The 72089-nt window shown below is 41.1% G+C and overlaps 1 pseudogene; it reads right to left on the reverse strand.

Moving 5' to 3' along the window:
• Positions 1-26752: 26752 nt before the first annotated feature.
• Positions 26753-27204, reverse strand: LOC129639856 (actin-related protein 2/3 complex subunit 5-like; annotated as a pseudogene).
• Between the last annotated feature and the right edge of the window lie 44885 nt (positions 27205-72089).

The following is a 72089-nucleotide window of genomic DNA, read 5'->3' on the forward strand; positions in this document are numbered from 1 at the left end:
CAGAGTGCCTGGTGAGCTACAGCTGGAGGTTTGTGACATTCTACAGGAGACAGGGATGAAGACCATCCCCATGGAAAAGAGATGCAAAAAAGCAAAATGGATGTCTGGGGAGGCCTTACAAATAGCTGTGAAAAGAAGAGAAGTGAAAAGCAAAGGAGAAAAGGAAAGATATAAGCATCTGAATGCAGAGTTTCAAAGAATAGCAAGAAGAGAAAAGAAAATTTTCCTCAGCGATCAATGCAAAGAAATAGAGGACAACAACAGAATGGGAAAGACTAGAGATCTCTTCAAGAAAATTAGAGATACCAAGGGAACATTTCATGCAAAGATGGGCTCGATAAAGGACAGAAATGGTATGGACCTAACAGAAGCAGAAGATATTAAGAAGAGGTGGCAAGAATACACAGAAGAACTGTACATAAAAGATCTTCATGATCCAGATAATCATGATGGTGTGATCACTCACCTAGAGCCAGACATCCTGGAATGTGAAGTCAAGTGGCCCTTGGGAAGCATCACTACGAACAAAGCTAGTGGAGGTGATGGAATTCCAGTTAGGCTAATTCAAATCCTGAAAGATGATGCTGTGAAAGTGCTGCACTCAATATGCCAGCAAATTTGGAAAACTCAGCACTGGCCACAGGACTGGAAATGGTCAGTTTTCATAGCAATCCCAAAGAAAGGCAATGCCAAAGAATGCTCAGTCTACCGTACAATTGCACTCATGTCACACACTAGTAAAGTAATGCTCAAAATTCTGCAAGCTAGGCTTCAGCAATACGTGAACTGTGAACTTCCAGATATTCAAGCTGGTTTTAGAAGAGGCAGAGGAACCAGAGATCAAACTGCCAACATCTGTTGGATCATCAAAAAAGCAAGAGAGTTCCAGAAAAACATCTATTTCTGCTTTATTGACTATGCCAAAACCTTTGACTGCGTGGATCACAATAAACTATGGAAAGTTCTGAAAGAGATGGGGATACCAGACTACCTGACCTGCCTCTTGAGAAACCTGTATGCAGATCAGGAAGCAACAGTTAGAACTGGACATGGAACAACAGACTGGTTCCAAATAGGAAAAGGAGTACCTCAAGGCTGTATATTGTCACCCTGCTTGTTTAACTTATATGCAGAGTGCATCATGAGAAACGCTAGGCTGGAAGAAGCACAAGCTGGAATCAAGATTGCCAGGAGAAATATCAATAACCTCAGATATGCAAATGACACCACCCTTATGGCAGAAAGTGAAGAGGACCTAAAAGCCTCTTGATGAAAGTGAAAGAGGAGAGTGAAAAAGTTGGCTTAAAGCTCAACATTCAGAAAACGAAGATCATGGCAACTGGTCCCATCACTTCATGGGAAATGGGAAACAGTGGAAACAGTGTCAGACTTTATTTTGGGGGGCTCCAAAATCACTACAGATAGTGACTGCAGCCATGAAATTAAAAGATGGTTACTCCTTGGAAAGAAAGTTATGACCAAACTAGATTGCATATTGAAAAGCAGAGACATTACTTTGCCAACAAACGTCTGTCTAGTCAAGGCTATGGTTTTTCCAGTGGTCATGTATGAATGTCAGAGTTGGACTGTGAAGAAAGCTGAGCGCTGAAGAATTGATGGTTTTGAACTGTGGTGTTGGAGAAGACTCTTGAGAGTCCCTTGGACTGCAAGGAGATCCAACCAGTCCATTCTGAAGGAGATCAGCCCTGGGATTTCTTTGGAAGGAATGATGCTAAAGCTGAAACTCCAGTACTTTGGCCACCTCATGCGAAGCTTTGACTCATTGGCAAAGACTCTGATGTTGGGAGGGATTGGGGGCAGGAGGAGAAGGGAGGACAGAAGATGAGATGGCTGGATGGCATCACTGACTTGATGGATGTGTGTCTGAGTGAACTCCGGGTGTTGGTAATGGACAGGGAGGCCTGGCGTACTGTGATTCATGGGATCACATAGAGTCGGACATGACTGAGTGACTGAACTGAACTGAGATTGACCTTTGTTGACAAAGTAATATCTCTGTTTTTGAATATGCTATCTCGGTTGGTCATAACTTTCCTTCCAAGGAGTGTTTTTTAATTTTATGGCTGCAATCACCATCTGCAGTGATTTTAGAGCCCCCAAAAATGAAGTCTGACACTGTTTATACTGTTTCCCCATCTATTTCCCATGAAGTGATTGGGACCACATGCCATGATCTTAGTTTTCTGAATGTTGAGCTTTAAGACAACTTTTTCACTCTCCTCTTACCCTTTCATCAAGAGGCTTTTTAGTTCCTCTCCACTTTCTGCCATAAGGGTGGTGTCATCTGCATATGTGAGGTTATTGATATTTCTCCCAGCAATCTTGATTCCAGCTTGTGCTTCTTCCAGTCCAGTGTTTCTCATGATGTACTCTGCGTATAATTTAAATAAGCAGGGTGAAAATATACAGCCTTGACGTACTCCTTTTCCTATTTGGAGCCAGTCTGTTGTTCCATGTCCAGTTCTAACTATTGCTTCCTGACCTGCATACAGGTTTCTCAAGAGGCAGGTCAGGTGGTTTGGTATTCCCATCTCTTCCAGAATTTTCCACAGGTTATTGTGATCCACAGAGTCAAAGGCTTTGGCATAGTCAATAAAGCAGAAATAGATGTTTTTCTGGAACTCTTTTCCTCTTTTTCAATGATCCAACGGATGTTGGCAATTTGATCTCTGGTTCCTCTGCCTTTCCTAAAACAAGCCTGAACATCTGGAAGTTTACAGTTCACGTATTGCTGAAGCCTGGCTTGGAGAATTTTGAGCATTACTTTACTAGCGTGTGAGATGAGTGCAATTGTGTGGTAGTTTGAGCTTTCTTTGGCATTGCCTTTCTGTGGGATTGAAATGAAGACTGACCTTTTCCAGTCCTGTGGCCAGTGCTGAGTTTTCCAAATTTGCTGGCATATTGAGTGCAGCACTTTCACAGCATCATCTTTCAGGATTTGAAATAACTCAACTGGAATTCCATCGCCTCCACTAGCTTTGTTTGTAGTGATGCTTTCTATGGCCTACTTGACTTCACATTCCAGGATGTCTGGCTCTAGATGAGTGATCACACCGTCGTGATTATCTGGTTCGTGAAGATCTTTTATGTACAGTTCTTCTGTGTATTCTTGTCACCTCTTCTTAATATCTTCTACTTCTTTAGGTCCATACCATTTCTGTCCTTTATCGAGCCCATCTTTGCATGAAATGTTCCCTTGGTATCTCTAATTTTCTTGAAGAAATCTCTAGTCTTTACCTTTCTGTTGTTGTACTCTATTTCTTTGCGTTGATCGCTGATTGCAGTAAGGCTTTCTTAACTCTCCTTTCTATTCTTTGGAACTCTGCATTCAAACGGAAATATCTTTCCTTTTCTCCTTTGCTTTTCACTTGTCTTCTTTTCACAGCTATTTGTAAGGCTTCCCCAGACAGCCATTTTGCTTTTTTGCATTTCTTTTCCATGGGGATGGTCTTCATCCCTGTTTCCTGTACAATGTCACGGACCTCCACCCATAGCTCACCAGGCACTCTGTCTATCAGATCTAGGCCCTTAAATCTATTTCTCACTTCCACTGTATAATCATAAGGGATTTGATTTAGGTCATACCTGAATGGTCTAGTGGTTTTCCCTACTTTCTTCAATTTACATCTCAATTTGGCAATAAGGACTTCATGATATGAGCCACAGTCAGCTCCTGGTCTTGTTTTGTTGACTGTCTAGAGCTTCTCCATCTTTGGCTGCAAAGAATATAATCAATCTGATTTCGGTGTTGACCTTCTGGTGATGTCCATGTGTAGAGTCTTCTCTTGTGTTGTTGGAAGAGGGTGTTTGCTATGACCAGTGCATTCTCTTGGCAAAACTCTATTAGCCTTTGCCTTGCTTCATTCCGTATTCCAAGGCCAAATTTGCCTGTTACTCCAGGTGTTTCTTGACTTCATACTTTTGCATTCCAGTCCCTTATAATGAAAATGACATCTTTTTTGGGTGTTATTTCTAAAAGGTCTTGGAGGTCTTCATAGAACCGTTCAACTTCAACTTCTTCAGCATTACTGGTTGGGGGCATAAGGGTGATCCTATGGATCCCCGTGAGATTGAATGTTTTGCCTTGGAAACAAACAGAGATCATTCTGTCATTTTTGAGATTGCATCCAAGTACTGTATTTCAGATTCTTTTGTTGACCATGATGGCTACTCCATTTCTTCTACGGTATTCCTCCTCACAGTAGTGGATATAATGGTCATCTGAATTAATTTCACTCATTCCAGTCCATTTTAGTTCACTGATTCCTAGAAGGTCGACGTTCACTCTTGCCATCCCCTGTTTGATCACTTCCAATTTGCCTTGATTCATGGACCTAACATTCCAGGTTCCTATGCAATATTGGTCTTTGTAGCATTGGACCTTACTTTTATCACAAGTCACATCCACAACTGGGCATTATTTTTACACATATATATGTATATATATATAAAACATTCCATCAAAAAGCAATAGAATACACATTCTTTACAAGCATGGGACATTCTCATGTTAGATCACATGTTAGGCCACAAAAACTCCTTGGCAAATTAAGAAAATTGAATGCTTTCAAACATCTTTTCTGACTACAACACTATGAGACTAGAAATCAACTACAAGGAAAAAAATGCAAACAACAACGACAACAAATAGACAGATACTAAACAAGATACCACTAAGCAACCAATGTATCACTAAAGTAATCAAAGAATAAATTAAAAAAAAAAATACTTGGAAGCAAATGAAAAAGAAAACACAATGATCCAAAATCTATGGGATGCAGGAAAAACAGTTCTACAAGGGAAGATTAAGTTATACAAACTTACCTCAGGAAACAAGAAAAATCTCAAATAAACAATCTACCCTTATATCTAAAGGAACTAGACGAACACACAAAACCTAAAGTTAGTAGAAGGAAAGAAATCATAAAGATCAGAGCAGACATAAATGAAATAGAGGATATTAAAACATTTTTAAAATCACTGAAATGCAAAATTAATTGAAGACTTAAGTGTAAGACCAGAAACCATAAAAGTCAAGAAGAAAACATGGACAGAACGTTCTTTAACAAAAATTGTAGCAATATTATTTGAATCTATCTCTTAAGGCAAAGAAATCAAACACAAGAATAAACAAATGGAACCGAATTAAATGTAAAAGCTTTTGCATAGCAAAGGAAACCATTGACAAAGTGAAAAGACAGCTCATTGAATGGGAGAAAATATATGCAAATGATATGACCAACAAGGGACTGATATATAAAATAAATTTATAGCTAATACAACTCTATGTCAAAAAAAACTCAGCTGCAAATAGGAAACATTAGAAAAAATGCTGCTGGGTTAATAAATTGCTTCATTCATTAAAAAAAAAAAAAAAGAAAGAAAAGAAAAGAAATGGGCAGAAGACCAGAATAGACATTTTTCTTTTCTTAATCTTTATTAAAATATAGTTGATTTATAATGTATTAGTTTCAGGTGTACTACAAAGTTACTCAGTCATATATATGTATATATGTGTGTGTGTGTGTGTGTGTGTATGTGTGTATAATATATTCCTTCTTACATTCTCTTCTCTGGTAGCTTATTTTAAGATATTGAATGTATTTCCCTGTGCTGTAGAATAGATCCTTGCTGCTGCTGCTGCAGCTGCTATGTCACTTTAGTCATGTCTGACTCTGTGCGACCCCATAGATGGCAGCGCACTAGGCTTCCCCGTCCCTGGGATTCTCCAGGCAAGAACACTGGAGTGGGTGGCCATTTCCTTCTCCAATGCATGAAAGTGAAAAGTGAAAGTGAAGTCGCTCAGTCGTGTCTGACTCTAGCGACCCCATGCACTGCAGCCTACTAGGCTCCTCCGTCCATGGGATTTTCTAGGCAAAAGTACTGGAGTGGGGTGCCATTGCCTTCTCCAAGAATAGGTCCTTACTGGTTATCTATTTTATATATAGTAGTATGTATATTTTAATCCCAAACTCACATTGTATCCCTCCCATCATCCCTTTTGGTAATCATATTTCTTTTCTATGTCTGTGAGTCTATTTTTATTTTGTATATAAGTTCGTTTTTACAATTTTTAAAAAAGATTTCACATACAAGCAATATCTATGATATTTTTTTTTCTTGATCTTGTTCAATTCATTGTAAATGGCAGTATTTCCTTCTTTTATATGGCTGAGTAATATTTCATTATATATACATATATGTGTACCACATCTTGTTTATCCATTCATCTGTTGGTGGACATGTAGGTTGTTTCCATGTCTAAGCTACTGTATGCAAATAGTGGTGCTATGAATATTGGAGAGCGTGTATCTTTTCAAATTATGGATTTCTCCAGATATATGTCTAGGAGTGGGATTGCAGGATCATATGTTAGCTCTATTTTTAGTTTTTTAAGGAACCTTCATACTGTCCTCCATAGTGGCTGTACCAATATACATTGCCACCAACAGTTTAGAAGGATTTTTCCTCTACATCTTCTCCAGCATTTATTTTCTGTAGACTTTTTGATATTGATAACTTTGGCTGCTGGGAGGTGATAGCTCTTTGTAGTTTTGACTTGCATTTCACTAATAGTGATATTGAGCATCTTTTCATGTACTTTTTAGCCATCTGTATGTCATCTTTGGAGAAATATCTATTTACATCTTGCACCCATTTTTTGACTGGATTGTTTGTTTTTTTGTGATATTGCTCAGTATGACCTGTTTGTATATTTTGCATAATAATCCCTTATGAGTCGTTTTGTTTGCAAATATTTTCTCCCACAGACAGACTGCTATTCAGTGACTATTCTTCAGCCACTAAGTCATGTCCAACTCTTTGTGACTTTATGGGCTGTAGTGCATCAGACTTCCCTGTCTTTCACTATCTTCTAAGTTTGCTCAAACTTACGTCCAACATTTAGAATGGGAGAAAATATTCCCAAATGAAGCAATCAACAAGAGAAATCTCCAAAATATACAAACAGCTCATGCATCTCAATGTAAAAATATCAAACAACACAATAAAAAAAAATGGATAGAAGATCTAAATAGACATTTCTCCAAAGAGAACATGTAGATGGTTAAAAAGCAAAAGAAAAGATGCTCAACAACTTTCATTATTCACTTCAGTTTAGTTCAGTTCAGTCGCTCAGTCGTGTCCGACTCTTTGCAACCCCATGAATCGCAGCACGCCAGGCCTCCCTGTCCATCACCAACTCCCGGAGTTCATTCAGACTCACATCCATCAAGTCAGTGATACCATCCAGCCATCTCATCCTCTGTCGTCCCGTTCTCCTCCTGCCCCCAATCCCTCACAGCATCAGAGTCTTTTCCAATGAGTCAACTCTTCATATGAGGTGGCCAAAGTACTGGAGTTTCAGCTTTAGCATCATTCCTTTCAAAGAAATCTCAGGGCTTATCTCCTTCAGAATGGACTGGTTGGATCTCCTTGCAGTCCAAGGGACTGTCAAGAGTCATCCCCAACACCACAGTTTAAAAACATCAATTCTTTGGCGCTCAGCTTTCTTCACAGTCCAACTCTCACATCCATACATGACCACTGGAAAAACCATTGCCTTGACTAGACGGACCTTTGCTGGCAAACTAATGCCTTTGCTTTCAATATGCTATCTAGGTTGGTCTAACTTTCTAACTATCTTTTCTACCAAGGAGTAAGCGTCTTTTAATTTCATGGCTGCAATCACCATCTGCAGTGATTTTGGAGCCCAAAAAGATAAAGTCTGACATTGTTTCCACTGTTTCCCCATCTATTTCCCATGAAGTTGATGGGACCAGATGCCATGATCTTCATTTTCTGTATGTCGAGCTTTAAGCCAACTTTTTCACTCTCCTTATTCACTTTGATCAAGAGGCTTTTTAGTTCCTCTTCACTTTCTGCCATAAGGGTGGTGTCATCTGCATATCTGAGGTTACGGATATTTCTCCTGGCAATCTTGATTCCAGCTTGTGCTTCTTCCAGTCCAGCGTTTCTCATGATGTACTCTGCATATAAGTTAAATAAGCAGGGTGACAATATACAGCCTTGGCATACTCCTCTTCCTATTTGGAACCAGTCCTTTGTTCCATGTCCAGTTCTAACTGTTGCTTCCTGACCTGCATATAGGTTTCTCAAGAGGCAGGTCAGGTGGTCTGGTATTCCCATCTCTTTCAGAATTTTCCACAGTTTATTGTAATCCACACAGTCAAAGGTTTTGGCATAGTCAATAAAGCAGACATAAATTTTTTTTTCTGGAACTCTCTTGCTTTTTCGATGATCCAGCGGATGTTGGCAGTTTGATCTCTGGTTCCTCTGTCTCTTCTAAAACCAGCTTGAACATCTGGAAGTTCATGGTTCATGTATTGCTGAAGCCTGGCTTGGAGAATTTTGAGCATTACTTTACTAGCGTGTGAGATGAGTGCAATTGTGTGGTAGTTTGAGCTTTCTTTGGCATTGCCTTTCTTTGGGATTGAAATGAAAACTGACCTTTTCCAGTCCTGTGGCCAGTGCTGAGTTTTCCAAATTTGCTGGCATATTGAGTGCAGCACTTTCACAGCATCATCTTTCAGGATTTGAAATAGCTCAACTGGAATTCCATCACCTCCACTAGCTTTGTTCGTAGTGATGCTTTCTATGGTCTACTTGACTTCACATTCCAGGATGTCTGGCTCTAGATGAGTGATCACACCATTGTAATTATCTGGGTCATGAAGATCTTTTATGTACAGTTCTTCCGTGTATTCTTGCCACCTCTTCTTAATATCTTCTGCTTCTGTTAGGTCCATACCATTTCTGTCCTTTATCAAGCCCATCTTTGCATGAAATGTTCCCTTGGTATCTCTAATTTTTCTTGAAAAGATCTCTAGTCTTTCCCATTCTGTTGTTGTCCTCTATTTCTTTGCATTGATTGCTGAGGAAAGCTTTCTTATCTCTTCTTGCTATTCTTTGGAACTGTGCATTCAGATGCTTATATCTTTCCTTTTCCCCTTTGCTTTTCACTTCTTTTCGCAGCTATTTGTGAGGCCTCCCCAGACAGCCATTTTGCTTTTTTGCATTTCTTTTCCATGGGGATGGTCTTCATCCCTGTCTCCTGTACAATGTCATGAACCTCAGTCCATAGTTCATCAGGCACTCTATCTATCAGATCTAGTCCCTTAAATCTATTTCTCACTTCCACTATATAATCATAAGGGACTTGATTTAGGTCATACCTGAATGGTCTAGTGGTTTTCCCTACTTTCTTCAAGTTACATCTCAATTTGGCAGTAAGGACTTCATGATCTGAGCCACAGTCAACTCCTGGTCTTGTTTTTGTTGACTGTCTAGAGCTTCTCCATCTTTGGCTGCAAAGAATATAATCAATCTGATTTCAGTTTTGATCATCTGGTGATGTCCATGTGTAGAGTCTTCTCTTGTGTTGTTGGAAGAGGGTGTTTGCTATGACCAGTGCATTTTCTTGGCAAAACTCTATTAGTCTTTGGCCTGCTTCATTCCATATTCCAAGGCCAAATTTGCCTGTTACTCCAGGTGTTTCTTGACTTCCTACTTTTGTATTCCAGTTTCCTATAATGAAAAGGACATCTTTTTTGGATGTTAGTTCTAAAAGGTCTTGTAGGTCTTCATAGAGACCTAATAATAATAATTTCATTATTAGAGGAATGTAAATCAAATCTATGATGATGTATCATCTCATACTGGCCAAAATGGCCATCATCTAAAAAAATCCACAAATAATAAATGCTGGAGAAATTGTGGAGAAAAGGGCACTTTTCTGCACTGTTGGTGGGAATGTATATTGGTACAGCCATTATGGAGTTTCTTTTAAAAACTAAAAATAGATCTAACATATGATCTTGCAATCCTGTTCCTAGGCATATATCTAAAGAAAACCATAATTTGAAAAGATATTGCAACTCTATTCACAATAACCAGGGTATGGAAGCAGCAACCCAAGTGTCCATCAACAGATGGATGGATAAAGATGTGATATATATATATATATATATATATATATGTAATACATATATATACATTATAATGTATAATATATACATTATATATACACATATATACATTATGATGTATTATATACATTCTCTCTATATATTTATATAAAATGGACTATTACTCTGCCATAAAAAGGAAACAATGTCATTTATAGTGACACAATGGACCTAGAGATTCTCATACTGAGTGAAATAAGTCAGTCAAAGACAAATATCATATGATATCACTTATATGTGGAATCTAGAAAAGGGTACAAATTAACTTATCTACAGAACAGAAATAGAGTGACAGATGTAGAAAACAAACATGGTTACCATGGGGCAAGCAGGGGAGGGATAAATTGGGAGGCTGGGGTTGACATATGCATACTACTGTATATAAAATGGATAACTAATAACAACCTACTATAGTAAAAGGAACATGACTCAATACTCTGCAATGGTCTATACAAGAAAAGAATCTAAAAATGAGTGTATGTGTGTGTGTGTGTGTGTGTGTGTGTGTGCATATATATATATAAAACTGATTCTCTGCTGTACACTTGAAACTAATAAATTGTAAATCAATGTTTATTCCAATAAAATTTTTAAAAATTAAAGTACAGTACCTATGGTAAAAATAAACAAATAAAAATAAAACTAGTGAATGCAATCCAAAAGAAATAGACTTACAAATATAGAGTGAAAACTACTGGTTACCAGTGGGGAGATGGTAAGAGGAAGGAGCAAGATAAAAGTAGAGGTTTAAGAGGTACAAATTACTATGCATAAAATAAACTACAAGGATATATTGTAAAGCACAAAGAATACAGCCAATGTTTTTAATACTATAAATAGAGTATAATATATAAAAATTTTTGAATCACTATGCTCTTTACCAGAAACTAATATAATATTATAATTCAACTATACTTCAATTTAGAAAATAAAATAAGTAAACTATAGACAAACATTAAAAAAAATGCATAATGTAGACATAGTAGAATATTATTCAGCTTTATAAAAAGAAGGAAATTCTGATATATGCTATAACATGGATGAAACTTGAGGACATTACACTAAATGAAATAAACCAGTCACAAAAAGAGAAATAGTGCATGATTCCATATATATGAGGTATCTAGAGTAATCACATTCACTGAGACAGAAAGTAGAATGGTGATTTCCAGGGACTGGAGAAGGCAATGGCACCCCACTCCAGTACTCTTGCCTGGAAAAATCCCATGGACGGAGGAGCCTGGTGGGCTGCAGTCCATGGGGTCGCTAAGAGTCGGACACAACTGAGCAACTTCCCTTTCACTTTTCACTTTCATGCATTGGAGAAGGAAATGGCAACCCACTCCAGTGTTCTTGCCTGGAGAATCCCAGGGACGGGGGAGCCTGGTGGGCTGCTGTCTGTGGGGTCACACAGAGTCGGACATGACTGAAGTGACTTAGCAGCAGCAGCAGCAGAGGAAGGTGAAAATAAGAAATTATTGTTAATAGATATTGAGTTTCAGTTTTGCAAGATGAAGAGTTCGGTAGATTGTCTGCACAACAATGTGAGTGCATTTAACACTACTGAACACTTAAAATTTTCTAAGATTGTAAACATTGCTTTATGCATTTCACCATAATTTAAAGTAAATAAATAAATAAATAAATATCAAATGCTTAAAAAAAAAGAATGGAAATTAAGGGTTGGCAAACTGTGGAGAAATTTGGACCCTCTTATATTGTTAACATCTGCTGGATCATTGAAAAATCAAGAGAGTTCCAGAAAATCATCTATTTCTGCTTTATTGACTATGCCAAAGCCTTTGACTGTGTGGATCACAATAAAACTGTGGAAAATTCTGAAAGAGATGGGAATACCAGACCACCTGACCTGCCTCTTGAAAAACCTATATGCAGGTCAGGAAGTAACAGTTAGAACTGGACATGGAACAACAGACTGGTTCCAAATAAGAAAAGGAGTACATCAAGGCTGTATATTGTCACCCTGCTTATTTAACTTATATGCAGAGTACATCATGAGAAACGCTGGACTGGAAGAAACACAAGCTAGAATCAAGATTGCCAGGAGAAATATCAATAACCTCAGATATGCAGATGACACCACCCTTATGGCAGAAAGTGAAGAGTAACTAAAAAGTCTCTTGATGAAAGTGAAAGAAGAGGCTGAAAAAGTTGGCTTAAAGCTCAACATTCAGAAAACGAAGATCATGGCATCTGGTCCCATCACTTCATGGGAAATAGATGGGGAAACAGTTTCAGACTTTATTTTTCTGGGTTTCAAAATCACTGCAGATGGTGACTGCAGACTGCAGCCATTAAGTTAAAAGACGCTTACTCCTTGGAAGAAAAGTTATGACCAACCTAGATAGCATATTGAAAAGCAGAGACATTACTTTGCCAACAAAGGTCCATCTAGTCAAGGCTATGGTTTTTCCAGTGGTCATGTATGGATGCGAGAGTTGGACTGTGAAGAAAGCTGAGCGCCGAAGAATTGATGCTTTTGAAGTGTGGTGTTGGAGAAGACTCTTGAGAGTCCCTTGGACTGCAAGGAGATCCAACCAGTCCATTCTGAAGGAGATCAGCCCTGGGTGTTCTTTGGAAGGAATGATGCTGAAGCTGAAACTCCAGTACTTTGGCCACCTCATGTGAAAAGTTGACTCATTGGAAAAGACTCTGATGCTGGGAGGGATTGGGGACAGGAGGAAAAGGGGACGACAGAGGATGAGATGGCTGGATGACATCACTGACTCAATGGACGTGAGTTTGAGAGAACTCCGAGAGATGGTGATGGACAGGGATGCCTGGCATACTGCTATTCATGGGGTCGCAAAGAATCAGACACGACTGAGTGACTGAACTGAACTGAATTGATATTGCTGTGGGAATGTTAAATAGTGCAGCCGCTGCAGAAAACAATTTGTTAGTTCCTCTAAAAGCTAAACATTGAATTACATATGACCAAGCAATTCTTTTCATACTGTTCATGTGGTTTTCAAGGCAAGAATGCTGAAATGGTTTGCTATTTCCTTCTTCAGTGGACGATGTTTTGTCAGAAATCTCCGCTGTGACCCATCTGTCTTGGGTAGCCCTACATGGGATGACTCATAGATTCATTAAGTTACACAAAACTGTGATTCATTTGATCATTTTGGTTAGATTTTTGTGATTGTGGAAGACTGATGCTGGGAAAGATTGAAGGCAGGAGGAGAAGTGGGTGAAAGAGAATGAGATAGTTGGAGGGAATCATCAACTCAATGAACATGAGTCTGAGCAAACTCTGGGAGATAGTGAAGGACAAGGAAGCCTGGCATACAGCAGTCCATGGGGTCGCAAAATATCAGACATGACTAACACACTGAATAACAACAGTAGCAATTCTACTTCTATGTATATACCCAAAAGATTTGATGCTATGCTAAGTCACTTCAGTCGTGTCCAACTCTGTGTGACCCCATAGACGGCAGCCCACCAGGCTCCCCTGTCCCTGGGATTCTCTAGGCAAGAACACTGGAGTGGGTTGCCATTTCCTTCTCTGCAAAAGATTTGAAAACAGACTTAAATAGACATTTGTATGCTAATATTAATTGTTGCATTATCCACAATAGCCAAATGTGGAAACAAAAGAAGTAATCATGAACGAATGAAAAGATAAATAAAGTGGGTACATACATACAATAGAATCTTATTCAGTCATTAAAAGGTTTGAAATTTGATACAAGTCAATGATACATGGATGAACCTTGAAAACATGCTGAGTGAAACAAATCAGAAACTAAAGGACAAGTATTGATTTCATGCTTCCACATACATGAAATATCCAGAATAGGAAAATTCACAAGCAGAAAGTAGATTGTGGTCTACCAGGGGCTAGAGGTGTGAGGAGAATAAAGAATTATTGATTAATAGTTACAGTTTTTATTTGGGATAATGGAAAAGTTTCAGAAATATTAATAGGTAGGTGGTAATGGTGGAAGAAACACAAGCTGGAATCAAGATTGCCAGGAGAAATATCATTAACCTCAGATATGCAGATGACACCACTATTATGGCAGAAAGTGAAGAGGAACTAAAAAGCCTCTTGATGAAAGGGAAAGAGGAGAGTGAAAAAGTTGGCTTAAAGCTCAACATTCAGAAAACAAAGATCACAGCATCCGGTCCCATCACTTCATGGGAAATAGATGGGGAAACAGTGGAAACAGTGTCAGACTTTATTTTTTTGGGCTCCAAAATCACTGCAGATGGTGATTGCAGCCATGAAATTAAAAGATGCTTACTCCTTGGAAGGAAAGTTATGACCAACCTAGATAGCATAGTCAAAAGCAGAGACATTACTCTCCCAACACAGGTCTGTCTAGTCAAGGCTATGGTTTTTCAAGTGGTCATGTATGGATGTGAGAGTTGGACTGTGAAGAAAGCTGAGTGCCGAAGAATTGATGCTTTTGAAGTGTGGTGTTGGAGAAGACTCTTGAGAGTCCCTTGGACTGCAAGGAGATCCAACCAGTCAATTCTAAAGGAAATCAGTCCTGGGTGTTCATTAGAAGGAGTGATGCTGAGGCTGAAACTCCAATACTTTGGCCACCTCATGTGAAGAGTTGACTCATTGGAAAAGACTCTGATGCTGGGAGGGATTGGGGGCAGAAGGAGAAGGGGATGACAGAGGATGAGATGGCTAGATGGCATCACTGAGTCAATGGACATGGATTTGAGCGAACTCCGCGAATTGGTGATGGACAGAGAGGCCTGGCATGCTGCGACTCATGGGGTCGCAAGGAGTCGGACGAGACTGAGCGACTTTACTGAACTGAACTGAATGGTTGTACAACACTGAATATAATGATGCCATTGAAGTGCACAGTTCAAAATGATTCAATTTGCAAGTGTTATATTGTATACATTTTATCACAGTAAAATATGTCCAAAAAGAGGGGGAAGTGAAAAATAACACCTACAAGTACTACTCTTGCTGCTATGATCTAGTGTAACCATTTGTTTTACCTCCTCCATGCCAGGTACTATTTTAGGTCCTGGGCAAACAGTTGTGAAGAACAGTGAGAAAACAAACAAACAAACAAACAGATGATATATAAACAAATAAGGAGTCAGGAAACCTAATTTATAGCCCAACATTGTTATGACTCTGGCACTATGTGGCTTCTGTTCTCCATGACCACTTCATGAGCTCCTGCTTTGGGCCAGACTGTACAGACCTAGGCTGTAGAACTATGCTTGGCATATGGTCAAGTTCATGGCAGTGAGTAGCTACTCTGCAAGCAGTTTTGCCCCTCTGCTTTCTAGGTAGCCCATTTTACCTTGTGCGGGAAGGAACTGAGCCTCAAACTCAAGAGATGCCTTGGAATAACAGAACTCAGGCCAGACCTGAAGAATTTATATTTTTCTTACCCTTCACAATATTCCCTTGACTCTTGGCACCTCACTGTCTTCACCTCTCTTTGAATCAATTCCTTAAGTGACTGGGAAGCTCCTGGCACTGTCCCTTTCCCTGTTTTGTTGTCAAGGCTTGGCTGATTGACTTCAGTCATCTACTAACTTCCTCATCTCACCCATCATGGACTTTGAAAGTCCAGGCCTCTGAACATAGACAAAATAATAGTCCAATTCAAGACCCAATTTAGTTATCAACTGAGTGCTTGGTGTCAAAAGAGGGAAACCAAACCAAAGTCACTCATTCCTCAATCTGACAAATATTTAAAGAGCCCCTGCTCTGACCCAGATGATAGCCACTTCACATTGTAATCAGAATAATGGTAATAACCATTTTTTGAGCATGTATTATGTGCTGGACATGTCCCATAGATTAACTCACTGACTTTTCATACAACCCTGCGTAGGAGTGTGGGTTATCCCCATTTTTCAGTAGAGAAGCTGAGGTTCAAAAAGACCTGGCTAAGGTCACTGAGGGGCCTGATGCACCTAAACCATCCCACAGTTCATGTATTATCCACACAGCCAGTGCACCATGCACTCTCCAACACCTTACTTTGCAATGTACCTCTACAATCCACAGCACACAGTGCTCAATTCACCCACGTTTCTCTTGCATTGTTGTTTTTCAGTTGCTAAGTCGTGTCCAACTCTTTGTGACCTCATGGACTGAAGTATGCCAGGCTTCCCTGTCCTTCACTTTCTCCTGCAGTTTGCCAAAACACATGTCCATTGAGTCGATGATGCCATCCAACCATTTCATCCTCTGTTGCCCCTTTCTCCTTGTTAGATAAATTAAATAGATAATCTTATTTAGGCTTAGGAAACAAAGCAGAGCAGGCCTCTGACCTTACTTCTAACCTGCCTGGACATGGTCCTGACTGTAAGTGCCCTGACTGCCTGCTGTGAGTGCAAGACTTGCAATATCATAGATAGGGGACAAATCTTGAGATTTTTGAGCTCCTCGAAGAAGTCTGGTACACCATACTCTGAGCTTAGCAACATTCCAAGTTTTACAAGACAAAACAAACAACATTAACATGAATCCAGAGCTGCAACTTGGTCACAGACTGATGACATATAAATTTATGTCCTGGGATTATAATTATAAGCGGAACACAAACTGCAGTTTTTGAAGTCTCACACACAGAGTGGATGCCCTGCCCGGGGCCTTTTCCCAATTGGAACTCCAGATGTGCTGTGTCAAGGGATTTCCCAGCACTGTTTAAGTCTGGATGTTAGTCAAAACCCATTTTGGTGAGGTATCCTTTGTTATTTCTATTTATCTTTTCTTTTAATGTTAGTATATTGAAAGTAAAACTAGATAATTCCCTAATATTGGCATTATTTATTTGCATATAATGAGTGGATTACTTTGTTAATAAATCTTTCAACCTGAGGGGCTTCCCTGGTAGCTCAGCTGGTAAAGAATCCGCCTGCAATGAGGGAGACCTGGGTTTGATTCCTGGGTCAGGAAGATCTGCTGGTGAAGGGATAGACTACCCACTCCAGTATTCTGGCCTGGAGAATTCCATGGATTGTATAGTCCACGGGGTCACAAAGAGTCGGACATGACTGAGCGACTTTCACTTCACTTCAACCTGAGATAAAAGTGAAAACTTTCTATAAAACACTCCTCCATTCTCAATCTTTCCCAGCTTTAGGGTCCTTCCAGTGAATATTCATGGTTGATTTCCTTTAGGATTGACTGGTTTGATCTTCTTGCAGTCCAGGGGACTCTCAAGAGTCTTCTCCAGCATCACAATTCAAAAGCATCAACTCTTCATTGCTCAGGCTTCTTTATGGTCCAACTCTCACATTCATACATGATTACTGGAAAAGCCATAGCTTTGACTATATGGACCTTTGTCAGCAAAGTGATGTCTCTGCTTTCTAATACACTGTCTAGGTTTGTCATATCTTTTCTTCCAAGGAGCAAGTGTCTTTTAATTTCATGGCTGCAGTCACTGTCTGCAGTGATTTTGGAGTCCAAGAAAGTAGTCTGTCATTATTTCCATTTCTTCCCTTTCTATTTGCCATGAAGTGATGGGACCAGATGCCATTATCTTAGTATTTTGAATGTTGAGTTTTAAGCCAGCTTTTTTACTCTCTTTTACTTTCATCAAGAAGCTCTTTAGTTCCTTTTTGCTTTTTGCCATTAGAGTGGTATCATTTGTATATCCAAGGTTGTTGATATTCCTCCTGGCAATCTTGATATCAGCTTCTGATTAATACAGCCTAACAGTTTTCATGATGTATTCTGCATATAATAAGCAGGGTGACAATATACAGCCAAGACATAGTCATTTCCCAATTTTGAACCAGTCCATTGTTCCATGTCTGGTGTTAACTCATGCTTCTTGATCTGTATACAGGTTTCTCAGGAGATAGGTAAGGTGAACTGTTATACCTATCTCTTTAAGAATTGTTAGTTTGTTGTGATCCATACAAAGTCTTTAGCATAGTCAATGAAGTAGAAGTAGATGTCTTTCTGGATTTCCCTTGCTTTCTCAGACATACTGTCTATACCTAATGTTTGTTGAATACCACACAGAAACCGACATGCAATCCATACAGACAGACTTTACAAAAACACCGGTACAGCTCCTCTTCCCCTAGCACTTTACACATACACATATGCTTACATAGGCCATGAAAATGATAAGTCCTGCCTCCTTCCAACCCACCCAAGTATGAACGTGTCTCTCAGAAATAGACAATCACTCTGTCTTCTGGGAATAAAACTAGTCAGAGATTCTCCACTTACTCTGCCACACCAACCTCTGAATCTCCTCCCTTCCCAGACCTGGTCTATCTCCATGCCAAGTTGTCTTCATTTTACCCACAAACAGACCCCACTCACAGGCTTATACTGATAGGCCCTGCCCAGGTCACACCCAGGGGCTACCAACTCCTCCCTTATTTCCTTTGTTTGTATCCCTGACACTGTGGATTGGGAATCACTTAGCAGAAGGTGAGTATGCAGACAAAGCTCTGTCCTAGACCTCAGGGAAGACCTGTCTGGTAGGGTTATGCCCCCTTCTACCTATTCTTGCATCTTACCCCCACTTTCAGTGTTGGAGTCATTTCCTTACATCTGCCTTTATAGTAGTAGAAGATGAACCACTGAACCATTTCCTCTGGCTCTTATCTTCCAGATACTTGGCCCAGGGTAAGGAGGAATTGGAGCTTAGTGCTCATATAAAGGCATGGAAGTGAGGTCTTCCCTAGGAGTTGAGGTTTTAGAGTGACAATAAATTATTGTTCTATAACTATTACTGCCTTCTCCTTTCCTGGAATTAACCCTTAGTGTCCTATTCTATGGGCCTTAAATAAAAGAATACCAGAGTCTTTCTTCTCAGTCAATATGCCTCTGGGTGACTCTTTCCCTGACTCTCTATTTTCCGCATCTGCCCAATAGAAACCAATTGTGAGGTCTACCCCATCACTCTGAGAGGTGGAGAATGCAAAAAGAGCCATATCAGGCCTGATTTAGACTGGAAGTTTTTTGTGTGCCTACATTTTCTCAAGGTCTCCTTCTGGGTCAGCAACCCTGGGGGGTTCTTGCATATCATTTTAGGCCCAGAACTGACATGTCAAAAGTAGCCTGCTACCTTGTGGCAAATAAGCTAGCAGGCCTTGTGGCCAAATTGCCTGAACTTGACTCCTTACTAGTTATCTGACCTAAGATATTTTGCTAAATCATTCTGACTTCAGTTACTGTGTTCTAGAAATGGGATTCATGATGGTATCTTTTTCATAGGAGTGTTTTGAGGATTAAATGAAAGGATGCAAAAGTTCCTGATCAGAAGATATTTGTTGAATAAATGAATAAACTAAATGATACAGTTTCTATTCTGGCTCAGGATCACAGATCCAATAAATACCAAATATAATACCTGCCACTCACTGTGTGTCCCTCTGTAATGCAAGCTTCATGAGGGCAGAAGCTTTATGTCTGTTTTGTTCCCCAACCTTTTAGAGCAGGGCCTGAGAAATAATAAGGGCTTGATAAATATATTTCTTGAATGAATGAATACTATATTCCAAGTACTATGTTAGGCATGTGGGACAGAGTTCTAAGACAGACAATACCTGTCCTCACAGAGTTTGCAATCTAATCATTAAGTTGATATGTACTTAGTCACTCAGTCATGTCAAACTCGTTGCAACTGCATAGACTGTAGCCTGCTAGGCTCCTCTGTCCATGGGGATTCTCCAGGCAGGAATACTGGAATGGGTTGCCATGTCCTCCTCCAGGGGATCTTTCCAGCCCAGGGATCGAACCAGGTCTCCCTCATTGCAGGTGGATTCTTTACCACTTGAGCCACCAAGGAATCACAACAATAATTGAATCTGGGATAAATACTGTGAAAGAATAAGGGAGGATTCTGTGACAGTGATACACAAAAGGAATTTCCTAGTCTGGGAGGTTAGAGGGAGTCTTCCAGAGCCAGTACCATCTGAACCTGAAGAAGGAGTGTATCAGATGACATGTAAAGAAGAGAATGTGGCAATGAGCTTGGATCACTCAAAGATTAGAAAATGGTGAGCATGGCTGGATTGTGGTAAGAAAGGGAATGAGTAACAGGAAGTAGGATTGGAGAGCCTGGAAGGGGCCAGATTATGTAGGGCTTTGTGGACCATGGTAAAAAATTTGTCTTTGTGGACCATGGTAAAAAAACAAAACAAAACAAACAAAAAAAAAAACCAACACTGGAGGCTTTTCCGCAGGGTAAAGGCATAATCTATGTTTTACAAATATTCTTCTGGGTTCCTTGTGGAGAATGATTTGTAGAGGGCAAGGATGGAAACAAGGAGACCTGTTAGGATTCTAGGGCAGCTGTCCAGGTGAGAGGTGATTGGGACTAAGGTCCGACAGTTGGAAGTAAATGAGGAGAGAGGTAGATATATTAGGGATATATTCTGACTATAACAAGACTTGCTGATAGACTGAATAATGAGGGATGATAGAGAAAGAGGACACCAAAATAACTTAAGTTTCTGACTTGTCACGTGAGTATATAGTGATGCCATCTTCTTTGATAGGAACAGGCTTTGAGGTGGAAGGAGGCAGTTCTGGTTCAGTTGTCTTTGGTTTACCAGCAAGACATCCAAATGGAGATATTAAACATGAGCCTGGAGCCCAAGAGAGAGGCTGGACATCATTTTTTTTTAATTAATTTATCTGTTTTAATTGGAGTATAATTAATTTACAATACTGTGATTGTTTTTGCCATACATCAACATGAATCAGCCATAGGTATACATGTGTCTTCCATCCTCCTGAACCCCCTCTCATATCCCTTCCCACAGTATCCCTCTAGGTTTTTCCAGAGCACTGGCTTTGAGTGCCCTGCTTCGTGCATCAAACTTGCACTGGTCATCTATTTTACATATGGTAATGAATTTGTTTCAATGCTATTCTCTCAAATCATCCCACCCTCACGTTCTCCCTCTGAGTCCAAAAGTCTGTTCTTTACATCTTTGTCTCCTTTGCTACCCTATATTTAAGATCATCAGTATCATCTTTCTAAGTTCCATATATATATATGTGTTAATATACAGTATTTGTCTTTCTCTTTCTGACTTACTTTACTCTGTATAAAAGGCTTGAGGTTCATCCATCTCATTAGAACTAACTCAAATGCATTCATTTTTATAGTTGAGTAATATTCCATTGTGTATATGTACTACAACTTCCTTATCCATTCATCTGTCATTGGACATCTAGGTTGCTTCCATGTTCTAGCTATTGTAAATAGTGCTTCAATGAACATTGGGATACATAGGTCTCTTTCACTTCTGGTTTCCTTGAGGTATATGCCCAGCAGTGGCTTTGCTGTGTCATATGGTGTTCTATTTCCAGTATTTTAAGGAATCTCCACACTCTTCTCCATAGTGACTGTACCAGTTTGCAATCCCCCCAGCAGTGCACCCTCTCAAGCATTTATTGTTTGTAGATTTTTTTTTAACTTAACAGTGACAATTTATTTTCTGAAGATTATCACTTTTACAAAACAACAAAAAATGGGTATCAAAAACAGCAAAAAGTTTACAGAATCACTGCATCAGTTTTCACACAGGTCAGTGCTTATGAAACTGGCATTGAATGTAAATACTAGATATAGTTTGACTTCCCACTTGGTCATAAGCATCTGGCCGTTTGTTTCAGAGCTACTGAATAATAACTTTTCATAAGCACTGGTTATTTTTTTGAGAACCCATTTGGTTTGTCCAACAAAGTAAACACTTTTTAATGTGTGGCATTTTCTTTAAAAAAAAAAAAAAAGCAAACGTTGAGCTAAAATACAGAATATGTATGTGTTTGGAACTGGACCACATCTTTAGAGGTCCCATTTACCCTGAATAACACTGAAGGCATTTATCAGTTCAGTTCAGTTTGGTCGCTCAGTCATGTCTGATTCTTTGTGATCCCGTGAACCGCAGCACGCCAGGCCTCCCTGTCCATCACCAACTCCTGGAGTTCACCAACCCCATGTCCATTGAGTTGGTTATGCCATCCAACCTTCTCATTCCCTGTTGTGCCCTTCTCCTCCTGCCCTCAATCTTTCCAAGCATCAGGGTCTTTTCAAATGAGTCAGCTCTTCTCAGCAGGTGGCCAAAGTATTGGAGTTTTGGCTTCAACATCAGTCCTACCAATGAACACCCAGGACTGATCTCCTTTAGGATGGGCTGGTTGGATCTCCTTGCAGTCCAAGTGACTCTCAAGAGTCTTCTCCAACACCACACTTCAAAAGCATCAATTCCTCGGCACTCAGTTTTCTTTCTTTTTTTTAAATATAGTAGTTACATTTTAATTTTTTTTTAAATTTTAAATAAAAATTTATTTATTTTAATTGGAGGATAATTACTTTACAATATTGTATTGGTTTTGCCATAGGTCAACATGAATCCACCATGGGTGTATGCATGTTCCCCATCCTCAACCCCCCTCCCAACTCCTTCCCCATACCATCCCTCTGTGTCATCCCAGTGCACCAGCCCTGAGCATCCTGTATCATGCATCAAAACTGGACTTTCACATATGGTAATATACATGTTTCAATGCCATTCTCCCAAATCATCCCACCCTCGCCCTCTCCCACAGAGTCCAAAAGACTGTTCTATACATCTGTGTCTCTTTTGCTGTCTCGCATACAGGGTTATCATTACCATCTTTCTAAATTCCATATATATGAGTTAGTATACTGTATTGGTGTTTTTCTTTCTGGATTACTTCATTCTGTATAATAAGCTCCAGTTTCATCCACCTCATTAGAACTGATTCAAATGTATTCTTTTTAATGGCTGAGTAATACTCCATTGTGTATATGTACCACAGCTTTCTTATCCATTCATCTGCTGGTGGACATCTAGGTTGCTTCCATGTCCTGGCTATTATAAACAGTGCTGCGATGAACATTGGGGTACATGGGTCTATTTCAACTCTTGCTTCCTCAGTGTGTATGCCCAGAAGTGGGATTGCTGGGTCGTATGGCAGTTCTATTTTCAGTTTTTAAAGGAACCTCCACACTGTTCTCCATAGTGGCTGTACTAGTTTGCATTCCCATCAACAATGTAAGAGGGTTCCCTTTTCTCCACACCCTCTCCAGCATTTATTTCTTGTAGACTTTTGGATAGCAGCCATTCTGACTGGCGTGAAATGGTACCTCATTGTGGTTTTGATTCGCATTTCTCTGATAATGAGTGACATTGAGCATCTTTTCATGTTTGTTAGCCATCTGTATGTCTTCTTTGAATAAATGTCTATTTAGTTCTTTGGCCCATTTTTTGATTGAGTCGTTTATTTTTCTGGAATTGAGCTGCAGGAGTGCTTGTATATTTTTGAGATGAATTCTTTGTCAGTTGCTTCATTTGCTATTATTTTCTCCATTCTGGAGGCTGTCTTTTCACTTTGCTTATAGTTTCCTTTGTTGTGCAGAAGCTTTTAATTTTAATTAGGTCCCATTTGTTTATTTTTGCTTTTATTTCCAATATTCTAGGAGGTAGGTCATAGAGTATCCTGCTGTGATTTATGTCGGAGATTGTTTGGCCTATGTTCTCCTCTAGGAGTTTTATAGTTTCTGGTCTTACGTTTAGATCTTTAATCCATTTTGAGTTTATTTTTGTGTGTCGTGTTAGAAAGTGGTCTACTTTCATTCTTTTACAAGTGGTTGACCGGTTTTCCCAGCACTACTTGTTAAAGAGATTGTCTTTTCTCCATTGTATATTCTTGCCTCCTTTGTCAAAGATAAGGTGTCCATAGGTGCATGGATTTATCTCTGGGCTTTCTGTTTTGTTCCACTGATCTATATTTCTGTCTTTGTGGCACTCAGTTTTCTTTATAGTCCAACTCTCACATCCATACATGGCCAATGGAAAACCCATAGCCTTGACTAGACAGAACTTTGTTGACAAAGTAAAGTCTCTGCTTTTCAATATGTTGTCTAGGTTGGTCATAACTTTTCTTCCAAGGAGTAAGCATCTTTTAATTTCATGGCTGCAGTCACCATCTGCAGTGATTTTGGAGCCCAGAAAAATAAAGTCAGCTACTGTGTCCACTGTTTCCCCATCTAATTGCCATGAAGTGATGGGACCGGATGCCATGATCTTAGTTTTCTGAATGTTGAGCTTTAAGCCAATTTTTTCACTCTCTTCTCTCATTTTCATCAAGAAACCCTTTAGTTCTTCTTCACTTTCTGCCATAAGGGTGGTGTCATCTGCATATCTGAGATTATTGATACTTCTCCTGGCAATCTTTATTCCAGCTTGTGCTTCTTCCAGACCAGCATTTCTCATGATGTACTCTGCATATAAGTTAAATAAGCAGGGTGACAATATACAGCCTTGATATACTCCTTTTACTATTTGGAACCAGTCTGTTGTTCCATGTCCAGTTCTAACTGTTGCTTCCTGATCTGCATACAGGTTTCTCAAGAGGCAGGTGAGGTGGTCTGGTATTCCCATCTCTTTCAGAACTTTCCAGTTTCTTGTGATCCAACAGTCAAAGGCTTTGGCTTAGTCAATGAAGCAGAAATAGATATTTTTTCTGGAACTCTCTTGCTTTTTCGATGATCCAGCAGATGTTGGCAATTTGATCTCTGGTTCCTCTGCCTTTCCTAAAACCGGCTTGAACATCTGGAAGTTCACAATTCACGTATTGCTGAAGCCTGGCTTGGAGAATTTTAAGCATTACTTTACTAGTGTGTGAGATGAGTGCAATTGTGTGGTAGTTTGAGCATTCTTTGGCATTGCCTTTCTTTGGGATTGGAATGAAAACTGACCTTTTCCAGTCCTGTGGCCAGTGCTGAGTTTTCCAAATTTGCTGGCATATTGAGTGCAACACTTTTATAGCATCATTTTTGAGGATTTGAAATAGCTCAACTGAAATTCCTTCACCTCCACTAGCTTTGTTCGTGGTGATGCTTCCTAAGGCCTACTTGACTTCACATTCCAGGATGTCTGGCTGTAGGTGAGTGATCATGCCATCGTGATTATCTGAGTTGTGAAGATCTTTTTTTGTACAGTTCTTCTGTGTATTCTTGTCACCTCTTCTTAATATCTTCTGCTTCTGTTAGGTCCCTACCATTTCTGTCCTTTGTCAAGCTCTATACAGTCAGCACAAACAAGACCGGGAGCTGACTGTGGTTCAGATCATGAACTCCTTATGGCCAAATTCAGACTGAAATTGAAGAAAGTGGAGAAAACCTCTAGACCATTCAGGTATGACCTAAATCAAATCCCTTATGACTATACAGTGGAAGTGAGAAATAGATTTAAGGGATTAGATCTGATAGACAGAGTGCCTGATGAATTATGGACAGAGGTTCGTGACATTGTACAGGAGACAGGGATTAAGACCATCCTTAAGAAAAAGAAATGCAAAAAAGCAAAATGGCTGCCTGAGCTGGCCTTACAAATAGCTGTGAAGAGAAGGGAAGTGAAAAGCAAAGGAGAAAAAGAAAGATATACCCATTTGAATGTAGAGATCCAAAGAATAGCAAGGAGATATAAGAAAGCCTTCCTCAGTGACCAGTACAAAGAAATAGAGGAAAACAATAGAATGGGAAAGACTAGAGATCTCTTCAAGAAAATTAGAGATACCAAGGGAAAATTTCATGCAAAGATGGGCTTGATAAAGAAGGCATTTATAGGATATACTAAATACTAGTTCTATACCTCATGAAGTCAAAGGCAGCTACTACAGTTCTAAAGAAAATATTTCTTCATTCAGAGGCTGCCCAGAGTTTGAACTACATGATAGTTTCTACATCTTTCCTGATTTGGAGTAGTTTCCCAAAATAAGTCTTATTATTCGAAAACAAATTTTATGCTTATGCAAAACAGGCTCTGGCATTTTATTGATACATTTGTGTACAGCAAGAATCCTTGCTCTGTACCCTTGGTGACCACAGAGAAATCAAGAGGCCATGATTACTGGTGTTGAGAGGAAGAAGCATACTTAAAACTGACATAATCTGGAGGCAAGCAGAAACAGAGATGGACTTTGTTGTGGTTTTCAGCCACCATTTGTTCCAGAAACACATTTCGTTTAAATAAGGGAAGTTTGGTCCAGTTTTGTAATGTTAATAGCTGCCAGTCTCTCAAACTTTTTTTTTTTTTTTTTTGATAAAGATCTTTTCCTGGCTAGCAATGAGTTAAGAAGCTGGCCTCCAATTCTGATCAAATTTCTCACAATTAGTCAAAAACAAAACAAACAAAAACCCTCCCCCAAACAAACAACAAACAAAAAACCCCCACACCAGCCAATAGAAGTTAGCAACTGCACAATTAAAGTTGAATGCAAATTATGCTATTTTCGGGCTTCCCTGGTGGCTCAGCAGTTAAAGCATCTGCCTGGAATGTGGGAGACCCGGGTTTGATCCCTGGGTCGGGAAGATCCCCTGGAGAAGGAAATGGCAACCCACTCCAGTACTCTTGCCTGGAGAATCCCATGGATGGAGGAGCCTGGTAGGCTACAGTCCATGGGGTCTCAAAGAGTCGGACACGACTGAGAGACTTCACTTTCTTTCTTTATGCTATTTACAGACTGGTATACCCATCACTGAAATCATTCTGAGATTGTGATACACTTCTGTTGAAACATTTCATCTATTTTATACCAATTTTCATTAAAGGAAAACTGATATGTAATTTTCTTCTTTATAGATATGAAAATGAAGCAAGAAGGCAAAGACGAGCGAAACAGATGCTACCTGAATAGCAGCGGTGCCATTTGCTTGTTTTGGTCTTTGTACCAGCAACTCCCACACCATGGGGATAATCCAGTTCCCTCCAGACTACACGGTTTTCCTTGCAGTCAAGACACACACAATGGACCCCACTCCTTTTCATGCCACTGCAATAACACAGACTGCTATTGTCAAGGGGGCTTTCAAAGCCTATATAAATATACTTCATTAGGAGATCCATACCTTTATCATCCAAGGATTGGACTGCCTTTTCAATATCATTAGCTTTAAATGAGAGGAACACCTTCACGACAATGTTGCCTGCTGGATCCTTCACTGCCTGACTCTTGGTATTGATGTGTGTGTGTCTGTGTGTGTGTTGGGGGCGGGGTGGGTTTCAGAGCTGCATGTGGGGCCGCTGTCATTTTTCTTTGCTGCAGGAAGGAATCCACCTCGTCTTGATTGGGCTTGGCCTGCCCATTACCCCTATCTTCCTCATGTGGGAACTTCTTCTCATCGTACTCATCCTAGTCCACCTTCTGGAAGTAGGCTGAGGACATTGTTCTTTGACGTCCCCCATCCTTACTGATAGTGCAAGCCTCCTCTTGATTCTGCCTCTACCTTAGCAAGCCCAACCCAGCTGGAATCCGCAGATTTGTGTCTCCCTGTTTGTAGACTTTTTGATGATGTCCATTCTGTCAGGCATGAGATGATTCTTCACTGTGGTTTTGATTTGCATTTCTCTACTAATGAGTGGTATTGAGCATCTTTCCATGTGTTTATTAGCCGTCTGTATCTCTTCTTTGGAGAAAAGTCTGTTTAGGTCTTTTGACCATTTTTTGATTGTGTGTGTGTGTGTGTGTGTGTGTGTGTGTGTGTGTGTTTTCTGGTATTAAACTTCGTGAGCTGCTGTATATTTTGGAGATTAATCCTTTGTAAGTTGTTTCATTTGCTAATATTTTCTCCCATTCTGAGGGTTGTCTTTTCACCTTGCTTAGAGTTTCCTTCTTTGTGCTAAAGCTTTTAAGTTTAATTAGATCCCATTTGCTTATTTTTCTTTTTATTTCCATTACTCTGGGAGGTGGGTCATAGAGGATCTTGCTGTGATTTATGTCAGAGAGTGTTCTGCCTATGTTTTCATCTAATAGTTTTATAGTTTCTGGTCTTACATTTAAGTCTTTAATCCATTTTAAGTTTGTTTTTGTGGATGGTGTTAGAAAGTGTTCTAGTTTCATTCTTTTACATGTAGCTGACCAGTTTTCCCAGCACCACTTGTTGAAGGGACTGTCTTTTCTCCATTATATATTTTTGCCTCCTTTGTCAAAGATAAGGTGTCCATACGTGTGTGGATTTATCTCTGGACTTTCTATTTTGTTCGATTGATCTATATTTCTTCCTTTGTGCCAGTACCATACTGCCTTGGTAGTAATTGTAGTTTTGTAGTGTAGTCTGAAGTCAGGCAGGCTGCTTCCTCCAGTTCCATTCTTCTTTCTCAAGATTGCTTTGGCTATTCAGGGTCTTCTGTGTGCTGGGCAACTTTAACAGAATTATAAATCCTGGGTGTGAGGGGGAGCCATGGGACAGTTGTGAGCAGAGCAGCAATATTAACTAACTTTTGTTTTAAAATTATCATTCTGGATCCTGGGTTGAGAAGTGATTGTAAAGGCTGACTGTAAGAACCAACTATAAGTATGATCAAGAAGGAGGCTATTTTAGTCTTATGGGAAAAAAATTAATGGTAGCTTAGATATACAAGGGAAATGAAGATGAAGGCAAGTGGTCAAGTTCAGAATATATTTTGGAAAAAGACCCAACAGACCTTTGTAATAGATTGGATATGATAGGTGAAGGAGATGGAAAAGTCGAAGATGATCCCCAGGTTTTAGATTTGCATGATTTGCAAAAAGTTGTGTTCATGATGGAGTCATAGTCTGAGCTAGAGACCACTGGGCAAGCATAGGTTTTGGGCAAAGACATTCACACTGGGGGAACCCAGAGACGATTGCCCCACAGGGGAAAATGTTCAGTTTCTTGTTTCTTTATTTTTTCTTGCCTATCTGCAACAAGCTTCAAAACAAGTTCATACATTCTACATCAAATTCCACTATCAGAGAATCTCTCCCTCATGTTGATGCATAGTATTTTCTGGCCTTTGTTAATAGTAAAAATTTTACCTGGGAAATCACATCTACTCCTCTGACTTCAATTACCATTATTATTCTGAAGACTTTCAATGTTCTATCTATAGCTGTGCACACTTCTCTGAGCTCCAGACCCACATGGCCAACAATCTACTGGATATCTTCCCCTGGACATCTTACATGCATCACAACCCTGCTATGAACCAAACCAAAGTCTTCATATTGCACCCTGTACATTTGTTCCTCTGCCCCAGTGTTCCCTAGGTGCGTATGTCCTACTGGATATCCAGAGTTCCCTGACCAAACCAAACCAAACAAAACAAAACATGTAAGCCATCTTTGATTGAGATGAGTCCTCAGATCTCACCCAACACTGAGTCCCACAGAAACTATCATCTTCTGCACAATATGGAGTGGTGGCTAAGATCAGGTTCTAACACTGGCTTTTCTTGGCTTCTATCCTGGCTCTGTAACTTACTAGTCACTTAAATTTTCTGTTCCTCAGTGCCTTCACCTGAAAAATGGCGATGATAACAGTACTTATATCTACTTTGTAAGGTTGTGAATTAATCCACATAGAGCACTTAGAACAGTTCCGTCTCACATAGGGAGCATTTCGTGCCTGTTGGCTATCTATGATAATGGCTGTTACAATGATTTCTCAAATATCCCTCCTGACTATGACTGCCATTGTATAGACCTCCTTCTTGCCTGAATCACAAAATCCTCCTAAATTCGCTGAATTTGAACTTAATATACGTGCCATGACCCAAGTTTATTAAATATGATTCCTATCCTTCTGGAGTCTGGAGAAGCAGGATAGCCTATATGTTCTCTGTCTAAGATGATAGCCACTAGTTTCAAGTGGCTATTAAACTTTAACTTTATTTATTAACTTTATAAAGTTAATAAATATTAAAATAAGTATATTTTAATATAACATCTAAAATTAAATTCCTTCTGCTCAACGTTATGTGGCAGCCTGGATAGGAGGGGGTTTTGGGGGAGAATGGATACATGTATATGCATGGCTGAGTCCCTTTGCCATTCACTCAAAGCTATTACAACATTGTTAAATGGCTATGTGTGTTAGATGCTCAAATGTATCTGACTCTTTATGACTCCATGGACTGTAGCCCGCTAGGCTCCTCTGTCCATGGAATTCTCCAGGCAAGAATATTTCAGTGAGTTGCCATTCCCTTCTCCAGGGGGTCTTCCTGGCCCAGGGGTCGAACCTAGGTCTCCCACATTGCAGGCAGATTCTTCACCTCCTGAGCCACCAGGGAAACCTGCTATACACCAATACAAAATAAAAGAAAAATTAAAAAATTAAATTCCTTAGTAAGAGTAACCACATTTTAAGTGCTCATCAACTTGAAGTCAGGTAATAGGCTACTATTTACATCCCAGACCTGTGATTTCTAGCACTGTAACCTTGGGCAAATTATACAACCTATCAGAGCCTATCTTTTCATCTATTAAATGGGTCTAATAATATTAGTACCTACCTTAAAGGGTTGTTGTAAAGATAAAATGAGTTGATACTTATAAAGTGTTCATAATAATGCTTAATAAAATTATTATTGTAATTTAGTAGTAGTGATACTACACAAACACACACACATTAATACACACATCATCTCAGAGTAAAGAAGTATTACAGTTGATGAATCTTAAGGGCTAAGTGTTTATTCTATCAGTTGGTTCTGTATAAGTTCAGCATGGTGCACTGGAACCATTGTTAAGCTAGGATTCTGGAGAATCCAAGTTTTAGTTCTAGTAGTGGTTTTAGCCATGATTATAGAATTTGTTTTCTATATAACCTTGGGCACATTGTTTCCCCCTCACTGGCCTCAGTGGAGTGATTGGACAACTCTAGGTGGTATCTCTGCTCTACAAGTTGAAGCAGGCTTAAAGAGAAAGGATCCTGTTTCAGATGGCATAAAGAAGCTAAGATAGATGAAAAGAAAAATTGGTACATCTGTCCATCAGCAGATGAATGGATAAGGAACTTGTGATACATATGTGCAATGGAATATTACTCAGCTATTAAAAAGAACACATTTGAGTCAGTTCTAATGAGGTGAATGAAACTGGAACATATTACACAGAGTGAAGTAAGTCAGAAAGATAAACACCAATACAGTATATTAACACATATTCATGGAATTTAGACAGTAACAATGATCCTATATGCAAGGCAGCAAAAGAGACATAGACATAAAAAACAGTCTTTTGGACTCTGTGGGAGAAGGCGAGGGTGGGATGATTTGAGAGAATAGCACTGAAACATGGATATTACCATATGTAAAATAGATGACCAGTGCAAGTTCAGTACATGAAGCTGGACACTCAAAGCCAGTGCTCTGGGACAACCCAAAGGGATGGGGTAGGGAGGGAGGTGGAAGAGGGGTTCAGGATAGGGGGCACATGTGCAATGGTGGCTGATTCGTGTCAATGTATGGCAAAAATCACCACAATATTATAAAGTAATTATCCTCCAATTAAAATAAACTTTAAAAACTTGGTATATCTGAGGGATAGTAATTAAAATCACCACAATATTATAAAGTAATTATCCTCCAATTAAAATAAACTTTAAAAACTTGGTATATCTGAGGGATAGTAATTAAAATCACAATTAAAAGTTAACCAAGTGTTAACTCTGCACTGGACACCATATATGCCATACATTATTTCATTTAATTCTCAGAACATCCCTGTGCATTAGTTTTTATCCTCATTCAGCTAATGAAGAAACTGAGGCTAGAGAAGCAAGGGCTTGGAAAAGCAAAGCCACTGTTCACTTTCAAATAACCAGTGGTGAGTGATAAGATAGACATTCAAACTCAGGTCTGCCTGCACCAAGACCACATTCTGAACCACTCTGTCATACTGCCTAGGAGCTTGAAGAAAATGAGGGGGGCTGGAGAGGTGGGACAGAGTCACTTCAGTATAAGGCATGGGAGGGGAAAAGAAGGGAAATAGAGACCAATTAAAAGAGTGTTGCATTACTGATTGACTCTTCTTTATTTCTTCTGTGTGTGTGTTAGTTGCTCAGTCATGTCGGACTCTTTGCGACCCCATGGACTGTATAGACTTTAGCCTGCCAGGCTTCTCTGTCCATGGAATTCTCCAGGCAAGAATACTGGAGTGAGCTGCCATTTCCTTCTTCAGGGGATCTTCCTGACCCAGGGATCAAACCCAGGTCTCCTACATTCTAGGCAGATTCTTTACTGTCTGAACAACCAGGGAATTTCTTCTATGTCCTTGTTAAACATTTCTTGAATTTTCTCAATCCTTGTCTCTAGTCTATTTATCTGTGATTCCATTTTGTTTTCAAGATTTTGGATCATTTTTACTCTCATTATTCTGAATTATTTTTCAGGTAGACTCCCTATCTCCTCTGGAGAGAGTGTGGAGAAAAGGGAAGCCTCTTACACTGTTGGTGGGAATGCAAACTAGTACAGCCACTATGGAGAACAATGTGGAGATTCCTTAAAAAACTGGAAATAGAACTGCCATAGGACCCAGCAATCCCGCTGCTGGGCATACACCCCAAGGAAACCAGAATTGTAAGAGACACATGTATCCTCATGTTCATTGCAGCACTGTTTGCAATAGCTAGGACATGGAAGCAACCTAGATATCCATCAGCAAACAAATGGATAATGAAGTTGTGGTACATATACACAATGGAATATTACTCAGTTATAAAAAAAAAGAGTACATTAGAGTCAGTTTTGATGAGGTAGATGAAACTGGAGTGAAGTAAGTGAAGTATGTCCATTCCATATACAGAGTGAAGTAAGTCAGAAAGAGAGACACCAATACAGTATATTAAGGCATATATATGGAATTTAAAAAGACATTAATGATGACCCTATACACAAGACAGCAAAAGAGACACAGATGTAAAGAACAGACTTTTGGACTCTGTGGGAGAAGGCAAGGGTGGGATGATTTGAGAGAATAGCATTGAAACATGTATATTACCATATGTAAAATAGATGACCAATGCAAGATCAATGTATGAAGCAGGGCACTCAAAGCCAGTGCTCTGGAACAACCAGAGGGATGGGGTGGGGATGGAAGTGGGAGGTTGGTTCAGAATGGGGGGACACATGTACACCTGTGGCTGATTCATGTCGATGTATGGCAAAACCACCACAATATTGTAAAGTAATTAGCTTCCAATTATCTAATTAAAATAAATAAATTGATTAAAAAATACTGCTGCATTAAAGTGGGAAGTGATAGGGGCCCTGAACTGGTGGAAAAACCTGAGGGGTGAAAGAACAAAATAGATGGAGGAAATCCCACTGCCACTATATCACTCTATCATCAGTTTTTGAGGGTAAGAACTGTCTTTTCCATTTTTGTATCCCATATAGACACACACGCAGCACAGCACAGCACTTAGCACACAAATTCACTGTTGATTAATGGATTCAATTCAGTTGAATTCATAAGACTTGGTGATTGATTTGATCTAAGAAGAAGACCAAGATGGCTTCCAGGCTTATAACTTAAGTCCTAGGAAGAATTCTGAAGTTGTTCTCTGTGGAGTTGCATAGCACTCAGAGCATATATTCTAACTACCTTGCTTCCCCTCCTAAGGTCTGTGCTTGGCAGGGCCCCAGCTAGAGTAATTCTTGCCTTCTCTCCCAATCATCTAGCCCTCTGGGCTGGGAAGGAGGCTGTTTCTTCTGAGGTCCTCCCTTCCGCTTTTCCTGGCCTGGTCAGTGAGTCCTTCTTCATAGTATTTGAATCAGAGGAAACAGATAGACTGAGGAAGTGAAGAAAAAACAGGCTGCCTGGGCTCTACAAGCCAATGTAAACACTCAGTGGTTTCCTGTTGTTGCAGCCCAAAGCGTCCCATGACATCATTCCTGTCCTTTCCAGAACACACTGGCTTGGCCCAGTCTTCCAATCTGCCCAGGGCTGAGTGGTAGTCGCACCCCCCTTCCCCACCAGGATTATATCCTCCGGAACTGTATAACTTCTCTGGGCCAATCATTCCCCACCTGCCCAGCCAGTCATTTAGGTCTTTCTAGCCCTATAAGGTTTTCGAGGCTACAGAGGCCCAGTGGCTTTTGGGTCAGAGTAAGATTTCCTAAACTGGAGAAGTTATTTTACTTCTTTTAATGGAGACTTGGAGTCAGGAGAAGGGGGAAGGGTGTAACACACAGACTGTGATACAGGCCCTAACTGCTTCCTCCCTTCTCTACTTCACCAAAGAGCATACAAGTTTCTGTTCTCAGTGTTGGTCACAAATTCCTAGGAACAGAATTGTAAAGGTCCATTTAAGACCTCATAGTCTAATCTTTCCATGGTAAAGATGAGAGCTCTAAGGCCCAGAGAGGGAAAAGGAACTGGTCCCAGTTACATCATTGGTCAATGCAGCATAAGCCATTCACTCCAGAGGTCTGAACCTGAGCTATCTCAATCCTGAGCAGCATAATATGGTTACAAGAGCTCGTAACAGGAAATTCAGAAACCAGGGTTCAAGTTCTCATTCCTTATGAGAGCTTACATAAATTTCTTTTTTTTTTTTTTCTTTGAGCCTTGACTTATTTCAATTCAAGGCAACACAAACCTATTGACAGCTTACTTGGCATGGTGGAACTGATGACTCCTGGGGATGAGAACAAAGTATGATGAGAACACTCCCCATTTCACAGGTTGAAATGAAAAGAAAATGAAGTGAATGATCTAAACTCTAAATGACCTAAAGCCTGTGGACTCCATGCTTCTGTCTTGAGGCAGAATCAAACCATAATCAGGGATCTGGAGTCCTTCAGGGCTGCAGCCTCCTCCTCACTTCATTCAAGGCATCAGAGTGCTCTCATTGAGCTGGAGTTCCATTTGCAAAATATCTCCCATTTATGGTCTCATTTAGCTGGATACATTTGCATAGATAGGTGGTAAGGCCCTGAATTCTTGTCTGGAAATTAAGCCAAACACATTATAGTAATTCCTACAGGCAGCAGTAATTTGATTTCAAGTTGTAACTATGCCATGGAGCTCAGGCAATTTGAAATAGCTGTTTTAATCAATCAAGTTCATCAGAGTCTAGATTAACAAGTAGAATACAGAAGCACATATAGGGAAAAGGATGACTATTCCTGCACCCAAAATTGCATAAGACATTGTTAAGTCATTCTGTTAGTCAGCAATTTAACCACAGCATGGATTAGACAAAACACACAGAAAATATAGACTCATTTAGATGACTGGAGACACACATCCATACACAGATGCAGGAAACTGCACAGGCATATTGGGAAACACAAAGTAACACACATACACACACTCTCAGAGTAACATACACACAGAAAAAAAAAAAAAAGACATGCACATATATACGTGCATGTGCAAGCTTGCACTCCAATGGGAAGCTATGAAAAAAGACACCTGTCTGGGAGTTCTGGGGGGCTACTTCCTGACTCTCTACTCATCTTTCTCCTTCCCCCCACAACAATTGTCCTAATTAAAATCCTATAAAAGTATTTTTTCCAAAGAAGCCTTAGAAAGCCATCGTCTCATTACCCCACATCCATAGCCTCTTCCACTCCACTGCATCAGACTCTCATTACTCGTCTATCATTGGACAACAGCAAAGATCTTCTGTCAGGGTTCCCTGAGGCCAGTATCTTTCCACTAATACATCTTCTCAGAGATTGCTTGCCAGAAGGGAATCTTTCTATAGCTCAGCCCTTTTCTTATCTCTGCTCAAAAATCCTTCCTTTTCTCCCCACTGTCAGCACAAGCCAACCCAGGCACCTGACATTCATGGAGTGAACAAAATCTGGAGATCTTGTCTCTGTTCATGCCCTCTGCCCTTCAGAAGCAGATGGCACCTTGCCCAGCCCCTACCCATGCCCACACTAAGCTGTCCTTCCCCTTGTGTTATTCACTTGAACTAGAACCACTCTCTCTGCACTTATTAAAATTTTACTCACATTAGATTTTCTTGGGTTGTTTGAATTTTTCAGAAGGATGACTCCAATTTTGCCATTACAATTTTTTTTTTAATGTTTTCATCCTTTAAGGTCCAACCATCAAGTAACCTTTTCCATGAAGTCTGCCTCCAAAATTACCCAAAAGCACTGTGTAAGAGAACTTACCCCATTCAGCTTTCACAGGTATGTGTGTCTTAGTCCTCAGAGGAAAGCTGATGGGGGAAAAGGACAAAATTCCCTCATGCTTGTGGCTCCTCTGGGGCAAATGATGTGCTGGCAGTCTTCTTGTGTTGCTGCATTGCCCATAGTCCAGCAAAGACAGACTGACAAAGCCCAGGCCTCTGGAGTATCATTTCAGTCTCTTTTTGAATTACCTTAACTCAAAAAGACTCATGGGTTTGCTTCTTGACACTGCCACTAGCTTATTGTGTGAATATGTGCAGTGGGCTTAGTCACTCACACGTGTCCGACTCTTTACAACCCCCATGGACTGTAGCCCACAAGGCTCCTTTGTCTATGGAGATTCCCCAGGCAAGCATACTGGGGCAGGTTGCCATACCCTCCTCCAGGGGATCTTCCCAATCCAGGGATCAAACCTAGTTCTCCTGCATTGCAGGCAGATTCTTTACCAGCTGAGCTACCAAGGAAGCCCAGTCTCAAGCCCTCTCCAGCCTCATTTTCTTCAAGGATACTTCCAGTTTTGGACTCTATTATTGCAAGATGCAAGATTTTATCCAGCTACTCTCATGAAGATATCAGGGACTAGGTATGTACTGTATCATTATCATTCTCTCTTTCTCTGCAACCTATCCCTATCCCCATTGTTGCCTGTCTCTCTCTCCTCTGTTCCCCATTTCCCTTTCTCCTTTCTGTCCCTCTCTCTTCTCTTTTTGTCTCTTTCTCTTTGGCTTTCTCTCTCCTTCCCTTTCCCTCTCTCTCCCCTTAAATTTTTGTCTCTTTTTCTTCTCTGTCTTCCTCTCCCCTTCTCTGTCCTTCTTTCTCCTCCCTCTTTGTTTCTCTTCCTCTCCCTTTCCACCTCTCTTTCTTCTGTCTCTCTGTTTCTGATTCTATCTCTCTATCTCTGCCACGCTGCTGATCCCAGAGAGTGAATCGGGCTGAATAGCTTCTAACTCAAAACAACTCTGATACTTCCTGAATGTCACTGGTGAGTAGAGGTAGAAATGAGATCCCTGAAAGGGCTCAGGATACTCATATCCCTCACCTCTCCCCTCAGAAAGTTCTCATAGAGCTAAGGAGGGCAGCAGGATGAACGGTCTCACTGCAAACTCAGGTGACTCCTACCCTCCAACTTTTCACCCAAACCAGAGGGCATTGCCCATGGACCACAAAGAATCCCCATCTCCTAGACGATCTGAATCAGAGGTTCTTCACACCCAAATGCTCCATATTCCCATTCCCCAGCCCTATCACTTTAAAAAAAATTGTTTATTTTTTAATTAAAGGATAATTGCTTTACAGAATTTTGTTGGTTTCTACCAAACAGCAACACGAATCAGCCATAGATATACATATGTCTTCTCCCTTTAGAACCTTCCTCCCATCTCCCTCCCCATCCCACCCCTCTAGGTTGTTACAGAGCCCCTGTTGGAGTTCCCTGAGTCATACAGCAAATTCTTATTGGAAGAATACTGGAGTGGGTTGTCATGCCCTCCTCCAGGGGATCTTCCAGACCCAGGGATTGAAACTACATCTCTTATGTCCCCTGCTTTGACAGGCGGGTTCTTTACCACTAGTGCCACCTGGGAAGCCCCTATCATTTTACAGATGTGAAAATGAAGGCCCACAGACAACAGGGAAGGAATGGCCCAGCACTCCACAGTAAAGTAATGAAAGAACTGGCACTAGAATGCTGGTCTCCTGACTCCTAAGCAAGCACCCTGAAAAAATTATAAAATTGTTTCAACACCATCAGTTGAAAGGCATTTTCAGAGCATTTTGCTAGGAAAAGAGAAGGCTGAGGATAATGATGGGTGGACTGGAGACTTGATAGATATTCAGATTGTGAATATTCAAAGACAGGGTCCAGATTTTCTTCATCTCCAATGATAGTTCAATACAGTGTCTGATACTGATGAATAAATGAGGAAGAGAGCTGCCATCAGGGCAGTTGGGGGCTGTTTCTTTTGGGGCTCTGGGTGTTTATGTGGAAAAATCCAGAAACTTGGAAATCAAAGAACCAAAGGATTTAGTCTCAGTCTATTGTAAACATGTTCAGTCAAGAGTTCCCCCTCACCAATCATCATAAATGAGTTTCTCTTTGTAAAAGAAGTAATGATATCTGCCTTATCTAGCTCCCTGGGGCTTGCAGCAGTTACAGTAAAAGAAAAAAGATATATAAGAACCCTGACAAAATGGCTGGGTGCTATGGTGATGTCCCAGCTAGCAATTATGTTCTAAGTGGGGGCACTGTGGGTGCCGAATGAGTCATCCTCTCACTCTCAAAGCCAGAGGCCTTGAAAGGGGAGAAATGAGGTGAGTCTTTCATTAAGGGTTTTTTTTTTTTTTTTTTTTTTCCCAAGAAGAGGAGCTGGAACAAAGATGGACAGAGCCCACCCCCCTCCAACACACAAACATACTGTGCCCCAGATTCCAGCCTTCTAGGGACTAAATGTCCAGCTGAAGCAGGTATCTGCTATATAATTCAGAGATACCAAGTCCCCAAGCCACTGGGGCTTCTGAGAGACTACAAGTCAGAATCCTCGAATTTTCTCAATCTTTATCCTACAGCCAGCCTCGGACTCTAGTTCTGATTGTAATTAATTTATTCTGTGACATTAGGAATATTGCATTCCCTTTCTGAGCCCTTTTCATCTATAACATACAGGATAATCTAGATACCTAACATCTTTCAAGGGTCCCAGACTAGAATTTAGAATATCTGCGTTGCAGTCCTCACTCTGTCACAACAACTGTATGACTTTAGACAAGTTCTTTCCTGGACCTCAGTTTCTACAACTATAAAATGAAGCATTTAGATTAAAGACTTAGTTCTGTGTTTCAAGAGTTCTGGACAGAGATTCAGAAAATCTGAGTTCTAACTCTAATTGCCAGATCGAATCATTGTCTGGTTTAAACTTGTCTCATCCCTTCACTGGAACTGAATTTCCTCTATCTATATCATAAAAGGATTCAAATATAAGTTATTTAAACACACTCTGATTTTTTTTTTTTTTTTTTATGCCATGCAACATTTGGGATCTTAGTTCCTCCACCAGGAATCAAACCCCTGACCTCTGCAGTGGAAACACCAAGTCTTAACCACTGAACTACCAGGGAAGTCTCATACACTCTGATTATAATAGCCTAACAGTGGTTTTAGAATTTTACAAATGCTAAAAATGAATTGAAGGGAGGAGGAGAAAACCACGCCCTGAATAATTTCTCATAAATTAATAGTGGCTGCCCTCTATAGGTCAGACTTGAAAGCACAGGCCCAACCATTTCTTGATCTGCTGGGGCTAACTGCCAAAGCAGGAGTGGGAGACAAATGAAAACCAGATACTTCACTAACAAAAGCCAGACACATAAACTAGGGTTGGCCAGCAGACTTTCTAGCCTCACCCTAATGAGAGGGATCCAGACAGAAGTGTGTGTTGGGAAATTGTACCTTTCTTGATATCCACCAGTAGCAAGAGCCTTTCCAGCTGTACAGAGGCCATGGCCAGTGGGATCTCTGCCATGGATAAAGTGGGTAGATTTGAGAGAATGTGGCTCATGTGTTTGGGGGTAAATTGTGACTGTACAGTAAGGATAAGTATAAGTTAATTCTGTGACTGAGAAGTTTTCATATTTCTCAGTCATCAAAGAACTCTTCTTAACTCTTCATAACATATGATAGGAGCTGCTGAAATTAAAGTATTTAGCATCCCCATCTACTTCTTTCTCTCCTCAGAGTAGAAGCATTTCATGCCTTTGAAGAAAACCCAGTATGACCTTAGTACATAAGTGAGAATCTAAATAATAAGAAGGAGAATAAATACTGGAAAAATTTTCAGTATTGGGGGTTAGGCCCTAAGGTTCAAAGAATTTATGGTCTTGGTTTTAGAGTTTTGCTACATTTGGGACAATCTGTGGACTCGTTCTTGCAGGGCATTATGTGCTGGAGGCTTAGGATAAATTCAGATATGGTTCTGTTACAGAAATAGGCACACACTAAATCTTTTATTGCTGTCATTCTATGTTTCATTATAGAAGTACTAGGCAAGTCACAAAACCCTATACTCTTTTCCCCCTATCTTGGTTAAAAAGTCTGACCATCCAATGTAAATGCCAGGGCGAAAACGAAGATGGTGTTCTGTGAAAGAGGTGGTTGCAGCTCTAGTTCTGCTCTTGACTCATGATATAAATCAGGTCAAGTCCCACTCCCTCTCTCTGGGTCTCAGCTTCACCATCTGAAACAGGAGGAGGTTGGACTTGATGAGCCCTAGTCTTCTCCCAGCCCTGACATATTATTTGCCTCTTTTTATAATGTTCTGTGATATTTTCTTAGCCAAATAGAATCCAGCTATTCCCTAAGATCTTCCAAAGTTCTTCATAGCATCTTAGAAAGTTGTTAATCCCACCTCAATCCCTTCATTCCATTTCTACCACTGTTGCTGCCTATGACAGGATACAGTCTTCTCTACTTTTAGTTGGAAATTCTAATCATCCACTTCTGATGCTGCTGAGTTAACAAAGATTGATACTGTATTCCTCTGAAGTGACAGAACTCTCAGCTCAGCCACTACTTCTGCATGCTTTTGGGAAAATCCTCTCCCTTTGCTACACCTCATTTTTCCCATTCTTAACTTAAGGACAGTGGACTAGAATGGTCTCTGAAAGCAGTTAACTGTTATAAATATCTTTCACTTCTAGGTAGTGAGAAGATGGGGATTGTCTTTGATTCTTTTGTCATACTCTTGATCCTTTTTTTTAATTCTTCTTTTTAAAATTAATTTATTTATTTTAATTGAAAGCTAATTACTCTACAATATTGTAGTGGTTTTTGCCAAACATCGACATGTTAAATGGAAACTTCTCCCCCATCAACCTCACACCTATGATAACAGTTTTCACCACCATGCCCTAAACAGGAAAGTCAGAGTTCCATTGTTACGTTGTGTGTGTGTGCTCAGTCATATCCGACTATTTGCGACCCCATGGATTGCAGCACAATAGGCTTCCCTGTCCATCACCAACTCCCAGAGCTTGCTCAAACTCATGTCCATCGAGTCAGTGATTCCATCTAACCATCTCATCCTCTGCCTTATCCTCTTGCCTTCAATCTTTCCCAGCATCAGGGTCTTTTCCAGTGAGTCAGTGCTTTGCATCAGGTGGCCAAAGGATTGGAGTTTTAGCTTCAGCATCAGTCCTTCCAATGAATATTCAGGACGGATTTACTTTAGGATGGATTGGTTGGATCTTCTTGCAGCCCAAGGGACTCTCTAGAGTCTTCTCCAACACCACAGTTCAAAAGCGTCAATTCTTCAGCATTCAGTTTTCTTTGTAGTCCAACTCTCACATCCATACACGACTATTGGAAAAACCATAGCTTTGACTAGACAGACCTTTGTTTGCAAAGTAATTTCTCTGCTTTTCAATATGCTGTCTAGGTTGATCATAACTTTTCTTCCAAGGAGCAAGCAACTTTTAATTTCATGGCTGCAGTCACCATCTGCAGTGATTTTGGAGTCCAAAAAAATAGTCTCCCACTGTTTCCCCATCTATTTGCCTTGAAGTGATTGGACCTGATGCCATGATCTTAGTTTTCTGAATGTTGAGTTTTAAGCCAACTTTTTCACTCTCCTCTTTCGCTTTCAAGAGGCTTTTGAGTTCCTCTTCACTTTCTGCCATAAGGGTGGTGTCTTCTGCATATCTGAGGTTATTGATATTTCTCCTGGCAATCTTGATTCCAGCTTGTGCTTCATCCAGTCCAGTATTTCTCATGATGTATTCTGCATATAAGTTAAATAAGCAGCCTTCCAATACACTAACTCAATTCCTGGACCTGTCTCCTTCCCTTCCCAGCCCTGTTCCCACCACAAACAAAAAGTTCTTCTTTCCTAGTCAAGGTGTCTGTAAGTGATAATACTTTATTGTGCAGAACACCGCAATAAAGACACAAAATTACTTTTTATCTTACCAAACGATTTGCCCACACATCTTGTCAATTAGTTTAGTACACCACCCCTATCCCTGTCGATATGCATAATCTACTGTCAGAAAAACAGCAGATGGACCCTGGAATGGGGACTTCAAAGGATATTTTATTTAAAAGCTTTGTATAAACAGAATTATGCCCACAGTTTCTGCAACTGTGAAAATTCATTTCAACCTCCCAGCTTAGCCTAGTTGCCTGGGGCACTTCCTTAGACACCTCTGTGGCTTTACTTGAAGTCAGACCTAAGGAGGTCCCTTCTCTCCTTCCTGGAAGCCTGTTCTAACAGAGGTGTGTACTTGTGGCCATCACAGGAAAAGCTAGGAGGGAAGAGCATGCAATAGTATAAAAAGAAGGAGGAGGGAACGAGAAGGAGAAGAAGAAAAGATAGGAAGGTTGGAATATTCAATAGCAGCAAGGATTGAAGGCAGACCCATTGTCAGTACTGAAAAACGTTTGGAAGAAATAAAAAAAAAAAAAAACAATTGTAAATGAGTAAAAATCCAAAAATATGTAAAAAATCTTGAAGTGGAAATCACTTGCCTATTCTTATAAACTCCTTCATGGATCACAGTATGCCATGGTGAAGGGGTTGCATAACTCAACAAAGATATGTGCCATGCTGTGCAGGGCCACCAAAGACAGATGGGTCACAGTAAAGAGTTCTGACAAAATATGGTCCACTGGAGAAGGAAATGGCAGAACCCCACAGACAGTATCAAAAGGTAAAAAGATATGATACCACAATATGAGCTCTCCAGGTCAGAAGGTGTCCAGCATGCTGCTGGGGAAGAGTGGAGGGCAATTACTAATAGCTCCAGGAAGAATGAAGCAGTTGGGGCAAAGTGGAAATAGCACACATTTGTGGATGTGTCTGATAGTGAAAGTAAAGTTTGATGCTGGAAAAAAGTAATATTGCATAGGAACCTGGAATATTAGGTCCATAAATCAAGGTCAATAGGACATGGTCAAGCAGGAGATGGCAAGACTGAACATGAACATCTTAGGAATCAGTGAACTAAAATGGATGAGAATGGGAGAATTTAATTCAGATTACCATTATATCTACTACTGTGGGCAAAAATCTCTTATAAGAAATAGAGAAACCCCTCATAGTCAACAAAGAGTCTGAAATGCAGTACTTGGGTGCAATATCAAAAACAACAGAATGATCTCCGTTTATTTCCAAGGCAAACCATTCAATAACACAATAATCCAACTCTATGCCCCAACCACTGATGCCAAAGAAGCTGAAGTTGAACAATTCTACGAAGACCTACAAGATATTCTAGAACTAGCACCAAAAAAAAAAAAAAAAAAAAAAAAAAAAAAAAAAAAAAAAAGATTGGAATGCAAAAGTAGGAAGTCAAGAGAATCTAGAATAGGCAAGTTTGGCCTTGGAGTACAAAGTGAAGCAGTGCATGTGCTAAGTCACTCCAGTCATGTCCGATTGCTTGCAACTCTATCAAGTGTAGCCTGTCAGGCTCTCCTATCCATAGGGATACTCCACACAAGAACACTGGAGTGGGTTGCCATGCCCTCCTCCAGGAGATCTTCCCTGCGCAGGGATCAAACTTGCCTCCCTTACATCTCTTGCACTGACAGGCAGTTTCTTTACCACTAGTGCCACCTGGGAAGCCCAAAAATGAAGCAGGGCAGAGGCTAACAGTTTTGTCAAGAGAACATGCTGGTCATAGCAAACACCTTATTCCAAAAACCCAAAAGATGACTCTACACATGGACATAGCCAGGTGGTCAATACTGAAATCAGATTGATTATATTCTTTGCAGCAAAAGATGGAAAAGTTCTATACACTCAGTAAGAATGAAACTGGGAGCTGACTGTGGCTCAGATCATGAATTCCTTATTGCAAAATTCAGACTTAAATTGAAGAAAGTAGGGAAAACCGCTAGGCAATTCAGGTATGACCTAAATAAAATCCCTTCTGATTATACGAGGGACATGATTAATAGAGTCAAAGGATTAGATCTGGTACACACAGTGCCTGAAGGACTATGGACCGAGATTCATAACACTGTACAAGAGGCAGTGAGCAAAAGTATCCTAAAGAAATAGAAATGAAAGAGGCAAAATTGTTGTCTGAGGAAGCTTTACAAATAGTTGAGGAAAGAAGACATGTGAAAGGCAAGGGAGAAAGGGAAATATATATCCAACTGAATTCAGAGAATAGCAAGGGGAGATAATAAGGCCTTCTTAAGAAAAATGAAAATAAATAAAGGAAAACAATAGAATCAGAAAGACTAGAGATCTTTTCAAGAAGATTGGAGATATCAAATATCAAATGAACATTTCATACACAGACAGGCAAAAACAGTAAAGACCTAACAGTAACAGAAGAGATTAAGAAGAGGTGGTAAGAAACAAAGAATTATACAAGAAAGGTCTTAATGACCTGGATAACCACAATGGTGTGGTCACTCACCTAGAGTCAGACATCTTGGAGTGCAAAGTCAAATGGGCCTTAGGAAGCATTACTACAAACAAAGCTAGTGGAGGTGATGGAATTCCAGCTAGCTATTTCAAATCCTAAAGGATGATGTTGTTAAAATGCTGCACTCAGTATGTTAGCAAATGTGGAAAACTCAGCAGTGGCCACAGGACTGGAAAAGGTCAGTTTTCATTCCAATCCCAAAGAAAGGCAATGCTAAAGCATGTTCAAACTACCATACAATTGCACTCATTTCACATGCTAACAAGGTTATCCACAGAATCCTTCAAGCTAGGCTTCAACAGTGCAGGAACTGAAAACTTCCGAATGTACAAGCTGGGTTTTGAAGAGGCAGAGGAATCAGAGATCAAATTGCCAACATCCATTGGATCATTGAAAAAGCAAGAGAGTTTCAGAAAAACATCTACTTATGCTTCATTGACTATGCTAAAGCCTTTGGTTGTGTGGATCACAACCAACTGTGGAAAATTCTTAAAGTGATGGGAATACCAGACCACTCTACCTGTCTCCTGGGAAACCTGTATGCAGGTCAAGAAGCAACAGTTAAAAGCAGACATGGAACAACTGACTGTTTCAATTTGGGGAAGGAGTACAAGATGGCTGCATATTGTCACTCTGCTTATTTAAGTTATATGCAGTGTACATTATGAGAAATGCCATGCCAGATGATTCACAAGCTGGAATCAAGGTTGCCAGGAGAAATATCAACAACCACAGATATGCAGGTGATACCACTCTAATCGCAGAAAGCAAAGAGGAACCAAAGAGTCTCTTGATGAAGGTGAAAGAGGAGAGTGAAAAAAGCTGGTTTAAAACTCAACACTCAAAAAACAAAGGTTGTGGCATTTGGTCCCATTACTTCATGGCAGTTAGAAGGGGAAAAAGTGGAAGCAGTGAAATGTTTTATTTTCTTGGGCTCAAAAATCACTGCAGACAGTGACTGCAGCCATGCAATTAAAAGATGCTTGAAGGGCGGTCCTAAGATGGCAGAGGAATAGGGTGGGGGAGACCACTTTCTCCCCCACAAATTCATCAAAAGAACATTTAAACACTGAGTAAATTCCACAAAACAACTTCTGAATGCCAGCAGAGGACACCAGGCACCCAGAAAAGCAGCCCATTGTCTTCAAAAGGAGGTAGGAAAAAATATAAAAGACAAAAAGAGAAACAAAAGAGGTAGGGATGGATCTCCATCCCAGGAAGGGAGTCTCAAAAAGAGAGAAGTTTCCAAACACCAGGAAACACTCTCACTGCTGAGTCTGTGGCAAGCCTTGGAACCACAGAGGGCAACATAACTGGGAGGAAAAATAAACAATTAAAACCCACAGATTATGTGCCCAATGGTAACTCCCCCAGTGGAGAAGCAGTGCAGACGCCTGCACCTGCCACTAGCAAGTGGGGGCTGGGCAGGGAGGCGCAGGCCACATTGCTTAGAGTAAGGACCAGGCCTGAATGCCCCAAGGGAAATCTGAGGCAACTAACTTGGGCTAGCAAACCAGACTGTGGGATAGCTACCACACGAAAAGCCCTAACCTATGACACCACCAGGCTCACTCACAGAACAAAAGACTGAACAGAGCTAGCCGGCTGCAGACCATCCCCCTCTGGTGACAGGCAGCCAGAGCCGGAAGGGGGCAATTGCAGCCCCAGAGAGGCATTATCTACCAAACTGCAAGCAGGCTTCTTTGCTAACTAAGACTTCTTAGGGTTCTGGATGGTCAACATCTGCCTGAGAAGAGGTGCGCCCATTGTACACCCAGAAAACCGAGCGGTAGGGATGGGGGAGGCGATAAGTTGCAGCGACCTCGCTCACCAAACACCCGGTCACCTGAGCTGCTCGCACCTGGGAAAGGCACAAAATGCAGGCCCAACCGAGTCTGCACCTCTGAGGACTACCCGAGTGCCTGAATCTGAGCGGCTAGACCGGGGAGATGCATGCAGCCCAGGGCCAGCCTTGGACGGTTCCTGGTGGAGCAACCTAGAGCCTGAGCAATGTGGGCAGGGAGGGCACACATGCCATGAGTGGGGTCAGACCCAGTGTGCCTGAGACTCTGCGAGCACACGCCAGTGTTATTTGTTTGCAGTGTCCCTCCCTCCCCAGAGAGAGACTGAACAAGTGAGCCTAAAAAAGTGTCCACCACCGCCCCCTTGTGTCAGGGTGGAAATCAGACACTGAAGAAACCAGCAAACAGAAGAAGCTAAAACAGAGGGAACCACCTTGGAAGTGACAAGTGCAATAGATTAAAACCCTGTAGTTAGTACTGACTACATAGGAAGGGGCCTATAGATCTTGAGATATATAAGCCAGACCAAAAAACTATACGAAAATGAACTGACCCCACACTGCCTACAACAACACCAGAGAAAGTCCTAGATATATTTTTACTATAATTTTTTAAATTTTTTTTTCAATTTTAAGTCCTCTATTACTCCTTTAATTTTCATTTTATAACCTACTATTACTTTGCAAAAAAAAGATGCTATGTTTTAAAGGAAACTTCATAAACATATATAATTTTTGTGACTTTTTTTTTCTTTTCTTTAATATATATATATATTTTAAATCCAACTTCTACCCTAGATTTTTAATCTTTGCTTTTTGGTATTTGTTATCAATTTTGTACCTTTAAGAACACAATCTTCAGTGCCCATTTTTACTTGGGAGCGAGATTACTGGCTTGACTGCACTCTCCCCCTTTGGACTCTCCTTTTTCTCCACCAGGACATCTCTATCTCCTCCCTCCCCCTTCTCTTCTCTACCCAACTCTGTGAATCTCTTTGTGTGTTCCAGACAGTGGAGAACACTTAGGGAACTGATTACTGGCTGGATCTGTCTCTCTCCTTTTGATTCCCCCCTTTATCCTCCTGGCCATTTCTGTCTCCTTCCTCCCTCTTCTCTTCTCTAACTCCATGAACATCTCTGAGCAGTCCAGACTGTGGAGCACACATAAGGAAGTGAGTACTGGCTATCTTGCTCTCTCCTCTTTTGATTCCACCTCATCTCATTCAAGTCACCTCTAACTCCCTCCTCCCTCTTCTCTTCTCCATGTAACTCTGTGAACCTCTCTGGGTGTCCCTCACTGTGGAGACACTTTTCATCTTTAACCTAGATGTTTTATCAACAGTGATGTATACATGGAGAAATCTTGAGGATACTGTAAAAATAAGACTGAAAACAATAAGCAGGAGGCTTAAGTCCAAATCCTGAGAACATCAGAGAACTTCTGACTCCAGGGAACAATAATCGATAAGAGCTCATCAGACGCCTCCATACCTACACTGAAACCAAGCACCACCCAAGGGCCAACAAGTTCCAGAGAAAGACATACCATGCAAATTCTCCAGCAACACAGGAACACAGCCCTGAGCTTCAATATACAGGCTATGCAAAGTCACTACAAACACATTGACATCTCATAACTCATTACTGGACACTTCATTGCACTCCAGGGAGAAGAAATCCAGCTCCACCCACCAGAACACTGACACAAGCTTCCCTAACCAGGAAACCTTGACAAGCCACCTGTACAACCCCACCCACAGTGAGGAAACTCCACAATAAAAAGAACTTCACAAATTTCCAGAATACAGAAAGGTCACCCCAAACACAGCAATATAAAAAGAATGAAGAGACAGAGGAATACCCAGAAGGTAAAGAAACAGAATAAATGTCCACCAAACCAAACAAAAGAGGAAGAGACAGGGAATCTACCTGATAAAGAATTCCAAATAATGTTAGTAAAAATTATCCAAAATCTTGAAATCAAAATAGAATCACAGATAAATAGCCTGGAGACAAGGATTGGGAAGATGCAAGAAATGTTTAACAAGGACCTAGAAGAAATAAAAAAGAGTCAGTATATAATGAATAATGCAATAAATGAGATCAAAAACACTCTGGAGGGAAGAAATAGTAGAATAACCGAGGCAGAAGATAGGATTAGTGAAGTAGAAGATAGAATGGTATAAATAAATGAATCAGAGAGGAAAAAAGAAAAATGAAATAAAAGAAATGAGGTCAATCTCAGAGACCTCCAGAACAATGTTAAACGTCCCAATGTTCGAATCATAGGAGCCCCAGAAGAAGAAGACAGAAAGAAAGACCATGAGAAAATACTTGAGGAGATAAATAGTTGAAAACTTCCCTAAAAGGGGGAAGGAAATAATCACCCAAGTCTAAGAAACCCAGAGAGTCCCAAACAGGATAAACCCAAGGCAAAATATTCCAGTTCAGTTCATTTCATTCACTCAGTCGTGTCCGACTATTTGCGACCCCATGAATCGCAGCACGCCAGGCCTCCCTGTCCATCACCAACTCCCTGAGTTCTCTCAGACTCACGTCCATCGAGTCAGTGATGCCATCCAGCCATCTCATCCTCTGTCGTCCCCTTCTCCTCCTGCCCCTAATCCCTCCCAGCATCAGAGTCTTTTCCAATGAGCCAACTCTTCACATGAGGTGGCCAAAGTACTGGAGTTTCAGCTTTAGCATCATTCCTTCCAAAGAACACCCAGGGCTGATCTCCTTCAAAATGGACTGGTTGGATCTCCTTGCAGTCCAAGGGACTCTCAAGAGTCTTCTCCAACACCACAGTTCAAAAGCATCAATTCTTCAGTGCTAAGCCTTCTTCACAGTCCAACTCTCACATCCATACATGACCACTGGAAAAACCATAGCCTTGACTAGATGGACCTTGGTTGGCAAAGTAATGTCTCTGCTTTTGAATATGCTATCTAGGTTGGTCATAACTTTCCTTCCAAGGAGTAAGTGCCTTTTAATTTCATGGCTGCAATCACCATCTGCAGTGATTCTGGAGCCCCCAAAAATAAAGTCTGACACTGTTTCCACTGCTTCTCCATCTATTTCCCATGAAGTGATGGGACTGGATGCCATGATCTTTGTTTTCTAAATGTTGAGCTTTAAGCCAACTTTTTCACTCTCCACTTTCACTTTCATCAAGAGGCTTTTGAGTTCCTCTTCACTTTCTGCCATAACGGTGGTGTCATCTGCATATCTGAGGTTATTGATATTTCTCCCAGCAATCTTGATTCCAGCTTGTGCTTCTTCCAGTCCAGCGTTTCTCATGATGTACTCTGCATATAAGTTAAATAAACAGGGTGACAATATACAGCCTTGATGTACTCCTTTTCCTATTTGGAACCAGTCTGTTGTTCCACGTCCAGTTCTAACTGTTGCTTCCTGACCTGCATACAGATTTCTCAAGAGACAGGTCAGGTGGTCTGGTATTCCCATCTCTTTCAGAATTTTCCACAGTTTATTGTGATCCACACAGTCAAAGGCTTTGGCATAGTCAATAAAGCAGAAATAGTTGTTTTTATAGAACTCTCTTGCACCTCAAGACACATATTAATCAAATTAACAAAGATCAAATACAAAGAGCAAATATTAACAGCAGCAAGGGAAAAACAACAAATAACATGCAAGGGGATTCCCATAAGGATAACAGCTGATCTTTCAACAGAAACTCTTCAGGCAAAGAGGGAATGGCACGACATACTTAAAGTGATGAAAGAAAATAACCTACAGCCCAGATTACGTACCCAGCAAGGATCTCATTCAAATATGAAGGAGAAATCAAAAGCTTTACAGACAAGCAAAAGCTGAGAGAATTCAGGACCACCAAACCAGCTCTCCAACAAATGCTAAAGGATTTTCTCTAGACAGGAAACACAACAAGGGTGTATAAACTCAAGCCCAAAACAATAAAGTAAGTGGGAACAGGATCATACTTATCAATAATTACTTTAAACAGAAGTCGGTTGAATGCCCGAACCAAAAGACAAAGATTGGCTGAATGGATACAAAACAAGACCCCTTTTATACGTTGTCTACAAGAGAACCACCTCAAAACAGGGGGCACATACGGACTGAAAGTGAAGGGATGGAAAAAGATATTCCATGCAAATGCAGACCAAAAGAAAGCAGGAGTAGCAATAATCATATCAGATAAAATAGACTTTAAACAAAGTCTGTGAAAAGAGACAAAGAAGGACACTACATAATGATCAAAGGATCAATCCAAGAAGAAGATATAACAATTATAAATATATATGTACCCAATATAGGAGCACCATAATATGTAAGACAAATGCTAACAAGCATGAAAGGGAAATTAACAATAACACGATAATAGTGGGAGACTTTAATACCCCACTCACACCTATGAATAGATCAACTAACCAGAAAATTAAGAAGGAAACACAAACTTTAAATGATACAATAGACCACTTAGACCTAATTAATATCTATAGGACATTTCACCCCAAAACAATGAATTTCATCTTTTTCTCAAGCGCACATGGAAACTCTCCAGGATAGATCACATCCTAGTCCATAAATCTAGCCTTGGTAAATTCAAAAATATTGAAATCATTTCAAGCATCTTTTCTGACCACAATGCATTAAGATTAGATCTCAATTACAGGAGAAAAACTATTAAAAATTCCAACCTATGGAGGCTGAACAACACGCTGTTGAATAACCAACAAATCACAGAAGAAATAAAAAAGAAATCAAAATATGCATAGAAATGAGTGAAAATGAAAACACAACAACCCAAAACCTGTGGGACACTGTGAAAGCAGTGCTAAGGGGAAGGTTCATAGCAATACAGGCATACCTCAAGAAACAAGAAAAAAGTCAAATAAATAACCTAACTCTACACCTAAAGCAACTACAAAAGGAAGCAATGAAGGACGCCAGGGTAAGTAGAAGGAAAAATATCTTAAAAATTAGGGCAGAAATAAATGCAAAAGAAACAAAGGAGACCATAGCAAAAATCAACAAAGCCAAAAGCTGGTTCTTTGAGAGTATAAATAAAATGTACAAGCCATTAGCCAGACTCATCAAGAAACAAAGGGAGAAAAATCAAATCAGTAAAATTAGAAATGAAAATGGAGAGATCACAACAGACAACACAGAAATACAAAGGATCATAAGAGACTACTATCAGCTATTATATGCCAAAAAAATGGACAACTTGGAAGAAATGGACAAATTATTAGAAAAGTACAACTTTCCAAAACTGAACCAGGAAGAAATAGAAAATCTTAACAGACCCATCACAAGAACAGAAATTGAAGCTGTAATCAAAAATCTTCCAGCAAATGAAAGTCCAGGTCCAGATGGCTTCACAGCTGAATTCTACCAAAAATTTAGAGAAGAGCTAACACATATCCTACTCAAACTCTTTCAGAAAATTTCAGAGGAAGGTAAACTTCCAAACTCATTCTATGCGGCCACCATCACCCTAATACCAAAACCTGACAATGATGCCACAAAAAAAGAAAACTACAGGCCAATATCACTGATGAACATAGATGCAAAAATCCTTAACAAAAGTCTAGCAATCAGAATCCAACAACACATTAAAAAGATCATACACCATGACCAAGTGGGCTTTATCCCAGGGATGCAAGTATTCTTCAATATCCGTATATCCATCAATGTAATACACCACATTAACAAATTGAAAAATAAAAGCCATATGATTATTTCAATAGATGCAGAGAAAGCCTTTGACAAAATTCAACATCCATTTATGATAAAAAAAAAAAAAAAAACCACAAAAAAAACCTCTCCAGAAATCAGGAATTGAAGGAAGATACCTCAACATAATAAAAGCTATGTATGACAAACCCACAGGAAGCATTATCCTCAATGGTGAAAAATTGAAAGCATTTCCCCTAAAGTCAGGAACAAGACAAAGGTGCCCACTTTCAGCACTACTATTCAACATGGTTTTGGAAGTTTTGGCCACAGCAATCAGAGCAGAAAAAGAAATAAAAGGAATCCAAATTGGAAAAGAAGAAGTAAAATTCTCACTGTTTGCAGATGACATGATCCTCTACATAGAAAACCCTAAAGACTCCACCAGAAAATTACTAAAGCTAATCAATGAATATAGTAAACTTACAGGATATAAAATCAACACACAGAAATCCCTTGTATTCTTATACACTAATAATGAGAAAATAGAAAGAGAAATTAAGGAAACAATTCCATTCACCATTGCAACAACAACAAAAAATACTTAGGAATATATCTACCTAAACAAACTAAAGGCCTATATATAGAAAACTATAAAACACAGGTGACAGAAATCAAAAAGGACACTAAAAGATGGAGAAATATACCATGTTCATGGATTGAAAGAATCAATATAGTGAAAATGAGTATACTACCCTAAGCAATCTATAGATTCAATGCAATGCCCATCAAGCTACCAACGATATTTTTCACAGAGCTAGAACAAATAATTTCACAATTCGTATGGAAATACAAAAAACCTCGAATAGCCAAAGCAATCTTGAGAAAGAAGAATGGAACTGGAGGAATCAACCTGCCTGACTTCAGGCTCTACTACAAAGCCACAGTCATCAAGACAGTATGGTACTGGCACAAAGACAGAAATATAGATCAGTGGAACAAAATAGAAAGCCCAGAGATAAATCCATGCACCTATGGACACCTTGTCTTTAACAAAAGAGGCAAGAATATACAATGGAGAAAAGACAATCTCTTAACAAGTGGTGCTGGGAAGACTGGTCAACCACTTGTAAAAGAATGAAACTAGAACACTTTCTAACACCATACACAAAAATAAACTCCAAATGGATTAAAGATCTAAACATAAGACCAGAAACTATAAAACTCCTAGAGGAGAAAATAGGCAAAACACTGTCCAACATAAATCACAGCAGGATCCTCTATGACCCACCTCCCAGAATATTGGATATAAAAGCAAAAATAAACAAATGGGACCTAATTAAAATTAAAAGCTTCCACAACAAAAGAAACTCTAAGCAAGGTGAAAAGACAGCCTTCAGAATGAGAGAAAATAATAGCAAATGAAGCAACTGACAAAGAATTCACCTCAAGAATATACAAGCAACTCCTGCAGCTCAATTCCAGAGAAATAAACGACCCAATCAATAAATGGACCAAAGAACTAAACAGATATTTCTCCAAAGAAGACATGCAGATGGCTAACAAACACATGAAAAGATGCTCAACATCACTCAGTATCAAAGAAATGCAAATCAAAACCACAATGAGGTACCATTTCACACCAGTCAGAATGGCTGCTATCCAAAAGTCTACAAGCAATAAATGCTGGACAGGGTATGAAGAAAAGGGAAGCCTCTTACACTGTTGTTGAGAATGCAAACTAGTACAGCCACTATGGAGAACAGTGTGGAGATTCCTTAAAAAACTGGAAATAGAACTGCCTTATGACCCAGCAATCCCCCTGCTGGGCATACACACCAAGGAAACCAGAATTGAAAGAGACACATGTACCCCAATGTTCATCACAGCACTGTTTATAATAGCCAGGACATGGAAGCAACCTAGATGTCCATCAGTAGATGAATGGATAAGAAAGCTGTGGTACATATACACAATGGAGCATTACTCAGCCATTAAAAAGAATACATTTGAATCAGTTCTAATGAGGTGGATGAAACTGGAGCCTATTATACAGAGTGAAGTAATCCAGAAAGAAAAACACCAATACAGTACACTAACGCATATATATGGAATTTAGAAAGATGGTAACGATAACCCTGTATGCAAGACAGTAAAAGAGACAGAGATGTATAGAACAGTCTGTTGGACTCTGTGGGAGAGGACGAGGGTGGGATGATTTGGGAGAATGGCATTGAAACATGTATAATATCATATAAGAAACGAATCGCCAGTCGAGGTTTGATGCATGATACAGGATGCTCGGGGCTGGTGCACTGGGATGACCCAGAGGGATGGTACGGGGAGGGAGGTGGGAGGGGTTTCAGGATGGGGAACACGTGTACACCTGTGGCGGTTTCATGTTGATGTATGGCAAAACCAATACAATATTGTAAATAATTAGCCTCCAATTAAAATATATAAATTTATATAAAAAAAAGATACTTGATCCTTGGAAAGAAAGCTATGACAAACCTAGACAACATATTAAAAAGCAGAGACATCTATTTACAGAGAAGGAATGGAGACACAGATGTAGAGAATTCACTTGTGGACACAGTGAGGGAAGAAGTGGGATGAATGGAATAAGGAGCATGAATATGTATACACTGTCATGTGTAAAATAGATAGCTGGTGAGAGGTTGCTATATAACACAGCCTGTGTTGACTTAGAAGGTGGGCTGGGGGGAGGAGAGGGAGGCTCAAGAGGGAAGGGATATATGTATAATTATGACTGATGTGCATTGTTTTTACATTGTTGTAAGGCAGAAACCAACATAATGTAAAGCAATTTTACTCCAATTAAAAAATAAATATATACAAAAGAAAATTTTAAAATATTAAATTTTTTTAAAAAGCAGAGACATCACTTTGCAGACAAAGGTTCTTATAGCCAAAGGTGTGGTTTTTCCAGTAGTCATGTATGGATATGAGAGTTGGACATAAAGAAGGCTGAGCACCAAGGAACTGATGCTTTTGAACTGTGGTGCTGGAGAAGCCCTCTTTGGAGTTGCTTGGACAGCAAGGAGATCAAGTCAGTCAATCCTAAAGGTACTCAAACCAGAATAGTCATTGGAAGGACTGATGCTAAAGTTGAAGTTCCAATACTTTGGCCATTTGATGTGAAAAGCTGACTTATTGGAAATGACCCTGTTGCTGGGAAAGATTGAAGGCAAGAGGAGATGGGGTGACAGAGGGTGAAATGGTTGGATGGCATCACTGACTCAATGGACATGAGTTTGAGCAAACTTCAGGAGATAGTGAAGGACAGGGAAGCTGATGTGCTGTAGTCCATGGGGTTGCAAAGAGTAGGACATGACTTAGTGAATAAACAACAACAACAACCCGTCTAGAGGGGGTTTTAATATCTGCAAAATAGCTTAAATATTCAAAGGCCCCTTTATGATTCTAAGGAGCATTTGTGCCAGGAGCAGTACAGGGAGCAATGGTATAATGTGGCTATGCCTGAGCACTGCTGGTACTGTTCACCCACAACAAGTTGAAATCCTTAGCCAATCACCACTGATATCTATAGGTGACTGACACTGATATTCTATTCCCAGCACCACTCCTAGTTTCCCCATCTAGACCACTGTCTAGTTGGGGCATTGGGATTAGGTGATGGGAATGGAGAATGTGTTGAGAGGGGGATATAACATCAATTTAGAAAGAACTATCCTCTATCCTTCCTGGTCACTCCAGAATTAAAAGAAAAGTCTAGGGTGGGGTGAGGGGAAGCTGAAGCCTAGCTGGCCTTGTCCCTAAGCTTCCTCCTTCAGGATGCCCCCCCCATCCCCAGTGATGGAGAGGAGTCTACCCTTCAGGCCATGGCTAGCTGATCCTGATTAGCAGGGATTGCCATGATCTGGGACTACTCTTGAAGGATTCTTTGCCACATCCAAAGCTAGAAACCCTTATCTGTAACCAAAAACTGACAAGAGGAAAGAAACGAAAGTGGGGTACAACCTTCTATACCACTGGACTATCACAGGTTCCCACTGGGTCTTGGATTCTGGCAAGCCAGGGTTACAGCAGAATAGCTCTGAAAGTAAGTGAGGAGCACAGGCACCAGCAAGACACTAGTGCACATGCCAACAATGGCAGTGACAGCAGCACTGGGTCAACTTCTCCATAGACAACATTGGCGAGAGTTATGACAGTCCACCAGAGACATAAAGATGTTTCTGAAGTGAGGCTTACACTGACCCAGGGTAGACACACAGGAGCTCCCCATACAGGAAGAGTAAGCCAAAGAATAAGATCTCAGCCACCCAAATCAGGAGAAAGGTGCACATCTACTTCCAGGAGGAACAGAGTGTATGAACCAGGAACCCAATGGCCAGGGATGTGTCAAGGAAGCTCAGGAGATGAACCAGCTTGAGGACATAGAGAGAATGCATGGGCTCGAGCATTAGGCTGAGACAGGTTTGCCATTCAATTTTGTCATCCAGTATCCATTCCATCAACATAGGGAACAGGCAGAAGATGTCAGCTAGATTGAGAAGACTACACAGGAAGCGTACCTTATCAGGAGAGGAAATGGCATAGGCAAAGAGCTCAGCTCCAAACCAAAGGGCACAGAGTAGTTTCAGGTTGAGCAAGTTGGGGGGAATGATGATAAATTAGACCATTTTTCTGCTGCTGCTGCTCCCATCCATGTCTCATAGGAGTGAAGCTGCCAGAGAAGTAATCCAGCTGGACCCCTGTCTCCTGGAAGAAGATGATCAGAGGACACATGAGAAAGAGTGTGGAGATCATGGAAAGGCACTGAAAAAAAACAAGCATGTCAAAAGTATCCCCATATACAAGCCATCCCACTTCTCCATCTAGACCCCCAACCTTTTTACCTCCCAAATTTTTGTCTTGGACATCTTTTTGATTCAGGGCCCAAATACCGTGTCAAGTGTGTAGCCATTGTGGCAACTTGGCAGGCTTCTTTGGGAGTACAAGAGTCTAGCATGGCACCGCACACTGAGTTACCTTGGCCCCTAAAGAAGGAGGGGGTTGGTCAGGAAGCACCCAGAGCCATGGCTTCCAAACATTCCACAGTCTGGCCTGCAGTGGGGTTCTGCTGAAGGGACTCATCCTTGTGGGTATTCACACAGGCCTCCCAAGGCAGGAAGTCCTGGGTTTGAGTGTCCTTGCCACTCAGCTTGAGCCAGCATCAAGCTGCCAGCAGTGTTTCTGCTAGGCCTCAATAAGCCAGATCCTCCTCTGGTATACTCTGACAAATGTTAGCAGGGCAGCACAGCTGCTGAGTACAATAGTAGCCCAGCACATAACCAAAGAGCTCAGGATTTTGGTCAAAGAGAAACTTTTGAACCAGTGGACCCTGAGTAGCTGAGGTGCCAGGTGGGGGTGGCTCAGTTAGCTTGTACAGGCTGGTGCCTGGAAAAGCCTGCACAGTGCTATGTGGGTCTCGTGATGTTTGCCCACCATGTTCAGGATCAGTTTATCATCTGAGCCTTCCATGCAAGCCATGAGCCTCCTTCTTGACTGGCTCATATCTGCTAGCAAGAGGAGAGATGACAGGGATTAGGATGGGGTCCTGCTGCCTTCCTCTCCCCTCCCAGGCTTTGCCAGAATAGGGAGGGGCCTGAGGGTCACAGGAATGATGTGGTGGCTCAGGCATCCCAGAGAAGCCACACTAGGCAGGAAGCTGGGAGTGTCTTTTCCTCCTGGGTCTTTAGGAATCAGGAGAACAGCCAGCTCTCAGGTGTGGTCACAGTGACTAACTAGAATCTCTCCTGGGCACAGCAATTCCAGGAGAAAAACCAGACTAGCATGGAAATAGATGCCTTTCAGATGCTCTTGAGGGATGCCGGGTAAATCATAGACTGGCAAATGCAGAGAGAATAGCCAAGATGAGACAGAGATGTCTCTCAATCCTTTGTCCTTCACTTTGAAAACTTGGGACTGGAGTGGAGTGGGGGAGGGAATAAAAAGAGGAGCACTGAGGGAGGCTAAGTGCATGGAATGTGGAGTGAAGATGGGGGTGATAGGGGAAGCTGGAGGACCTTAGAGATCCCTTGACCTCCACAGAGAGTAGAAAGTTCCTGACATGAGAAACTGGCTGGGGGCTAGGCAGGCTTAACAAGGATGATTTTTGACTCCAACTCCCCTGGTACCCAGTCCTGGGCATTCTTCAGCAGCACTACCAGTATCACCAGCACTAGCAGCAGAAGCAGCAGCCTCTGTGGATCTCTACTGGGTGCAATAAAGTTGGTTTGAGCTTAATTAGTTCCTTGTCTGGGAACAGAAAAGAGTAAGAACAGAGTGAGAGGAGATAGGGAGAAGGGGTACAAAAGAGAGAGAGGGTAGGAGGAGTACAGAAAGGTAAGCCAGAGGAGTCAAAATACCTACAGAGATCAACATTACAGTGTTCCCTACCCTCTGACAGGCAGCCTTCTGGAGCCTCCTGTGTTTGTCCCTGAGGGCATAAAAAAGGGCAAGGGCAGCCACCTCCAGTTTGGGAACCTCACACCCCCTACCCCTTCCTTCCTCTACTCCTTGGTCAGCCTTTTCTCACTCACTTGGTGTTTTATGTGATCCATGAACACTGGCAGTGAAGGCACTGACAGATGACTGGGCTCTGGGGCCGGTGGTGCTGGGATGAGTGGTGTAGCCAGCATTGCCACCACCTCTGGAGTTTGTGACAGCTCCTGCATGGAGAGAGAACAGGCCCCAGGACCAGAGTGTACTCATGGAGGAGTTGGAGAGGAGCCTCTTGTTCCTACTGTGGCCAGAGAAGCAAGTACTGAGAGGTAACAATCTGGTTCAAGATTGTATGTATTATTGCCTGCTTGCTTAAGGAGACTGTCCTGGCCCCCAGCCAGCCCGGAAAGAGACAACAGACACAGTCCAACTTTCCTGGTCCTCCTTCCTCCTCCAGGCTCAGTTCCAGTCCAGAGCAGAGGGAGGGTAGGAGGCAGTTGGAGGAAAAACAGGACGTTAGGTGGTCAGACTCTAGCCAAAAGGCCACCTCACAAGACCAGTTAATATTTCAAACACCTCTCTCTCCTAATTCCAACCAACCCAGTCCCATTTTAAGAGTTTTTACAACTTTCTCCTTTTCTCCTCCTCCCTCCCCCTCTATTATAGTTCTCCTGTTAGAAGCTTGCAAAGGAGAAAGGGGTGTCGGAGGAGGGAGAAGTGAGGGCCAGAAGACAGGCTGGGAGGCCAGATGAGTTCCTGGATATATCAGCTGTTTCTGCCCAGTCGTTTTTCTTCCCTTTTCTCCAGAGGTCCTGATTCCAAGAATGAGGGTAGCAGTGGGAGAAGGGAAAGGGCAAAGGAGCAAGCCACCTTAGAGAGAAGCTTGATTGCCTCTGGTCTTAGGATTCACAGGGGCTTCAGCCCCTTGGGACAAGCCTTGTCTCCCTGCCTTCTCCCACAACCTCTGCCTCCAGGAATTGTCCCTGAGAATTGAACAAGTCTCTTCTTTTTCTGCTGGTGAGTTTGCCAGTGGAGCCCCCAGATGATCCTAAATTCTGAGATAGCCTTCACCCCCACTTCTTGGCCCATCCTCCATGCCTCTCTCCCATCACCAGACCAGAAATTCCCAAGAGAAATGAAGATTATTACCACAATCCAGTACCCTCCTCAACTCTTCCTTTTCAGCCTAAGCCTCAGAACCAAAATCTTTTTGAATTGAGAATTTCAATACATGGCTTCTCTCCTTCTTGGTCACTGTCTTGATGTGGGGCTGCTATGAAGAGGGTCCCCTCAGTAGATTTTCTGGTGAGGATGGAGAGAGGAGAGAGTGGTGGTTACAAACACAACTGTGTCAGGCCCTAGTTCTACAAAGCTGAATTCTTACCTCAGCCAAAGAGAGCAGAAAATAATCTGGGCATTTTCCAAGTGGGAAGGGTAGTGGCAGCAGCTTTCTTTCTCACTCTATCCATCCCTGCCCCTTTCCCCTCAAACATCCTGCCCTTCATCCACACTAGCCCATTTGCCTTTTGATTCCCCAAACCAGCCAGTCTTGAGACTTCCCTGGCAGTCCAGTGACTAAGATTCTGTGCTTCCACTGCAGAGGGCAGGGGTTCAATCCCTCCCTAGTCAGGGAACTAACATCCCACATGCCACAGGGTAACAACAACAACAAAAATCTAAACCAGCCAGTCTCTAAATGACTATCTCATCCTCTCCAACTATCTATCAACAAGACCACTTATTCTTCCATAGTCATTTTCAATGCCACCTATTTGGGGGAGCCTTCTCTGACTCCTAACTAATACAATATCCTGCCCTCTGCATTCTTAAAACCTGCTTTGGGGTTTTTTTCTAGAGCGCTTTTCATCAGTTCAGTTCAGTCCAGTTCAGTTGCTCAGTCGTGTCGACTCTTTGCGACCCCATGAATGGCAGCACGCCAGGCCTCCCTGTCCATCACCAACCCCCAGAGTTCACCCAGACTCACATCCATCGAGTCAGTGATGCCATCCAGACATCTCATCCTCTGTCATCCCCTTCTCCTCTTGACCCCAATCCCTCCCAGCATCAGAGTCTTTGCCAATGAGTCAACTCTTCACAGGAGGTGGCCAAAGTACTGGAGTTTCAGCTTTAGCATCATTCCTTCCAAAGAAATCCCAGGGCTGATCTCCTTCAGAATGGACTGGTTGGATCTCCTTGCAGTCCAAGGGACTCTCAAGAGTCTTCTCCAACACCACGGTTCAAAAGCAACAATTATTTGGCACTCAGCTTTCTTCACAGTCCAACTCTCACATCCATACATGACCACTGGAAAAACCATAGCCTTGACTAGACGAACCTTTGTTGGCAAAGTAATGTCTCTGCTTTTGAATATGCTATCTAGGTTGGTCATAACTTTTCTTCCAAGGAGTAAGCGTCTTTTAATTTCATGGCTGCAGTCACCATCTGCAGTGATTTTGGAGCCCAAAAAAATAAAGTCTGACCCTGTTTCCACTGTTTCCCCATCTATTTCCCATGAAGTGATGGGACTGGATGCCATGATCTTCGTTTTCTGAATGTTGAGCTTTAAGCCCACTTTTTCACTCTCCACTTTCCTTTCACTTTCATCAAGAGGCTTTTTAGTTCCTCTTCACTTTCTGCCATAAGGGTAGTGTCATCTGCATATCTGAGGTTATTGATATTTCTCCCGGCAATCTTGATTCCAGCTTGTGCTTCTTCCAGCCCAGCATTTCTCATACTAGAACATAATTATGTGTGTCTCCATTGCTCCATTGTATTAGTTTTCTAATTTTTGCTGTAACAAATTGCCACATTCTTAGTGGTTTAAAATAATATAAATGTATTATCTTTCAGTTCTATGTCAGAGATCTGACACTAGTCTCAGTGGACTAAAAATGAAGTGTTGGCAAGACTTCGTTCTTTTCTGGAGGTTATAACAGAATCTGTTTCCTTGACTTTTCCAGTTTCTAGAGGCCACTTACATTCTTTGGCTCTTAGTCCCATTACTCTCTATCTTCAAAGCCAACAACAGCAAGTGGAGTCCTCAAATCTCATAATTCTGATCTCCTTTTCTTCTTCCTTTCTCCACTTACAAAGTCCCTGTGATGACACTGGGCCCATGGGGATAATCCAGGAAAAATCTTCCTATTGTAGGATCATCTGATTAGCAAACTTAATTCCATCTGCAGCTTTAATTTCCCCTTGCCATGTTATATAACATATTCACAAGTTCAGGGATTAGGACATGGAAGTCTCTGGGGGTCCATTGTTCTACCTACCATATCCATCTCAACTATAAATTTGCCAAGGGGTAAGCCATGTATGATTTATCTTTGCAATCCCTGACCCTGCACTCCTCCCTACAGCCATGTCTCTGGCCCAAAGTGGGCACTCATCAGTAATTGAGTAAACATCTTTACCTGTCATGTTTACCAGATCTTTTATTTCTCAGAGACTAGAACCTTCTATAAGTCTAACCTAAATTTTACCTGCTTTGTTACCATAATTGAACTAATGCCAAGTCCTGTGGTGCCTCAATCCTTTTGCCATTTGCCCCTGTCTAGTGAAATATAACTGGAAAAAAAAAAAAAAAAACTGGCAACTAGCTCTGCCAATGTAGCCATAGCAGAGAAAGGTAGCCAGGTATCCTAGGATGGTTGTCCCATTCTTGAGACGAGGTTTCTTCCTGTTCCTCATAGGTTAGGTCTTTAAAGCCTCTGCCATCTGTGTTGCAGGGGAAAGTAGGAGAGTGAATACTCCCCACAGGAACACCATCCTCCTTGAGGGGCCCTCCCAGGCACCCCCTCTTTTGAGGCCTGCCTGCCCCATTCACCCAACAGTTCCTTGGTAGCCTTCTATATGTGTGAGAGAGTAGGCCTTGTCTTCTCCAAGCTATAGAACTAATACCATACTCACATCTTGGGAGTCTGTCCCTTAAATGCTGTACAGAACTGGGCATGTGAAAAATGCTCTATAAACCCAAAATCTGGCTCCAAATTAGTTTTTCAAACTCTATTTCTCCTATCACCTGAGACTACTCTCTATTTCCTTAAAATGGCATAAATGAACTCATCACCTTGTCTTTCCCTAAGCTATTTCTTCTGCTAAGAATGCCTGCCTTTCCCTCCCCATACTGCCCTCCCTTCCTCAAATTATATACACACCACCACCACCACATCTATTTATCTTTCAAAGCTCAGACAAAATGGTTCCTTCTCTGTGTGATATTCCTTACCATTATGTTGAAATTTACCCCTCCTTCTTTTTCATCCTCTCAGAAGTTCATAATTCTATTTACCATGGACTCCATTCTCCCTTGGTGCTAGTTGTTTGCTTACTCATCTACTTTCCTACTGATTGGTGAATATTTTTGGGGTTTACTTACTTCAGTGTCCTGCCCACCACCCCAGCATTCCCTTCATCACATAGAGCCTGACACCAAATTTGAGGTCAGTCAGTGTTTACTCAGCAAATCAATGTCTCTCTCATCTTTTCCTTGGTACCATGGAAAGCTCAGGACAAGTCTTGGTCCATGTGTTGCAAAGTCCTCCTGCTTTCATGGTCCCTGTCCTTCTCACTCCCAATTCCACACACATACTTTGGCCCTTGTGCTCTTTTCTATACTCATCTTCTGTTTGGCCCAAAATTGCACCACTGAGATGACTATTGGAGATTACTCATATATGCCAAGTAATGAAGTTGGAAGAGATTTTAGGGAACCCCCCTTCTTCTTCCCAGTTCATAAAAGGAACTAAGAAAGTGAAACTCACAGAGAGCAAGGGATTTGCCTAAGCACCTTCATTGTATTAGTAACCAAGTTAGAAGTAAATCCCTGAAAAGTTTTCAGATTTTTAAATTCAGTTTGCTTTGCACACAGCTGCTATCCCTTAGCCTTGCATGGAAAAGTGGGTAAATAGTGCCACCCAGTGGCTGAGAGGCTTTGCTTCATCTATCAGCCTTGTCCCTCAAAAGTGAAATTCCCAGCCACATTCTGCTCTTCTTTTCTCTCCTGAAGGATGAGAGGACAGAGAGGTCACCTTCCAGGGATAATTCACAGTACATCCACATAGCCTCACTTTCTTCAGGCAAGGGATAGGACCCAAACATAATCCCATATCTTTACCATGAAAGGTGGGGAAGTAGAGAAAGCAAGTAGCTTGGAAGCTAGAAGTAGGTCTTCCTGGAGGGATTTGGAAGAGGGAATTCAGACCTTCCTTCCCTGAACCAGCTCTGAAAACCAATCCCAGGGCTTGTGCTACTGGTCTGGCTGTTAACCAAATGTTTCTTAGCTACATGGTCTGCTAAAGATTGGCTTCATATCTTGGCACAGGACTCCCTATCCAGAATTCCAGAATTTGCAGATTTGAAGACTCAGGGCTGGAGAGGTGGACATTCCCAAATTGATCCTTTCTTTCTTTCTCTTTTCTTCTTCCTTTCTCTCTCTCTCTTTCACTGAAGTATAATTGACTTACAATATTATATTACTTTCAGGTGTAAAACATAGTGATTTGATACTTTTATACTTTACAAAATGATCATCACAATAATTCCAGTTATCATTTGTCAGCATAAAAAAGTTGCTATAATATTATTGACTATATTCCCAATCTTGATTTATGTATTTTATAAATGAAAGTTTGTACCTGTTAATCTCCCCCATCTAATTCACTTATATCCCCACAGCCCTCCCCTGAAATGTTTGTTCATTTTTTTGTATTTGAGATTCCCCCTATAAGTTAAATCATGTGGTATTTGCCTTTCTCTGACTTATTTCACTTAGCATAATACCCTTAACATATATTAATGTTGTCATAAATGGCAATGTTACATTTTTTAAATGACTGAGTAATAGTCCATCACACACACACACACACACCCCCCCCCACATCTTCTTTATCCATTTATCTATTGTTGGACACTTAGGTTGCTTCCATATCTTGGCTATTATAAATAATGCTGCTATCAATATAAGAGTAAATATATATATATATATATATATATATATATATATATATATTCACTAATTCCAAAAGATATATATATATATATATATATATATATATCTTTTGGGATCAGTGAATACCCAGAGGTGAAATTGGTGGATTACATGCTAGTTCTATTTTATGGAGGAAACTCCATACTGTTTTCCACAGTGGCTATACCAATCTATAATCCTTGCAACAGTGCACAAGGGCTCCCTTTTCCCACATCCAATACTTTTTTGTTTGTGGTCTTTTTGAGGATAGTCATTCTGACAGGTGTGAGGTTGCATTTCACTGTGGTTTTGACTTGTACTTACCTGCTGTTTAGTGATGTTGAGCATCTTTTTGTGTATGTTAGCCATCTGTATGTCTTTTTTTTTTTTCTGAAAAAAAGTCTATTCAAATCCCATGCCTATTTTTTAATTAGGTTGTTAATTTCTCTGATGTTGAGTTACATGAGTTCTTTGTATATTTTGGATATTAACTTGTCTTCAGATATATTGTTTACAAATATCTTCTCTTCTTCATCAGGCTTCCCTGGTGGCTGAGGCAGTAAGGAATCTGTCTGGAATTCAGGAGATCCAGGTTCAATCCCTGGGTCAGGAAGATCCCCTGGAGAAAGGAATGGCTACTCACTCCAGTATTCTTGCCTGGAGAATTCCATGGACAGAAAAGACTGGCAGGCTACAGTCCAAGGGGTTGCAAAGAGCCAACTGAATGACTTTTACTCTCACTTTTTCCTATTCATTAAACTGCCTTTTTGTTTTGTTATTTCCTTCACTGTGCAAAAGCTTTCTAATTTGGTGTAGTACCACTAGTTTATTTTTGCTTTTGTTTCCCTTGCTTGAGGACACATATGCAAAAAATATTGCTAAGACCAAAGTCTCCTTCTAGGACTTTTATGGTTTCAGGTCTTACATATAAGTCTAATTCATTTTGAGTTTCTGCTTGTATATGGTGTGAGAAAGTAGTCCCAGATTCTTTCAATAAGTTTTTTTTTAAAAAAAAGCATTTATTTATTTTTGGCTGTACTAAGTCTTCATTGCTGTGTACAGGCTTTCTCTGGTTGCGGTGAGTGGGGGCTACTTTCTAGTTGTGCTAGTTGTGGTACATGGGCTTCTCATTGTTGTGGCTTCTCTGGCTGTAGAGCACAGGCTCTAGGGCATGCAGACTTCAGTAGTTGTGGCACATGAGCTCAGTAGTTGTGGTGCACAGGATTAGTTGCCCTGTGGCGTGTGGAATCTTCCTGTACAAGGGATCAAACCAGGGATCAAAGCCACCTGTGCATTGGCAGGTGGATTCTTAACCACTGGACAGCCAGGGAAGTCCTCAGTAAGGGTCTAAACAAACTGGTTAAGAGGTTTAAAAAAAAAAGTCCTTTCTTCCTTTGGACACAGAACTATATCTTAGTTAACCTCCCAAATCTTTGTTGGTCCAGTTCCTAGCAAAAATCTTCTACATTATAGGTCAAAAGAAAGGGAGGTTTAGTTTCAGGCAGAAGAGGGGGAGGAGGACAGGTTTTGTGTCATCTGCAAAGAACTAACAGCATGCCTCATCTGGGAATGGAGATTCTAGGAAGTTTAAGAAACAAGGAGCTTCTTGGGATTGAACTTAAGCCAGGGCCACCTAGTTGGCCCCTCCAATGAGTCATCATCCTTGACACTCAGCTGGCCTATGGCTGGATGCCTGGGTGGAAGGAAAGACGGGGGCAGTTGAACAGCTAAGAAAATGAGATTTGGCCTAGCCTAGTTCCAGAATAAAATTAGGGAAAGATATCTACATATCAGGCAGGAGCTCAGGGATAAATGAATCTTTCTTCATTTCTCTCTCTTCTGAGTTTCAAGTTCCAGAAACCTGCCCAAAGTATTGGATCCTGAGTAAGCTGATTGTTGGTAGTCTAGGGAAATCAAGGGATGCTGAGAAAGATGAGTTGGGGCACAAACAATAGTATTTGGATGGAAAATAGAGAGCACTTGGCTGTGACAGGGGCTTAATCATGGGGTGAAGTATATTCCATGGGCTGGGGTGAAAGTAATGCAGCCAAATGATGTTTAAATGAAATGAAAATTGATTTCCTGAAACTCACAGGAATGGAAAATTATAGGAAAAGAGCAGGACCATTCCCCAAGCCAAGGAATCAGACCACAATTTCCTCTTCCATCTATCACCTCAGGTCCAGAGCACAAGATGTCATTTTCCCCTGGAGTTGTCCTTTCACCCCAGAGAAGTGCTGATTCTGGAGATGGGGTGATTCTAATACCTTATCTAAGCCTTTTACATCCATGGAGTATTCCATGTATTTTAACTACCTTTCAACATCTGACACTCACTTAGAACACAAGAGTAATTTGACCATGACAAGTTACCACTCAAATTGTCATCTAACTAGCAACCCATAGTTCTGTGATGTTGGCAAGACAGGGAGAGTTATCTCCATTCTACAGATGAGGAAATTGAGATTCAAAGAGATGAAGCTAATTGATTCAGAATCTTAGTGCTGGAGGGATCTAACATTACTCTATTCAAAATCACCTTTTGATGCTCAAGACCCAACTCCACCCTCCACACCCTACTCCCAGCCAATGACCATGTCAAATAACTTGGTAGCAGTACTTGACTCCGGGACCGTGCAGATGCTGCAGTTCTGGGACATGAACACCTCTATCAACTTGTAAATGACTCTTATCTGAGTTGAGACAAGTTTTGTCCAAAGACCATAGCCTATTAATGTGGGGTCTGAAGTAGGAACCCAGAGTTTAGGCTGAGTTTAGAGAAGAGTTTGCAGACACTTGCTTTTTCCCAAGTTGGGGGTATCTTATGCAGATTTAGCTGGTTTCCACCAGGTATCCTCTTATGGTGTAGTGAAATTAAGACTGAAGCAGAGAGAGGGGCAACCCCACCTGAACAAAGAGAAGAAATAACAAACCATGGAGTACTGAAAATAAGCCTTTATTCTGAGCCAGGATGAGGATGGGAGGTGCTGGATGAGGCTGGTATGGGGTTGGGGAAAGGAAATCTAACCAACTCCATGGAACCTAGATATTCTGAGATTAGAAGTTTGAGTGCTGTGGCAGCATGGGGGTCTAATTCCAATTTGATGTGCTAAACTAGTGCTCCACTTTGTGAAGATCACCTTGGTTAGCAACTGCCATGTTGCAGATAAATATCTCCTTACTCTTTGTTAGAATGTTAAAGATTGAAATACAAATGAAGACTCTAGCTCCCTTCTAGCACCAAACTAATTTTGGAGTTGGAGGTAGGGATGGGGTCATCCAGAACCAGAGAGGTTAAGCCCTAGAAATGATTTTATTAGTGTTGTTATTATATAACATTATATATGCTGTTATATAAGTAATAATTACCATTCATAGAACTACTATTAATAGGAAAACTGGGGCCTAGAGAGAAGTTATTATCTATGTTAACATTACAACTAAGCACAGTATTTGGTCAGTTTGGGTCAGTTTGATTTACCTGATTAATTCAGTGGAAAACAATTAGCTAGTAGAGCTTCTTGGAATGAAGTTGACCAAATAAACCATTTCTCTGACTGAAGTTTTTGTTTTCCCACCCTTTACTTTTGATTCATGAAGATGCTATGTCTGGGCTTCTCTTAGTTTTCAGTCTTCTCACATCACCTGCATGCTCAGAGCACAGAGAAAAGAAGTACTCTTGTGTCTATCACATGACCATAGTTATTCTTTGCCCATTCTACCTTTGCCAGGCCTGGACCACCTCCAAGCAAGAAAAAGAGCCTATGGAAAATAACTTGGAGCCTCTCTCTCAACTCTTCTTGTTCCTTCCCTTCTTAACCTCTCTACTATGGGCCTATGAAAGGTTTTGTACTCCTAACCTAGGGACCAGCCCTCTATACACTGCTTCCCCTCTGCTAGCAGGGGTTCTATCTTTTCCAGCCATTTTATCCACTCATCACCCACTCACTGGATTTGACAGTAATTATCTCTCCCTGAGGAGACCCAAGGAAGCAGAGGGAATGGAAATGATTTTCCTTTCCTTCTATCTTTTAAAAAATAATTTATCTGTTTATTTTTGGCTATGTTGGGTCTTTGTTGCTGCTCAGGCTTTCTCTAGTTTTGGTGAGTGGGGGCTACTCTCTAGTTGCAGTGCACAGGTTTCTTTCTCATCATGGTGGCTTCTTGTTGCAGAGTACAAGCTCTAGGCACACAGGCTTCAGTAGTGGCAGCATGTGGGCTCAGTATTTGTGGCTCCTGGGTTCTAGAGCACAGGATCAGTAGTTGCTCCACGACATGTGGGGTCTTCCCAGATCAGGGATCGAACCCATGTCACCTGCATTGGAAGGTGAATTCTTTACCACTGAGCCACGAGGAAACCCCTCCTTTCCTTCTCTTGACTTAAGCAAACACTCGGGGAACGGAGAACCATTTGCATGCTGTGGAAAGCACCTCTCTAGTTCCTCATACTGCTTCCCTCTTGGAAGGCACCTTCTGGCGAGGAAGTTTTTTTTTTCTAAGGAACAAGAACAGAGAAATGAAGGGAAAGAGAAAAGAAAGGGAGTGAGGCTAGTCAGCTTGATCCCTAGATTCTCATTGGGACCTTGGTTGAGTCTGGAGACTCTGGGAACAGTGAATTACTCTATACCTGCATTCTCTCTTTCTTGCTTGGTTCCCCACCCCCCTCCCCCCGGAGTTAGCCATCTTTTGTACAGCTGATGTCATTGAATATACTTGTGAGTGCTCATTTTGGGTGCTTAGGGTCAGGGAGTGACAGGCAGGAAGCTAAATAATGAAAGAATGGTGGGAAGAGTCATTGGGAAGGAAAGGGGTAAGAGTAAAGGAACAAAAGAAGTTAAGGGAGCAAAAGGTGAGGAGCTGTGCAGAGGAAGCTAAAAGGAAAGCATAGGGTTGGGCTTCCCCCATGGCTCAGTGGTAAAGAATCTGCCTGACAATGCAAGAGACACCCGTTAGATTGATCCCTGATCGGGGAAGATCCCACAGGCTGTGCAGTAACTAAGCCTGTGCTCATATGCCACAACTATTGAGCCTGTGCTCTAGAGCCTAGCAGATGCACCTACTGAAGCCTGCACACCTTAGAACCCATGCTCCACAACAAGAACAGTGATCACAATGAAAAGCCTGTGAACTGAAACTAGAGAGTAGCCCCCACTCACAGCAACCAGAGAAAACCCTGTGCAGCAACAAAGACCCAGCACAGCCAAAAATAAATAAATTTTAAAAAATTTAAAAAGAAAAGAAAGAAAACAAAAGCATGGGGTTGAACCTGCAGCAAGCCATCTCCCATCTCTTGTGCGGCTGGATCTAGTCTAACTAGATGGTACCTCAACAACTAGATTGATAGTTCTTCCCTTCTCAGTGAGTAAGGGGACAAAATATGAAGATCCTTTTCTAATTTCCATGAAAACTCCATCCCAATAGAATGTCTAATAAATACAGCCCTGCTAAAAAATATGAATTACCATATGTAAAATGATGACCAGTGCAAGTTCGATGCATGAAGCAGGGCACTCAAAGCTGGTGCTCTGGGACAACCCAGAGGGATGGGGTGGGGAGGAAGATAGGGGGCAGGAAGATGGATAGGGGGTTCAAGATGGTAGGACACGTGTACACCCATGGCTGATTCATGTCAATGTATGGCAAAAACCATCACAATATTGTAAGGTAATTAACCTCCAATGAAAATAAATAAAATTTAAAATATGAATTAGTAAAATAGACTCTTATTACTGGAAAAGGGACCTTAGTAACCCTTTAGCCTGTTGGGAGCCGGCATATTGCATATTGAGTGCATATTGCAAATTGCATATTGAGTGCAGCACTTTCCACAGCATCATCTTTCAGGATCTGGAATAGCTCAACTAGAATTCTATCACTGCTGGGAGCCAGCGTGAGGCACTCCGCCCGTGGCAAAGGTCATGAGGAAGGAGGCTCGGCATACGCAAAGACGGGATCTAGCCTCAGGAGTCCCCCTGGAAATTCTCGAGCATCTACCCCCAAAACCAGAGTCTGCCTACTTTCTGCTTTGTGCTTTCACCTACACCTCTGACTTTACCGGGGGCTGTCCCCCACTACCTCTCTCTGAAAAAAGAGTTAGCTTACAGCTCCAGTTAATAATTCCTGGGAGTGACAGTGTTTCAACCTACAAACTCCTTTGGAAATCCTCTAGCCTGCCTGAATAGGTTTTTCCGGCCACATGTGATTGTTCAGAGCCTCCCAACTGTGAGAGGCAGGAGATGTTCTAAACTGTCTAAACACAGATTCCTTTGAGTAGTTAAAAGATTGATTAGAAATTGTATTGGTGAAGGGTTTTTCACTTATTGGGCCAATGTTTGCTGCTAAGTCTCCATACTCCTTACCTACTGTGTCCTTGGCAGTGTATTGATTGATATAATGAAATGTAAGTAGTAGCCTCAATGTTTGTAACCTTGGACCCTTGAGTTAATTCTTTTCTTGATTAAGCCCACCTCACCTTTGCCCTATAGGAATGCAGCTTTGTCCAGTGCTTTTTTGGAGGCTGGTGCCTGACTTTGGAATAATCACCTTTAGAGAAAAATAAGTTTCTTAAAATGTTAACAGGCCTCCTGGCCAGAAGATGATGTAAATCACCTGAACTTTTGCATATGATAAGTTTGAAGGCCTGGCTTCGATTAGAACCAGGAACTGCTGTCCTTGCATGACTCCACCCCTTCCCCCATTATCCTCTATGCACAACTTAAGGTATAAAAACTACTTTGGAAAATAAAGTGCAGGCCTTGTTCACTGAAACTTGGTCTCCCCATGTCGCTCTCTCTCTCAAATTCTGGCTGAGTCTCCATCTGGAGCGCGGAACGTGCCATGCTTGCTAATTATGCCTGGGCTTCTAAGATCCGACCGGGGAGGCCTCAGTGTCTCCTCTCCTTCGGGAGAATGGAAGGACGCCTGCGGCCTATGTAAGTGGTCCAAACTTCTTGTCTTGAAGTTTTATTGGTCTCCCGCGTAAACCAAGCTACTCAGCCTCTTTTCTCCACTGAATTTTCCTACTGAGCTATCCTCATTCTATTACTCTTTACATCTCTAATTAATATCTAATTGAAGCTATTGTATCCTGATCCTTGCCGACGCCGTCCCCACTTCGAATACCCTGGATCAGCTGGGGCTGGACCCCGGCATTAGCCCATCACCCTTCTCTCCACCACTGCCAACACAGAACTAAAGAAACCTAAAGAGAAGGTATACCAAGTTGCTGCTGCTGCTGCTGCTAAGTCACTTCAGTTGTGTCCGACTCCATGCGACCCCATAGACGGCAGCCCATCAGGCTCCTCCATCCCTGGGATTCTCCAGGCAAGAACACTGGAGTGGGTTGCCATTTCCTTCTCCAATGCATGAAAGTGAAAAGTGAAAGTGAAGTCGCTCAGTCGTGTCCGACTCCTAGCGACCCCATGGACTGCAGCCTACCAGGCTCCTCCGTCCATGGGATTTTCCAGGCAAGAGTACTGGAGTCGGGTACCATTGCCTTCTCCAACACCAAGTTAGCCATAGCTATATTCCCATAACTTTGGGGAAAAGGGGAGAAAAAGGCTATCAGGGGCTTTCTGTAACCATGAGTCCTTAACACAAAGGAACACTTCCTAAGAGTAGATTTTCAGGCACTCCTCTATTAGGTTAATAGGGGATAGATTGGGAATAAAGGGCCCCTTCAGTACCTCTCTATCCCCTTCAGGGGATGCTGGAGTAGACTATTTTAAGAAACAGAACCACAATTTTCAAGGGAACCTTAAAAAACAAGCCCTCTTGCCCCCATCCCAGTAATCCAGATTACCCACTGCTCAGGGCTTAA

Source organism: Bubalus kerabau, chromosome X (genome assembly GCF_029407905.1).
Source record: "Bubalus kerabau isolate K-KA32 ecotype Philippines breed swamp buffalo chromosome X, PCC_UOA_SB_1v2, whole genome shotgun sequence".
Lineage (NCBI taxonomy): Eukaryota > Metazoa > Chordata > Mammalia > Artiodactyla > Bovidae > Bubalus > Bubalus kerabau.